This window comes from Pinus tabuliformis, chromosome 8 (assembly GCF_031772625.1).
Source record: "Pinus tabuliformis cultivar Carrire ecotype Pingquan chromosome 8, CPIR1, whole genome shotgun sequence".
In the NCBI taxonomy this organism is placed as follows: Eukaryota; Viridiplantae; Streptophyta; class Pinopsida; order Pinales; family Pinaceae; genus Pinus; species Pinus tabuliformis.
In genome coordinates, this window is record NC_142294.1 from 1,731,493,452 (window position 1) to 1,731,565,540 (window position 72,089).

Here is a 72,089-nt window from a genome sequence, read left to right on the forward strand (position 1 = left end):
GGATTGTCCCTGTCTTGTCACTAATATTCAATTCTTCCAGTTCATATTTGTTTTTGGAATTCAAAAATTCAATGATCCTAGTTGCCTCTTCTGGCATCCCTTCCATCTCTATTTTAACCTTTTGAATTGCCTATGTGGCCTCTTTAACCAGATCAAGCTGCTCAAAAACTACCTGAATGGATGGCCAATAGTCAATGATATTGGCCCACAATTTTTCTTTTGCCTGTCCCAATGGCTCACCTAGAGTCATTTCTTTCTCTAGATTCTTTATCCTCTCAGTTAATCTTGCTACCTTGTGTTGTTCCTCCTTATTCATAATTTGAGCAAGTTTACAGTTTGTCTCCAAAATACTTACTTTCTCTTCCAGTTTCCTGATTTCTACAGCTTTGAGGGACATCTCTTCCATGGCTTTAGCCAACCTATTGGCTTCTTCACCTGTAGAATCCGCTGCGGTCGACCCTGTTGCTGAAGTAGATGGTGTTGTTGCAGGCAATGCAGTGGCCAATGGAGCTGTAGGAGCCAATTTCTCAGCCAATGTTGATGGTACTGTTGTGGTGACAGTTGGGATGACCATGGCTACATTTTCCTGGAGGCTGGCTTGCTTGGTCAACTTGTCCATTTCTTTTTCCATTTCTTTTAGCTGGGTGTTCAACTGCAACACCAAGTCAAGCATTTCCTCCTGGGAAGTTTGTCTCTCTAGGACTTGTTTTGTTTGAGGGTGTTGTGACTAAGGCAGTTTGATATGTTTTTTCAAGGCTACAATATCTTCATTCTTCTTTTTTATCAACTGCTCAGTAGCCTTTATGTCCTTTGGGTCATGGCCCAGCTCAATGATCAGGTCTTCTAATGATTTGATCCTTGTGTATTTAGCACTGGAGGAGGCCTTTTCGAGTTTAAACTATGCAATAGTATTATTTAAGGACTCCTGTAATCTATATGCATCCATGGCCTTACCAGTCAAGGTGGAGTATATCATTTCTCTAGCTTGTTTATGAAATTCTATTTGGTCCATGGGATGGATGTCCTTTTCCAATACTTCAAATGTGGTCTTCTTATAATCTGCTGCAGATTTGGGTTGTGGCACTGTTGGATGCATATATGACATTTGCATCTTTCCCTCCTCAATATCAAATGCAGACATTAGTCTGCTTTGGTTAGGAACTGAATGCTTGAAATACTGAGCATATGTCTTAGCTTTCAATTTTTCATTTCTCATTTTAATCTCCTTATATCTATCCTTAATGGTTTTTTCTTTGTCAGCTGGTCTGACAAAGGAAGAAACCTCTGCTGACTTCTGCCTTTCTATCAACTGTGTGTTAGAGGTGGTGGGTTCATTTGTTTCCTCTACCTCTTTCCCTTTCTGGCCTGTTGTGTCTGGCCGTGATTCTGACTATGGTTCTGATTATGGTTCTGACTTTGTTCCTTCTACCTCACTCTATTCTTTCTGTTCAGATACATGATTCAGTTTTCTCCTTTTCTTTTGGTTTGCTTGCCCGTCCATTGTTTCCATCTGGGAACTAGAAGTCTCTTCTCTATTTTTAGGGTTTTTCTCTTTATTCAGGGGCGTTTGCAATGCAGAGGGAGCATCCATCCTTTGGCCTTGATCTGGGACCTGTAGGAACTCACTCAGGTCAATTGTTTGCTCAATATCATACAAAGCATTTTCAACATCAACAATTATGCTATCTTTATCTACCAAAGTGTTTTCCACCCATTCAGTTTGGTTAGCATATCTTTCAATTTCAGGCACTGAATAATGTGCATAAGGAGTTATTTTAACCCTGGTTCTCATTTTTGTTATTACTCCATGTGGGTCATATTGCCACATAGAACTCTTGGTAAATTTCAACTTATATGACATACTGTCTGCCTCTAGTCCATCTTGTCTATTATTGCAAATAAAGGGGGCCAGTTCACTTTTGACTCTGAATTGGGCATTCTTCTTTGCAGCCACAAAGTGGACATCATCTGAGTTGATGATTTGCCTGAAATACTCCAAGGCAAATATTCTCAAGGGGAGATACTTTGGCAATTTATATGGAGCCAGTTGGCAGCCATAGATTCTAATCTCTGTGTGATCCTTGTACAAGTACCAGTCTCCCACTCTACTGTTTTTAGCCAGCTGAAGGACCTTTTTGATTTGAGGACTAATCCTAGGTTGCACAGTCCCTGTCAACATATTCATCACTCGGTGGGCAAAGGAATCTATGAAGTCCTTATAATTAGTGACAGTGGAATATCTCTGGACAATAGGTGTCCAATAGAGTACAGACCTCTCTTTTCCTCTATTGTCACCTTTTATGATCTTCATGGGGAATTTATCAGTTTGGTAGTACAAAAACAAATAATACAATACTGCAGAGAACTTAAACACCCTTTCAGTGGGAATCTGATGAGTTGTTCATGCATTTTGTCTGCAATGAACTGAGCATAGTCAAACTTGATGGCAAGAGGTTTACCAGGGGTAAAAAGGGACAAGAATGCAAAACTGACTTCATCTACATGTTCATATGTCTTATGTTAGCGCCTGGATTGAATCTCGGGCTAAAGGAAGGCAATGCCAAGGTAACCACAAACCACGCTTAGCCAAGTAGCTAGCCCTACTAGGCCAGGAGAGGGCTCTCTCCATAAGGATCTCAGCCAAAATGACTAGATCAAGAAACTGATATTAGGCTAGGTATAGTAGCACAGGGTTTTGATTTGATTTTGAAGGGTCTTGCTAGATTAGGAGGAGCCAAATAGTTAGGGCAAGGAAATTAGGTCAAAATTGCAGTGTGTTCGATGGGGCAAGGTAGGCACAAGGCTCAGCACTCTAGGTTTTAATGGATGAGGTGAAAAGACAAGTGAGGGGCTAGGAAAAGCATGTAAACCTCATGGATTTTTCCTAAACTGAAGAAAACATAGACTATGAAATGTCTACCCAAAACAGAGCGTAAGAGTTATGGATTCTGACTTTCAAACTTGTATACATTCACATAAGAGTATTAAATGATGAAATGGAGTCAACAATACATTTTAACACATGAAAACATAAGAAAAACTGAATTGGTCATCACACCACATGGATCCCAAAGAAATAGCTGCAATTTTTCATTAATCTCCAGCTGTAACTGATATAAAATGATATTTTATCAAAGCATAAGCATCCCACTGAGTCCAACCCTTTACAATGAGAAAGAAAAAGAAGATATAGACATTAATTCAACCTCCTCCCATCCTCAGGGGTCGAATCCCTAAGATGAGGAACTTAATCCATCAAAATCTGAACAAGAAACTAGAATCTAGGCAATCTTAACAACTTGCCTCTAAAGGAAGGAAACTGATTCATTTGTCCTCAAGATAACTTTTGATCCAATGAATCTACCCTCCAGTAACTAATATCCATCTTATTTACATGCCTAGTCACCATTTACATCAGTAAAAACATCATCCATGAGAGAAAACCCAAAAATTACAGTCATGGCACAGTAAAGTGAAAATTCAGCATAAAATTGTCCTATGCGCAGCGCCCAAGCTCTGTGCGCAGCACTTTTTGCAGGACCATTGGGGTCTTCCCGGTGTCCAAATTGAGCTCATGATAGCTCATTGGAAAGCATGTCATGTCTACTTTCCAAATATGCCTTTAGTTTCCCATTTGGAGTTGATTTGACCCTCAAAAACTCATTCTCCCAATACTGCTTCTATGCGTAGTGCCATGGTCAAAAAGAGGGTAGAAAGGTCATTTTTTAGGTGTTTTTTTACCTTTTGGCTAACTAGTTTTGCTCCAAAAGCTTAGCAAATGCATAGGGTGCATGTACTCATCATTATGAATCCAAAACTTCTGACCATTCCTGATTGGATGCCCCTAGGAAAAGCACAGTGCCAGTGGCGCTACACATAGAGCCAATCTTTCTGAGTCAAAAATTGCTAAAATCTTCAAAAAGGCAAAAGTTCTCAAAACTTACCCAAAATTTGTGGAGAACACCACCATCAAGTGTCTAGGTCAGCCAAGGAAGCTTCAGCGATAAACCTAAGCCTATTACCCTCCTTTTTGCCTTTGAGTGCTTGTTTTAGCCTTGTCTTCATTTGCTTGACTCTTATGTTACAAATCTCTTTCCGGGTCCTATAATGGCGAGCCATGTGCCTAATGATTTGATTGTCCCTATTGGCCCTTTGTAGCAGATTCTCAAAATGCAAATTGACCCTGTCAAGCCATGTTTCTCTATCCTCTTCAATCTCCTTTTCAAGCCTTTGTTCTATAGTCAAGGTGGTTGGGGTTTCTTCCTCTTGCATTACTGATTTGCCTTTGTCACCTTGCCTCTTTGCCTTGAGAAGTTCCAGCTCCATGAGGATCTGTTTTTCACTTAGCTGCTTTTTCTCTTGCTCAAGGTATGAAATGAAATACTTAGCTCTCGCCAAGTTGTCCATCAATGCTTGGATCTGTGCATCTTTTTCCTTTATGATTATATTTTCATTTGTTGCCTCATCTTGAGCCTCCAAGTCGACTATCTCAATGCCATGATGAATGTGTGGTTGTTTTGGTCCATCATGTTCCATCAAATCAAATTCCCTTTCCTCTTCATCATTGATTCTTTCCTCCAACATCTTTTCCTTCCCTTTATGCACCTAATACACCTGTTGTACCAGTTGTGTTGATGAAGAAGGCAAATCCCCTTCCACAGCTTGTGGAGAAAACATTTTCCTATGAGTTGATGAAGAAGGCAAGGCCCCTTCCACCTAAGGTAGAGTAAACACTTGCCTATCCACTGCAAACAACTTTTTAGTCCCTCTCTGATATGTTTTGTAGGTTTCTGGCTTCTCAACAACTTTAGTCTCTTTAGCCTTCTTACTTTTCTTTACTTTGGTACTACTAGAAGGCTTTTCTACTTCTTGAGGCACCGGTAGAGGAATCTGAGGACCATTGAAGATATCATTGGCAATAAATGTATCCCAGGAGATTTTGAGGAGGTTCCTCTCTGATAATTCTACCTCCCTTATGTGGTTTTCTTTGATGTTGAGGTTCATCTCCCATGTTTTCACTTCCACTGTTTTCCTCCTCATAATCTTTATCCTCTTTATCCACGTTTTTTGAATTTGAAGCTTTAGAAACCCTAGATAAGGTAATCAAGAAGTGAGTTATGGTGAATAGGGATAGGGGAAGGGGAGACGAGTTTGTGTGATGCAGGGTGAGATATGTATGATGTGAGAGTGAGAAGGAGGGTATTTTTTAGTAGGGACTGTTTAGTAAGTAGGGGTTTAGGGATTTTGTTTGGGGGATTAGGGTATAGGGGATAGGTGTATTTGACAGTAGGAAATAGGGAATAGGGGTGATATTTAGGGATATGACAACAGAATGTGGGAATGAGGGATGTGACAACAAGATGTGGGAATAAGGGATATGGTAAGCAGGGAGGGTTTTTAGACAACCTAGGGTTTGAAAATTTAAATAGAAAACAAACTCAAAAATCATGAAATGAGTGCTGGGAGGATGGTTTAAGGAGTGTACTTACTTGCTTAGAGGCTCTAGGTAGCAAAAGAGTGATTTAGATGGTTGTTAGGGTAGTCTTGGTGTTTGCTGGCCCTATGTGCAGTGCCCTGTTGTATGCGCAACGCCGTGCAAAAATACACTAGCACACAGGCTCTATGCATAGCGCTCTGGTTGTATGTGCAACGCTCCCTGCTCTATGCGCAGTGCCTCCACAATTTTTCCCTATGTGCAACGCTTCTTTCTCAATGTGTAGCGCCCACGATTTTTTCAGCCACTAATTCACTTCAACTCCCTTCCCTCCTTCAACTCCCTTCTCTCTCTTTGTCAAACGAGTATGATGAAGTTTGAAAAATGATTTTGAAATCTTATATAGAGGGTGATTTTGATTTTGTCCTTAGAAAAAACCCACTTTATAATGTTTTTTGGAACTTTTACTTTGTCTTCAAATCTTTGTTTAATGCTTTTCTTTCTTTGTCTCTTTTCAGGTGGACGATGCTTTGGTTGAGTTGATTTTTTCAATGGCTCAGTTCTTGCAACAAGGAGAAATGCTTGGGCAACTTATGGGAACACTTATTACATGAAATGACTTGAGTTACATAAAAGAAATATGAACCAACTAAAATACTCTGTTTTCATCTCAAAACATGTTTTTGAGATGAAAATTACATCAGTGAAATAAGATTTTTGTACAATAACCATGACTTACTACCAATCACTCTTTGTTCATTGGTCTTCCTCATACCTTTGTTGCCCTTTATTTACACTGAAAAAATTCTTTTGACCTTGGAAATGAACCATAAGACCTAATGGAAACATGACTACCTTGTCTCTAAAAATAACATAACTGAAACCATAATTGAATGCAACATGGAGATGGGTCAACAAATGTACCTCATGAGGGGAGATTTGATTTTCTGAGAAGAAGACAACCATCAGTGGACCATTTTGGCATGACCTAGTGGAATGATCAAAATTCAGTATGAGACACCTAAAATGAAAATGCAAAGAGCAGGTTTGATCCCTGATGGAAGTATGCATATACTGACACTAACATTGGCCTTATTAGGGATGGCAGCTCCTTGGAGGTGTCAAGAACACCGTAGAACAAGTGCCTAGCTGATTGGGCCAATACGGTTAAACAAATGAAAGACTCAAAAATTTTTAATTTCTTTTTGAAAAATGACTCAATACAAACTGAAAACTGACTCAAAATCAACTCTAGACTGACTCAAAAACCAACTAAAAGCAGCACCAATCATTTAAGCTTTATAGCCTTCACTTCGGGCCCCAAGCTCAAATGACATTGTACTTCAAATCTTGCGAGGAAAGTAAACTGGTATATACAATGACAGTGAAACAACTTTAACAAGTTGCATCAGAAATAATAGTGTATCAGGAGCCTACCATTCACTAGTCCTCTTGAGCATTCTTGACCATCTATTTCTTTAATAAAAATGCATTCTATCCTCGATAGGCTGAGATTTTATAAGGTCTTTTCCACAGACTATCAAACTTACCATGTTTCCCTTTTCCTTCATTTCATGCATCCCATCACAGCACTACATCTTCCAGCTGAAACTTTTCTACCTTGGTTTTGCAGTCATAAATTTTCTCTATCTTCTCTTGTAGCTGGAAAGTATTTTGAGAGGCCTCTTCCCTTGTTTGTTGAAGGTGAATCATTTGATTGATTCAACGCTGAATATCATCTTCTTCACTACCGACTTCTTGCAATAATCTCATGGCCTGGACTGCAAGTGATGTAGGAAACACTGAATCAGTACCATAAACCAATTCAAAAGGCAACATACCTTTTGATTTCTTATTTCTCACTCTGTCGGCCCACAAAGCATTGACAAGTTTTCGATGCCAACTCGTTTTGTTTGCCTCCAACATCTTCTTAATAATGTTTACCAAGGATTTATTTGAAGACTCAGCTAGTCCATTGCCCTGCGGATGGTATGCTATGGAATGACCCACTATGATGTTTTATTTGTTGCAAAACGCAACCATTTTCTTCGGCTTAAATGCTACTGCATTATCTGTAATTTGGGCTGGGCTGGACTTGTAACATCTGATTGATGGATTCTGGAGTGATAGTGAAGAGCAGTTGTTGATTGGGGGCTACTACAACTCTCTGGCTAGGGATGTAACAGGTCTGACAATAGTGGATAATGTCTGGGAGACCATGGACTTCTGGGAATGAGTAGAGGGGGAGATTTGACTCCTAGAGGTGAATATCATCAGCATGGTTTAAAAATATGTCTTTGCTCCAGAAGTGGAGCTTCATTCTTTCAGAGGTTGAAGATGTATCTTTAATCTGAAAATCCCTATCAGCCAAGGGTAGGTGATCTTGGTCAAGGTGGGGGGTTGAAATAGGCTTAACATTCAGGGAAATGTGGGTAGACATTGTGTGGAAAACAGGGGTAAAAGTTGGAAATTGACTTGGCAGGGTTCGACTAGTGGTCTGGGTTTTGCAGGTTTTTTAAGGGTCTGGGTGCAAATCAGTTAATTCAGGGGTAGAAAACTTAATTTGATTTATTCAATGTTTGAATTACTTTAAATTTTATGTTAAAAAGGGGCAAATTGGTGTATTTTGCAGAATACCTAAAACTGGAGGTTGGTGTTGTGAACTTGGTCGAGGTTTTAGGTCACAGATGACAAATGTTGGCTCTGGACGAGTGCTAGAGGAAAGATGGCAACTGGTAGTTGGTTGGTAGCTGTAGATTTCAGGGGCGCATGAAAGCTCAAGCTTTCAATGTGTAGTTGGTCGAAAAAAAATAAAAATGGCGTTTGTGGGGCTTTATTGGGTGAAAAATGGGAAAAGCGGGAAAAATGGTTATGAACAGTGACTGGTATCGAGAGGGTGGTTTTTCCCTCTTTCCACCACTTTTGGGGGCAGGGTGGTAAAGTTCGGAGGGGATGCAAAATGATGCAATGGTGACACATCGCTAAATTGGGTACGGGAAAAACTGCCCATTTTGGGCGCTATCAGGTTGTTAAAGCTCGAAAGTAGAATGCACGCAAAATGGAGCGATAACTATTAGATGAGATGGGTATTGATCAGACGGTGGTCAAGCTTAAAAGATGCACAGAGGGGATTGAAGAAAAGTTTAAGGAGGAGCCCGCCTAATCAAACACACTTAAGCAACATTTAATTAACTTTTAAAATAGCAGATTAACTTAAATGATCCATCGGGCGGGGTTTTGCAAAGCGGAAGGGTTTTCAGCTTAGGATAAGTTGATCTATGGGTTTTTAGATTAGAAAAGGGTAAAATAACTTTTCACAAAAGGGGGAAAAAGGGTTTTTACCCTAGGAAAATGGATTTATAGAACATAATGATGACTTTAGCAAGGAGGAAGGGATTTTAAAGGGAATTATTAGGGGAAAATATGGGATAATGAAAGGTAAAAATGGAGGGGAAAAGGGATGATGGAGAAATTAATAAGCAATGAGAGGGAGAAGTATGTGAAAGGAGGGGGAGTTAACTAAACTCATCTTATGAGCATGAATTTTTTCATTGATAACTGCTCCTGCACACTTGAAAAACATAGTTAAGCATGATAGTAGTGCTTATGCTCCAAATGACTTGTATTTCGAAAACATTTCTTTACTTACCCTTTTACCTACCCTAACATTTTTTCTTCACTTTGGCCGGTGCACTTGAGCTAGCAAACCCTTTTCTTTCCTTTTCTTTTATAAAACAAACTATCTACTTCTAACCTTATATCTTCCAAGGGCTCAGATTGAACTAATGAGCTCCTTTTATTTTCTCTACCTATCTAATGATATGCCAAGATTAAACTGTTTGGTCAGATTTTATTCTCTAACTATGAACATAAAATTCAAAGCATGAAGTAGTCAAGATTAAGCAATTTGACTATCATGGGTTGTGGCATGTATGACAAGCTAAACACAACCATTATTTAAGACAGTAAAGTAAAAAGTAGTGGCACTTAGACTTGCACACTTTCATGATCTATTTTTGTTTGGGGTTCATGTTTTTTCATTTTTTTGTATTTTTTGATCTTTTCTTATTTTTCCTGTCCTTTGATATTTCTTTTAGGACATACCCTCTTTACATTTTTTAAATTTTAATATGGAAAACATTTGTAGAAAGCAAAGGTATGTACAATATTACAAGAGTTAACCTCAGCCAATTCAACATTATGAATCCTATCACTATAGGACTCTAACAATACCAAAAGAAATGCTAGCAATGAAGAACATGGATTTTAGTTGGTTGGATTAGTATAAAAGAATGTTGACTTTGAACAATTTGGAAAACAATTAAAAATAGTTGTGCCCATGATTGCAAATATAGTAGTAATATTAGTGTTAGTGAATATGTACATCACCAAAGTAGAGGGGATAGGAAATAAAAAATTTCTCATACCAAAAGAAGTGTTAGCAATGAAGAACATGGATTTTAGTTGGTTCAATTAGTATAAAAGAATGTTGACTTTGAATAGTTTGGAAAACAATTAAAAATAGTTGTGCCTATGATTGAAAATATAGTAGTAATATTAGTGTTAGTGAAAATGTAAAATATAAACGGCGTTCTTGGAATATGAATGTGTTGGAGAGCATTACCAAGTGACAAATGCAGACAAGCCGAGGTGGGTTTGGAGACCAGAAAAATAGCTTTGTGGGCACCTAAAATGCAAAACCAAATGCCCCAGAATGAAGCTTTGCCACTGAGATTATCAGTGTTCTCGGTGAGGCCAGCGGCGTCCTGCTTAGTTGGTCACCTCGCCTGATGGTGTCCAAAATTTCTCGCTTTTTCTTCAGAGCAAAGAGCTGACAGGGGTGGTGAAGAAGATAAACCAGTTGTGGCGAAACACAACAAGGCACTGTCTTGGAATCCATTTGGCTATGCAGCTTGCGTGAACCAGAAACGGGCCTGGAATCAACAATGCCGCTGCGCAACAAGGAAAAGGTATGCATCCTTGCGAATTAAAGTAATTAATCCCATGAAATTGCAGGGTTTGGGCTGGGGAAAAATTGAATTGGGGGTTTTTAAAGCAGTTTTGATATACAGGTATTTAGGTCAAATTTTTGTGCCATAAGGATATTCTGGCCTAATTAAGTAAAATTACAAAAATTTCCATTCTGATGTTTCCCCCTTTTGAATAGTTCTGGTAGCCTGTTTCCGCTTTAAACAATTTATTAGGGTTATTATCATTTATCTCTTTTGGTCAGTGATTTTACGACGACCATTACCAGTTATTCAATGGCCATGTAGAATGCTACAGATTTATAAATTTTATTAGAGTTTTCACAAATTTCCCTTAGGATAGGGGCTCTAGGAAGGCTTCTTCATGCTATTCAGTGATCCCAAATTTCCTCTCTAGACAGTGGTCTTATGAAGGCCAAATCCTTTTATGCAGCGTCTGAAAGTTAGCTTGCAAGTTTTTGTTTATGTTTTCGTGTCCCTCTATTACACAGTTTGTTCCCTCAGGACCACTGCCTTGCATCCTAGAGTAATGGTGGTTTGATTGGAGCAACCTATTCTCTGTATCTCGACCCTGTAAGAATATAGCCATTAGAATAAGTTTCAGTTGGTGGTTTTTCCAGGGTTGTTATTGTATTTGTTGTTGTGAGGGACCTGAGTCTTAAATAGTCTTGACAGTGGTTTTGGGATCGACTGGTTTTTCCAGGAAGGATTCCTACCGGATTCCGCTTAATCAATTTTCTGGGGGTTTATTTCAAACCATTTATTTTTTATAAGAAACCTGTACCTATTATTTGGCTCGGGCTAGAGGTGATGGGTGTCCACAATCAGTCTCCTAGTACGCTACGCCTGACATTTGTCCCTGTTCCCTATACGTGTAACTTTACTGTTCTAGGATAGTTTAGCTACCGAGGAGATTTCCAAAGCAGGTGGCTGATTCAACGGCGTTGACATTCTGTTCGATGGTAAAGTCCAGGTAAGTTTAGGCGTGGGAACTGACGAGCCTGCTTGAGGTCAGGAGGTACTTAATCCTTGTCGTGACATTTCTTGCAGTTGGCACAGGAAATATTCTCATGGGAATGTACCTGGCCTGACATGTACATGATCTGGTGTCGTAGACATTCTCGAGGGTGGTGATTCCGAGGACGGTTGGGACGTGGGATCCGTAGTGATTGCAACCAGTTTCATAGATAGGCGGGAAGGATTTAACCTAGAAAGGACACCATTGTTTTACACGTAGACTGATGGACCCCTTTGAGTCTGACACATCATTACATGAAGCTTTTATCCAAGCCACAGTGGCGGCTGAGTCACAATGCCATGCAAACCAAAATATGATGAGGAAGGTGGCACACTCCCCTCGGCTGAAAACCCTGGGGGATGGACATGACTTGTGGTTGGAAGCCAGTTTTATGCCACAAAACAATCTTGAGAGGAAAAAAGGTGGCGAAAGGAAGGGTGGTAGAAAACAACGTCCCATAAAAATTACTGCTCCTGCACCTATTCTCTCATTTGGTCACGACGTGCTCCTCGATCGAATTACGAGTCTTCAGAAGAGAGCTTTAGTAGGAAGGTGGTACTTTTCTGAAATTGAAGAAGCCGAGATGAGACAATGGTTGGAAAAGAAGTGGAAAATCCTGCTGGGGTATGTTCCTACGGTGGTGAAACTCATGGGAGGATGGTATAGTTTTCATTTTCTGAGTGAAGAAGACCTCAGGAAAATTGCAGCAATGCCATGGGTCAAGGACCGGGGCTTTTTGGCAATGTATGCATGGTACGTGGGCTTCAATCCTTTGAAGCAAATGCCAAAGAATAAACTCATATGGGTCAAATTGCCCAATCTACCACTGGAATTTTGGATGAAGGATGTTTTTACTGATATTGGTAATGCCATCGGAAAATTCGTATACGTAGATCCTCGGTGTCTGGGAGCTAGGGATAAGAGGATTTCTTGGGTCCTTATAGAAAAAGACTTTGGTGAGGCTTTTCCAGACCACATTGAACTAAAGTGGGAAAACATCAATCTCACTCAGCGTTTGGATTTCTGGGGAATTCCATTCCAGTGCCTCAATTGTCACCAAACTGGACATCTAATTGCTAATTGCCCCAAAGCAAGAGGAGGATGGCAATCATTGAGGGAGCATAAAGGGACTCACCAAAGGATGCAAAAGGAAAACAAATCGGAGTGCTTTTCTCCTCGTCACGGTTATGTCAACAAACATAACAAAAATACTTCGGGCTCAAGTAATTCTAGTCACACAAACCAGATATTTTCTGAACCTTCTCCCAGTTTTATAAAAAAGGCATTTACTCTTATTCCTATTCAAATCCAATCATCATCCCCATCATCTGAGCAGTCAGGTTCCCATATAGTTGTTGATTCATCATTTCGAGAACATCCCCAAATGTTTTCATCTCCAGTCTTTCCTCAGATGTCGCTACAGTCACAACATACTATGATAGATATCCCATCTACCTCATACACACAAGCCCGAAGGCTTCATTCTCCAGCTACTCAACCAAATTCTCCAAAAGATAAAGATAAGGCACCTGCTCAATTTTCTCCAATATCCTCACCAATTAATTCTGTTGACAGCGACCTTGATTTCCTCCTACAAAGGAAAACTCTTGACCTCAAGTCGCTTACTATCCATAAGCCGAAGGGATCCGGTTCTCCTGAAATCAGCCCAACATCTGCAGGAAATATTACTGTGAGGCGTAAAAACAACAGAGGCAGCAGACACTTTAGAGGTCACCCTCATCAAACACATACTACCTTGACAAATTCGTCATCTCTCATTGATATACCTATTTCATCTCCCATCTCTCCCAGGGCACTTAGAGCATGCATGCCCTCCAATAGGCTCAAATGAATTCAATTCTATCATTGAATATAAGGGGTTTGGGGGCCCATCCAAAATTCCTCGCTCTAAGAGATCTTTTCATTTCATCTAAATCCAGTATAATTCTCATCCAAGAATCAATGCACTCTGCAACCCAAACAGTTGACTATTTTAGGAGGATGCTTCCCACATGGTATATCATGGAAACTGATGCCACTGGTAGATCTAGAGGTCTTGCTATTTTCTGGGACCCAAGGTGGGCAAATTTGAATTCCTTTTTCTTGTTCGGTGGGTATATTCCTGATTGGTTATATCAGAGGTATCCCAGGAAGATCGCATATTCTCAATGTGTATGCCCCTTACAAAGAGAGGGAAGGTTTTTGGGATACAATGGAGGTATCGGGGATTCTTAATGCACCCTCTTTGATTTTGGCAGGGGATCTTAATTGTACCTTAGGCATAGAAGAACTGTGGGGACAATCTAGGGTGGTAGACAGAATGGCACAGAAGTTAAGAGAAATTATTCTATCTCACAACTTAATAGATGTCTGCCCACCCAAAAATGCTCCCACTTGGGATAATGGAAGAAGTGGTAATAAGTATATAGCTAAGAGACTTGATAGATTTCTTGTCCAAGAAAATATGATAGAGAAGATGGGGGATGTTAGATCTTTTATTGTTGAAAACTATGTATCAGACCATCGCCCAATCACTCTTCTTTGGCGTAATTCTGATACAAGGTTTGGTTTGCCTTTCAAGTTCAATAGAATCTGGCTAGAAGATTTAAATTTTGATTCCCTTATCCGATTATTCTGGAAGGAAAGAAGAAATACAGAGGAGGGCATTTCCAGTTCTGAAAGCTTTATAAATAGGCTTCGATTCCTTAAAGCAGAGGTAAAAAAATGGGAAAGGAAGAAGAAGGAGGAACTGAGAAGGGAGTTGGCTACTATTGAGGAGGAATTAAAGACCCTACATAACCAAATGACTACCCATTCTCTTCCTCCCATAGTAAGGGAGAAAATTCATGCTCTAGAACTAGGGAAAAAGAAAATCCTTCAAATTAGGGAGACGACCTGGAGATTGAAAAGCAGAGCATTATGGATCAAGGAAGGAGATAAAAATACCAAGTTCTTTCACCGCTTTGCCAATCACAGAAGAAAACAAAATACAATTTGGCAGATAAAGGATGGTGAAGGAAACAGTTATAACAAGCAATCAGATATTACATCTCTAGCGGTTTCATATTTTAAAAAAGCATATAATAGAGTGGAAGTGGAGGATGTGGATGCTTAGTTGTGGGCAGTTGAAGAATATCCTAAAATGTTTAATGATGAGGATAATGCGGAGCTGTTTAAGGAGGTTAAGGAGGAAGAACTGGCACAAGCTATTAAATCAATGAAAGGAGATAAAAGCCCGGGTCTAGATGGATGGACAGTTGAATTTTTTGCTCATTTCATAGACATATTTCAGGAGGACCTACTACAGATGGTTGAGGAATCTAGGACGAAAGGATTCATACATCCTCATCTAAACTCCACATATATCTCCCTTATCCCAAAGAAATCAGAGGTGGAAACTTTTGCTGATTATCGCCCAATATCACTGTGCAATCTAACATATAAGATTATCTCTAAGATAATAGCCAACAGATTGAAAGTTTCTTTATCTAAATTCATCTCACCTGAGCAATATGGTTTTTTAAATAATAGAATAATCCATGATGTAGTGGTTGTTGCACAGGAATGTATGCACAGTATTAAGTCAAAAAAGATGAATGTAGCAGTGATGAAGGTAGATTTAAAAAAAGCTTATGATTGCTTAGATTGGGGATACCTAAGAATGGTGTTGTTTAAAATTGGAATAAACTCAAATATGACTGAATGGATCATGGGGTGTGTGTCTACAATTCGCTATGTAGTAATAGTCAATGGATTCCCATCCAAATTTTTTGTTGCCGATAGAGGTCTTATACAAGGATGTGCATTACCCCCTCTCCTTTTTATCATGGCGATGGATGGATTAAGTTTAAAAAAGAAAAAGAAAAAAGTTGTGTCCATTGGAGAATTTGAAGCACTGAAAATCAGCAGTCGTGTCACAGTTTCTCATAGTTTTTTTGTTGATGATATTCTGTTGATGGGTATGATAAACAGGATCAAATGGTTTTCACTTTCTTTAATCATAAAGAAGTTTGGGATAGCCACGAGACTTGTTCAAAATGAACAGAAATATATTATTCTCTATGGCTTATGTAACCAGGATGATATCACATATATCCAAAACTATTTTGGAGTAAGTGCAGAAAATCTAGACAAGGGTATGAAATATTTGGGGTATCGACTAAAACCAAGAAGCTATAAAAATGCAGATTGGATGTGGCTAGTGGAAAGATTCTATTTGAAGATTAAGGGATGGGAACACATATGTTTATCTATGGGAGGATGTATCATCCTCACACAGTCAGTTCTTACTCAGCTGGGGATTTATTGGGCACACTTGTTTCACATTCCTCAAATGATTATTAATCTTCTGAATCAAGTAATGGCATGTTATATATGGTCTGGTGCAAGAAGGAACTACAAATATCATTTAGTGAAGCTAGAAAAGATCACTAGACCCAAAATTTTGGGAGGTTGGGGTGTTCTAAACTTAAAGCTTTTTGGATGGGCTCTTATTTTAAAATCTTTATGGAGAGGCATCAACAATAAAGGCATATGGGGAAACTGATCCGATCTAAATACATGAAGAATAAGGAATTTTCCTTTTGGTTCAGACAAGGAGCAATTGGGAAAAAAGGAGGCTCACAGATTTGGAACAGCTTTAGAAGGGTCAAGAATATACTCTTCCAAAATATCTCGTGGTTCTTTGGATTAGGTAACAGAATTATGTTGGGAAAAGACTACATTATAGGAGCAGGTGAGGGTCCACCTGGGACAGTGGAATTGATACAGCATCTGAACAGAAGAGGCATTTATGTCCTTAGTTAGCTGATCAGTGACTAGAATGGTAGCATTCCAATTTGGCTTGACTCCTCCCAACTGAATCTTGTTGATCAGTATAAACTGGATTGGCTACAACTTGTTAAAACATTAAAGGAGGCAGGGATATGTTATGATAACAAAGGGGATTGTATTGCATGCGCTGGAAAAAAGAAGATTACAGGAGAAATAGAGGTGGCAGACTGCTATCTCAAAATATGCCTGAAGGAAATTCAGAATGTAGAATACTGTTCGTTTCACAGTTTTTGGCAAATTAATATTCCATTAAAAATTGTAATCTTCCTTTGGCTAATGTGGCAGAACAAGAATCTCACATGGGAAAACTTACAAAATAAGAACCACCATTGTTCTGGGGTATGATACCTATGAAGGCATAATTTTGAGGATAATGAACACTTATTCTTACACTGCCATAGATCTGTTAATATTTGGAAACACTTCACCAACAAGTTGCAGATTCCATTCATTCAATTTAATACAATTGAGGAGTGCTTAAAATGGTGGAGCACTCAGAGTAAAAGCAGGAGATTGCTCACTTTGGTTGTTTTCTAGGAAATTTGGAAAGGTCGAAACCAACTGATGTTTGGTTCCAATGGATGGGGGGAAACATAATCTATGAACTCATAGAGAAGTGGGTTGTATCGGATCAGAATGTGGACATCAAGGAAAAAAAAAGGACAGAGAAGGGGAGATTTCAGATCACCAACTACCCAATGGGGTTTTTTTATGGGGCAGCTCAAGGAGGAAGATGTGGGTGCGGTTTCTGCTTAAAGCTGTCAGAAGAGCAAGAGTTTCGGATACACTGGTATGTGGGAGAAGGAACAAGCATGAAGGCAGAAGTTGTTGCTCTATGGGGTTTATTATGGTTTATTAAGTTTTTGGATATCCCTCAAGTACAAATTTTTGGGGATTCCAAATGTATGATAGATCATGTTAAGGGAAAGAACAATATCCAGCAAGTTTCCCTACAAGGTTGGCTGAGACGTATAAAAAACATATGGAATACCTTCAGAATCCGTCCATTGAGCACATTAGCAGGGCACATAACAAGATCGCGGATGAACTATCGAAGAAAGGATTACTAGCCACAGAAGAAGGTATATATATCATGATGAAAACGGGATCAGATGAGACAGAAGTAGAAAATCTAAAGTTGTCGGGATAGACCACTGAAGATCTTACAAAAAGACAGAACTTCAATGCAGATAAGTTCATATAAAATCCCTGTTTCTTTTTGTTTAAAGTTTTGTACAAATTTTGTTTCTGATTTTGTATAGAAAACATATGAGGAATGACTACTTTAAGGTAGTGATATACAGAACATGCAAATGATCTGAGACACATCTTAGTCTTATAGAATCTCTTAGTGAAATTCTGTGATATATTGCAAATGTGGCAGAGAGTATATAGTTTCACAAATGTTGCAATTATTAGATAACAGTTCAGCTATATATATGTTGAGCATTTTCTCCCCATGTAGTCATGTTGTAGATACCATAAGATTTATGAAGACGATATGTCCATCATAAATATGTACTGTTTTAATCATAATATAAAACAGACAGTTTTTTCTTGCTAAAAACAATATATATATATATATAAGAATATATATATATATATATATATATAAAATATAAACAACTTCTTAAATATTTATACAATAGTTCTACATATCAACATGAGAATTAAACATTAATTATTGAAAAATGTTTTTAAAATAAACAATAATTTATTGATTGAAGAATAGCCCACCTAAGAAAGTAATTTGATTGAAATCCATACAAGTCTAATAATATAAATAATAAATGAATATGAGATAGGTAATATTGATGCAATGCCATGGGACGGTGTACTTATATATATTAATCAACCATGATGGTTGATGAGTCATCACCCTTAATGTTCTTTAATTATAGTGTACTACTTCATTATTTTTATTATTATTTATGTTTATTTATTTATTATGTATTTTTAAAAATATATTTTTGTTTTTAAAAGTATTTTTATGGAAAAACTTCGTGCCTTTTTTATTCACTTGTAATGTATTTTTATGATTCTTTGTTTGTTAGATGATTGATAAGACAGGACCATTGTTTTTAAAAGTACTTTTATGGAAAAACTTCGTGCCTTTTTTATTCACTTGTAATGTATTTTTATGAGTCTTTGTTTGTAAGATGATTGATAAGACATGACATTTTGATTTATAAAGCGTTGAGCATTGTTGTCTTATTAATCCCTGACTGGGTCTAATAGCGATCGATTGAGCGTTGACGGCATATTAATCCTCTGTTTGACCGAAAAAAATTGATGTGCATCACAACTTTAACCAAAGTTTTCATATTAGAAAATAATATAAAATTTATTACGTATTTTCTGATTGGACAATAAAGTTGAGGGTCTTATTGCGGGCTTCGCAGCTTTCAAGAACCTCATGTTCGGGTAAAAATAAGATATCCAAAGTTTGCCGAGCTGAACATTTCATCGAAAGCACAATTTAGTTTGTCCTAAGTTTTTGGTACCTATTCCCCGTGTCGGGCATGCAGTGCACTGCATCCTGCAAGTGCCAGATGTTTGCATACGGTTGAAGTGTGCCAGATGTTTGGTGGTCTAGAAATGATTTCACCGGAGTAAGTTCGAGGAGCAGAGTGCAATTTGACAGCCTTTCCACTTCAATTAGTGTTCTGGTATGCGTTATTCTTTCACAATATTCACGTATAATTTGCCTGTCTAGGCTCTATGCATTGTGCTTTGCAATTCCATGGCGGCACTCCGCTTTTGCTGCATAGAGAGGCCTTATCTTCTACATTTGATTAGTTTTTGGTGAATTTTGTGTCACCATCGAACCATAGTTGCACTGTGCAGTCTTCGAAATTTGTTGAGGTTTGAAGGTGTTTCGTCGACGACCAACCTACTCAGGTAACTTGCCACTACTCGCTTAACAATTTTTTTGCATTGTATTTCTTCGGGTTTGTTTTTTAAGTTAAGACAATGCCACTGTTCTATAGCAGGCCAAACTACCCCGTGGCGAAGGAGTTCTCGTTGCTGCTCGTTTTTGAGGAGCTGGCCCCATACTGCTAGTAATTTCTTGTTTTATTTTCTTCTAATCAATGAAACTCGCTTCAATGAGCTTGCTTCTCCATATTTTCTTATGGGTTCCACTTTTTTGCAAGTTATGCCTACTGACCTCCGAGGTCAACCGACGGTTCTCCTTGATATCCTTGATTTCTCCAGGTGCTTTCTCCTGTTCGCCTGTTACAATTGGTGGTTAGGGGTTTTAGATGAGGGTTTCTTATTTTGAAAACATGAATATAATTTACATAATATTTAAATTATTTTCGTCTGTAAAGGATTTATAATTCTTACATAATTTTGACAATGCATGCTTAAATTATCCTTTGCCTGTAAAGGGTTTATAATTTCTTATGGATTTTGATAATTTTTAAATTATCCTTCGCCTGTAAAGGGTTTATAATTTCTTACATATTTTGATCATGTTTAAATTATCCTCACTTGTAAAGGGGTTTCTAGTTTCTTTCGTTAATTATACCCAACATAAGGTGATGACTTGTTTGTGGAGTTCTGCGCATTTATATATAAGAATTTAGTTTTTCGATAGAGTGTTAGGGGTAATAATTTAAAGAATGCACATAAAATAAAGTGAATTTCAGAGTCACAACATGGAATTTTTGCAGTGTTGAATTTAATGGAAATTGTGAGTTCCGAGGCTCTTGTATCCAATCATATGAGATCCAACCTCACACATATTTATATTGAGAATTAGACACCATCGCATTCTTTGTTTAAGAAGAAATGATTAGTGAATTGTTTTCAATCTCCAAAGGTTCATGCTATTAGTTTTAATATGCGAATAGGTATGTCGTTAAGTCTAGTTGGAGACGCCTCCGCCTCTGTTCCTAGTGCGCTAGCTCCCTTTGTATCTGCCTATTACCACGCTGAGGGTGGCTATTGATCCCGAAGTGGCTCTGCTCCTAATAAAGCTGTAAATGAAATTTGAGAAAATAACTTATTACTATATTGGTTCTGATTGTGCCCAAATGAAGACAGGTGCAAGTCACAATAACTGTTCATTTTACAAAATTTCTTAATGACCAATCTTTTCCATGTACTACAAAACCACTGTTTATAGTTCTTACCATAGTCAAACAAGATATAACATAATAGTGTTAAGACTTGAGGACTTACTTTATCTTTGTACTGCTAAATACAACAATAATCAGAGAATATACATGTTTAATATTGTTTCATATCGACATCATTTTCTGTTATGTGGCTACTTTCTGCTCTTCCAATAAACAGCATCTATAACAGAACGGAGCTTGCCTGGTACCTCTAGGTAAACAGCAGTAGATCAGAGCACACCTGTCATGGAAACATCCAAGAAAATAATGTGAGTAATGTTATGTCTACTTTATAACATAAACAAAGGCTTTGTAAGAAGGCCATATTAATCCTGTGACCGTTAGGATACAAGGTACGATTGTGCACAAAGCTGATATAGGTGTACCCCCAGTAAACAAACAGTGGTTACAGGGAGCTGGAGAGCATTAGGAAATACGTCATGGAGAGATGTATATGAGAAAGAAAATCGGTCTTGACGAAGACAAGACTGATAGATTTTGAATTCAAGAGTTTCATATACCAAATTGTTTGTATATATACTATTTCTTGAAATTGAAATTACTGTGAGCTGACTGTTAAATGGCAGGCCTAATAGGAATGCTTGGGGTGGGGGTTTCGGCTTGTGGAAACAGTATAAAATAAATCAAAGGATATGGAGTAATCCTTGTAGTATATTAAACACATATAACCACAGCTTAGCCATTTTATGTAAATTCTGTTTTGAAGTTTTGGATTACTTATAGATGTTCAAACTAATATTTCTTTCCAACTGTAATCTAGAAATTTATTTTATTGAGGCAGTTTCTCGTGCTTGTGATATAGCTTGATTCCTGTTTGTGTTTTTCCAAATTGGGTCATTTTCAAAGATTGAGGCAGTTTCAGTTGGCCTGTGCATTATTGTAATTTATTATATGCTTCCCCCAATTATTCCTATCTTCTACCTAGATCAATATTGAAAAGAAAACCTATAGCAATCATTCACAGCTCCCCTTTGCCTTTTGTGAGGTCCAGTATCACTTAGCAACTCGTTGAAATCTAGCAATTCAGACATCTCCAGAGATTGAGGAGAAATTTCTGCATGCATTTCAGTAGTCACATTTTCGATTCCTGACATTTGAGTGACAACTTCTACAGTAGTTATTTTATCTGAATCACATGATCCTGAAGGTATTGACATGAACTTCTCTTCTTGCAACTTATTATCAGCAGTCACATTTTCGATGGCTGACATTTCAGCGACAACTTCTACATTAGTTATTTTATCTGAATCACATGATCCTGAAGTTATTGAAATGAACTTCTCTTCTTGCAATTTATTATCCGCAGTCACATTTTCGATGCCTGACATTTCAGTGACAACTTCTGCACTAGTTATTTTATCTGAATCACCTGCTCGTGAAGGTATTGACATCAACTTCTCTTCCTGCAACTTATTATACAATTCCCTGATGCGAGACAATTTTACTTTGTTATATTCTTTGATTTTGGCAGTGAGATTCCTGATGTCTTCTATATTACCCACATTTTTTCCGAGACCAATTATTTGACCTAAATTGCCTGATCCACCAGCTATCACCTTGCCCTTCTTCTTTTCGAAATTATTAAACAAGTTTCTGACATATTCTATGGAATCCAGCATCCTTGTTCGATGATCCCTTTTTCTACTTTGGTAATCATGGGTGACTGGCATATTAGAGAGTTCTTCTTTGATTTTGGCAATGAGATTCCTGATGTCTTCTATATTACCCACATTTTTTCCACGACCAATTATTTGACCTAAATCGCCTGATCCACTAGAGAGTTCTTCTTTGATTTTGGGAATGAGATTCCTGATGTCTTCTATATTACCCACATTTTTTCCACGACCAATTATTTGACCTAAATTGCCTGATCCACCAGCTATCGCCTTGCCCTTCTCCTTTTCGAAATTACTAAAACAGTTCGAGACATAAGAGATCTCTGGTTCTATATTCGACTTTTGAAGCACAACACTTTCATCAGAATCACCGACTCCACTCATGCTCGCCTTTCCTTTCTCCACTGGGGAACTACGCCCCTCCATTAAACAAGATTGTTTCGACTCAGGAATACTCTCAACTCCTGCTCCCGTGAGTTTCATGTATTTCGACTTTTCATCGCCTGACAAATCGAAAACAAACTTTTCACCGGTAGAACTCGAGAGATGGTCGGAAGAAGATGAACCTGCGGCCATATTTCTCGAAACTGATGGTGATTTCTTCTGTAACTTGTTCGAAATTGCCCGGGGCCGTCGCAGAATATCAGAAATAACGATGCGAGAACAATCCTTCAACCTACGAAGTCTTGGTTAAGATATGACATAAAAAAAGAGAAAACACGATTAAATACCGATTAAATATTTATTCGTGAGATTAAATTGAAATTAGTTTCAAGTGGGTTGGGTTTCCAGGCTGAATGGTAAAATTATTTGGTCCACCTTATTATTAGGATTGGGTAACAATAAGGACCATTTCTATAACACTTCGTTACTAAATTATGGATATTAGTTTATGCCAGCGTAGAGCAATTTTAGTTTGATTTTTCTTTGCACTTGGTAGGTCCACAATTAAGATGGATCAAAGATACTATTATTAGTAATCATAATTAATTATAATTATAATTATAAATATATTTTTTAATTATATATATATTTTTTGTTTATGTAATTTTACCAAGTCAAAATGTTTATGGGACATTAAAACATTTCATTCATACATTTTTGCTTTCAAATTTAATTTAAAAAATGTTATAAAATAAAATTAAAAATACCTCTCTGTAGATTGGAATTTAAGATGGATCTAGACTAGTAGAATATATATATATATATATATATATATATTCTTTCGGCACATGGTATTGGTGTACATTTGTTACATGTGTGACCAAATCAAATTAAAATAAAATATATGTGGTATTTAAACTTCCAAGTCAAAATGTTAATTTAAGATGGATCTAGACTAGTAGAATATATATATATATATATATATATATATATATATATTCTTTGGGCACATGGTATTGGTGTAAGTTTGTTATATGTGTGACCAAATCAAATTAAAATCAAGTATTTGTAGTATTTAGACCTCTTCATGTTTTTAAAATGTTACATAGGGACTCAAATGAATTATAGGTGTTTGGGCAAATCGTATTGATAGGAAAACCTATTTACTTCTTTTTTACCTATATTCTATTTTAGTTAATATTATCTTTTTAATTTTTATATAATTAGACGGAGTCAAAAGATTTACATGATAGGTTAGGATAGGACATTAAAATAGGTTAGGACTCACAATGCATCTCAATAGAATAAAATATTTATAAAATATTTGATTTGAAAATAGGTTATGGTTTTTGTGCATGTGGTATTGATAAGCTATGGTGGGTCATGGTATTATAACAAAGCCATTTTACAATTCAGTCCAACTCCTGCTTGATGCAATCCATTTGCTGTTAGCTAACTTGCAATTTCTACTCACAATTGTATTGTGTTGTCCTGCAGACCCCGACAGGGACTACCGCCACGGCAGTGGCTCCTTGTTATGAAAGGGTTAGAATACTCTAATTCAATTTTCTACAAAATTATATGTGGACAACTTTTTTGTTTTGAAAAATGATAAGATTAACACTTTTTTTTAAGTGTAATAGAATATTAACTTATTTTCTTATATTGATCTCATTTTGAATTAGTTTGTTCAATAATATAATGATTTTTTAAATTTTAATAATGATAAGATGTTTTTGTATTTTGTGTCTTGTTATTGAAACTATTATCTTTTCTTTTGGTATTTTATTGATTTATTGCTTGATAAGATTTCAATATAAGTATATATCTAATTTTTTTTATGTCAATTGGAATTATATTTGTCTCCTTCTTTAAGGTATGTTTTTCTATATGTGATGGTTTCGCTATTTCAATCTAATCATAAATTATTTATGAATTTAGGTTTCTGTGATCTATAATGAATTACGAAAAGTTTTTCGGTAGAAATTACATAACAGAGTTTTTTGGCTAACACATTTCAAACCAACTAGTGTGGTTCATTATCAGGACCATATGAAGAGGTAGACTGTGGCAACGAATTAAATAGAGAGCAATGTAGAGACCAAAATTTCAAATAAAGGTTATTTTTGAAAAATAATATTTAAATTATGATATTAACAAATATTATTAAGTAATGGCTATATTTAACGGTCGTTTAATATAGTTGTTACTTAATAATATTTGTTAATATCATAATTTAAATATTATTTTTCAAAAATAGTTGTTATTTGAAATTTTGGTCTCTACATTGCTCTCTATTTAAGTTGTTGCCATGGTCCGCCTCTTCATTTAGTCCTGATGATGAACCACATTGGTTGGTTTGAAACGTGTTTGTTGGCTAGTTGAATTGTTTATTGATTAAACAGTCAAGTACCACATTAATTTGTCTACCTGGGAAAGTCCTTTTATTTCAAAGGTGATCGCGTACTGTATGTACTTAATTCTAAAAGCATTAAAAGTTGTAGTATACACGATTTTGTTTCTGTCAAAACTCCTTACTCTATGTTATAACAGTATATTGCAAAGATAAAATGAAAGCAGTTAACTAAGAATACAAATCTGAAAAGAGAAGTAATGGCTACTCTGTTAGCATAGGACCAGGACCCTATCCTTAGGGTAAGGATGTTCAGCACATACCCCTGTAACCAGATTGCTAATACACACATCAATTCTAATTCACCGGTGAAGTATTCTTTTACAGTATCAAGCGATTAACAAAACAGAGTACCAACAAAAAGGAAATTATCAGAGGTAATGCTACAGAATCCAAACAGAGTACCAACAAAAAGGAAATTATCAAACACACTTACAAACTGACAGGAAATAAATGGGTGAATCTTGTGAAGAAGGTGGGCCCTATCCCTCTCACAAGATTCCCCAAAACACAAATGCTGGATTAGGTGCTCAGAACAATCTTCTATTCATCTGCCAAAATGTCCAATTACAATAAAAATTCAGACTTGTTGTTTGTCTTTCAAAATTTCCCTTACAACTTGTTTTCTTTTCCCCCCCCTTTCTATTGTAGATGTCTCCTCTTTATAAAGGAGACATCTATTACAATAGACTGTCATAGTTCATTCAGTTAAACCTTTTTATCAAAAATAAGAAATCCATCCTTGTTACAGGATGTCGTTACAACAGTGTGACTATGTATTCCTTCTTGGTCTCTTACTGTTACACAGCTGGTAAACAAAATTCAACCGTCTTCTTGGAATCCTCGTACTGTCCTTTGCCGCTTCATTGTTGCTGATTTAGTAAACTCATGTTGTTCCTGGTGTTTTAGCAACTGTAACCGTGTTTTACCTTTTCTAGACAGTTGCTGGTCGTGTTGTGTTAGCATGGAACTCGACCGAACTTCTGATAGTTGTTATTTGTCTTTTCCGGTGTAACGTTTTCCCTGCTCTAGATAGTTGCTATTGTTGGTGTTGCAGCAACTGCGTAGTTGCTATTTCTGGTGTTGCAGCAACTGCGTAGTTGCTGTTTCTGGTGTTGCAGCAACTACAAATTATAATTTCTACAGACTTTAGACAGTTCAACAGTTATTTAGCAATTGGTTAACTTCTCCAAAGATAATTATAAAGATAACATGAATATGTAATGAATAATTAAACACATAGTAATGCAGAGAGTTACTTCATACCTTGGAATGATTGGGTCATTATATAATCAAAGCTTTCAACTTATGAACTGAAAAAGGGTAATATTATAGCAAAAATACAAGGTCAAAAATGGTCAATTTGGAGTCCTAACATCCCCCCCAACTGGAATGGTTGCATGTCCTCATACAATGCTTACTCTGAATCTGAGTCAGAGTACTGGGATGAGCAGTGTAAATTACTGAGACAGTAGCTATAGAAGGTGTTATCAAACTTGTCTCTGAACCCACAGACAGTCTGTAGTTGCCTCCATGCTGCTGCCTCTTCCTTTTTGGATAATCTAAACTGAACCTTGTATTGCTGACCAGATAACCATAAAAGGGGAAATTTAAATCTGTAGCCAATCCATTTTTCAGCACATTGTTCCATACATCTAACATAGTAAGGTACCCTTGAAATTGCTGCCTGTAGATTAGGTGGATTATAGGGATGATACTCCTGCCTTTCCTTGGGACAGTTTTCCCAGAATAAGTTGTTGGCCTTAATAACCAAAGGTGCCTTCGTTCTGACATAGTGTTGGCAATCTCGCAAGACCACTGCTTGTAGTTGCCTAATGTGATCAGTCATTCCAGGTTCACTTAACATTCTTTGGTGTTGTGCAATGAAAGTAGCTGCATTTTGCGGTTCAGCCCTAATCCAAAGGAGGCAGTTCTGTTCATTATGTTGTGTTGAGATGAAGGCGTTTTGCCAAGTGAGTTGGTTGGCTAGAAAGGAAATGAAAGCTCTGAGCTGTATGTCGCCAACAAGAGGGAGTATATTCATGTTTCTCTCTTCGGACATGGCTTCATTGTGGAGATAAAGCTCACACAACAAATTCTGATCATTTTTGGGTGCCTCTGCAAAGGTTTCAATAAATTCTTCTGATGTAGTCACCTGATAAGGTCTACCATCTCTAACTGCCTTTATCTGTAAGAATGTCAGTCGTTCCCTAAAAAATGTTGCATAGTTGAAAGAGGGTTTTCTTGTAGCAAGTATTCTTTGAACTAACTCAAAAATTTGGGACAGTCTAGCTTTTAGTTCCTTAATTTCTTTGTACTGAGCTCTAGACTGCTCAAATGCTTCCCAATTCTTATATGCATAATTGAACCAGAGTCCCTTTTGCTGTTGGAATGCTTTCCCTTGTGACATATCTTATTCTCTCCACCATTCTTCTTTTAATTCTTGAAAACTAGCGGTCTCTATGCATGCATCACTGACAGTGGGAGGTTCAGTTTGTGTAAAGGCATCAACAAGAATTTTCTGCTCTGTGATAATTGGAGTAGGCCGGGGTGATTCGATGTCTTATTTTTCATTTCCAGTCAATGTTTCTTCTTCTTGTTCAGCTTGGGTAAGTCGGGGTGACTTTATGTCTTCTTCGCCATTTCCTCCTAATTCTTGTGTTACAACCAATACTTCTTTTTCTTTTTTCATAACAGATTGGGTAGGTCATGGTGAGTTTATGCCTTTTTCTTCATTTCCTGCTGATTCCTGTGTTACAACCAATGCTTATTTTTCTTTTTTCACAACAATTTGGGTAGGCCGTGGTGACTTTATATCTTCTTCTTCATTTCCTACTGATTCCTGTGTTACAACCAATATTTCTTTTTCTTTTTTCGTAACAGTTTGGGTAGGCCGTGGTGAGTTTATGTATTTTTCTTCATTCCCTGCTGATTCCTGTGTTACAACAAATCCTTCTAGTTCTTTCTTCACACTTTTTGGAGATCCTACTGGTTCTTGTGTTACAGCAGGTTTTTCTGTTTCCACCTGTATAGTTTTTGGAGAACTTGTTGGTTCTTGTGTTGCAGCAAGTTCTTCTGTTTGCTCCTGTACAGTTTCTGGAGAACCTACTGGTTCTTGTGTTGCAGCAAGTTCTTCTTTTTGCTCCTGCACGGTTTATGGAGAACCTACTGGTTCTTGTGTTGCAACAAGTTCTTCTGTTTGCTCCTGCACGGTTTCTGGAGAACCTACTGGTTCTTGTGTTACAGCAAGTTCTTCTGTTTGCTTCTGTACAGTTTCTGGAGAACCTACTGGTTTTTGTGTTACAGCACGTTCTTCTGTTTCAGCAGAGGGTTTCGGTAGTTTTGTTTTTGCTTCTGCAGTTTGTGTAACAGTAGGTTCTTTCGTTTCAACTACAAGAGCAGAAGGTTCTGGAATGACTTCAGTCATTGGTTCTACAACTACCTTGTATCCTGCTTGAGTATATACCTCACCACAATTGGCGCACATATATTCATTCTCCTTACTCTTCTCCGCTACAGCTGCTACTCGTGCTAAAATGTGCAGGTTACGTTCATTTTGATAAGCTTCTTTGACCCTTATTATTTCCTCCTTATAATCATGAATTTGGGATTTCAGAAATTCAATTTCTTCTTGCAGGGCAGATATGGTAGGCTGAGCTTGTGGAGCGGCAGCTTCCAGTGGAGGCAGAGGTTGTGTTTCAACATTGATCTGAACATTGATACCCCCAACAAGTGGTTCTTGTGTGTCACCTGGTGGGGTAGTGGTTGTTTCTTGTGTTGCAGCCACTTGATCAATATTACCTTGGGTGTCGGCAGCTGGTTCTTGTGTGACAGCTGCCTCAAAAGATAATGTCACGACACTGTGAACACTCTGCATCTCAGCCCCAGAGGGTGAGGGAGAGGAATTTCCAGGGCTGGTGGGAGTACGGGGTTTTAATATGATGGGTGGGGAGCTGGGGAGAGTGTGGCTAGGGGATTCAGCTTTTACAGACGACCGAGTCCTTTGCTTGGGTAGAGAAGCAAGGAATTCAGAAATTTTTCTTTTCAGGCTAGCTTTCTTTAAAATAGGGGCAGTGGTGGAAAAAGCAGCTGCTTTAGCCGAAGCCCTAGTTCTTCTTGTTTTTGGTGGGGTTTCCTTTTTCTGCTGTATTTTTCGTTTGAGAAGGGTAATAGGGATGTTATCATCTGAGTCATCGGTAGAAATACCAAGTATAGGAACGGATGGGTCGGTTTTATTGGGAGATGGAGTTGTTTCCCTCGGTATTTCTACTGCTGATTGTACATTTTCGGCAACTTGTGGGGGCGTTTGCCGGAGGATTTCTTTGGGAATTTGCTCTAGAATATTCTCTATTTGCTGAGGGATTTCTTCATCTTGCTGAGGTATTTCCTCAGCTTGGTGAGGAATTTCCTCTTCCTGATGAGGAATTTCTTGTTCTGGTTGAGGGATTTCTGCCTCTTGGTGGGGATTTATGAGGGGAGGGGGGTTATTTAAGGCAAGGCCCTTATTTATCAATAATTGAGCTAGACAGTGGTGTTTCAAGGAAAGGAGCGGACGCTTTGCATTGATAGTGTAACGTGACATATTTTTAAGACATCCCAATAGATAATATGGCATATTTATCAACTGACCATGCCTCAAGTGATTCAACAAGACAAAATCGTGCTGGTAAATTACCTGGTACCGGCCTTCGCACGCCAGGTATTGCTTTACAAATTCAACAACTTTCAACCACGGTTGAGGCAATGATTGAAGTGCTATGCCTCTTCCCTTGGGTTCCACCTGCTCGCCTGGTTGAAGAAAATCCTGCTGCGCATTGAGGATCAAGTGCTTCCTACTGAACCACCGTGTGCCATTAGCTAGTAGCCCGGTAACTTGGGCTATGACTTCCTCCGTGACTGGAATTTGAATTCCCTGAATGACAGAAAACCCCTCTGTTAAATTGCATGCAAACTCGAGGACTTGTTGTGCGTCGAAGTCTGGAAGTCTCCTAAAATAATCTAGCCATCCAGCTTGCAGGAAGATTTGATAAACCTTGGGATAGAGCTCAAGAAGTGCTGTTGTGTCAGGTTCGTATGTGATGAGATTTCCTCCCATAGCTGTTGTTTCAGTGAAAATTCTCAGTTCAGAGCCGAGCTTCCGAGTTCAGTCCAGAGTAAATCGTTGCAAATGGTAACATGCCGTGATGAGATGACTTTTACATATTACCGGGAGAGTTAAGGGCGGCGGCAGTTGGCGTGCTATACAATTATGAGAGCGCTTTGGTAATCCCCCCCCCCAAAGCTACGCGTAAGTGATATGATTGGAAGTACAATTATTCGGTAGTCCTATCAACGTCTCCACATTAACTATTATTTAATGTCCATACATAATCATGCGTACCTTTATGTTTTACCTTTTTGGTTGCTGCGTCGAAAAGTCTTGTCTTATCTTTTGCTGGATCCATAATGATTAAAGCGGGTCTAAAAGTATGAGAATACCGACGATTTTTTTAGTAATGACGGGAAGTAATAGTGGAGAATTGTAATCATCATAGTGTATGGCTGGTTCTTTTGGTAGGAAATGGTATGTTTTATAAAAATTCGTTTCTTTGGGAGCTGAAGTGGAAAAACTGGTGCTTTTATAAATGAGAGAAATACTGAAAAAGGTATTACGGGGTCGGGAAGTGGTGTTACAACAACGGGGATTGGTGTTGCAGCCACTGGAAATGATGTTACATCAACGGGAAAAGGTGTTGCAGCAACGGGAAGTGGTGTTGCAGCAACGGGAAATGGTGTTGCAGCAACGAGAAATGGTGTTGCAGCAATGGGAAATGGTGTTGCAGCAATGGGAAATGGTGTTGCAGTAACGGGGTTCCCAAGTCCGCAAAGTGATTCCTTTGAAGCTTTTGTTTACAGCTATTTTCCAAAGCTAAAATATGCAAAATACTGAAATGTAATATGGCAACCCTTGGCAGGGATTATTAGTTGAAAAGAATATCTAATCTAAAAAAAAAATGCATAAATAAATAGAAACTTAAGTGCCTTGAGGGACAGCAAGTTCCCCTAGGGAAGCATAGTGTTTAATTGCCATGCAAGTGGCTTTAAAATCTTCTTTAGAAACAGGCCGGTGATATAAACGGAGTCGATACCTATTCACTAGTAGTGGTGTTCTGCTATCATCAATCGTTAAAAGTCTAACTGTCCCATTTGGAAAAACAACATCCACTTCATAAGGCCCTAACCACCTTGTTCTTAACTTACCTTGGAAATTCTCGAAACGGGAGTCATAGAGTAGAGCCCAGTTACCTTTCTGGAACTGCTTTTGCTTGATGGTTCTGTCATGCCACCTGCTTCTTTGTTGCTGTATCATGGTTGTTTGATGGATGGCATCTAGTCTCTTCTCGTCCAATTCTTGAAGCTGCTGCAACCTGGCTGTCTGTGCATCAGTCAAGTCGAGGTTAACAGCTAAAGCAGTTCTTAAAGTTTTGATTTCAAACTCTACAAGGAAAACAACATTTTTTCCAAAAACTAATTCATAAGGTGAAAAGCCCGTAGTATTCCTCCAAGTAGTTCTATAGGCCCATAATGCCTCGGGCAACCTTTGAAACCAGTCCCTTCTATTCTCCTTTATTGTTTTTGTCAGGATGGCTTCTATGACTTTATTGGTGCTTTCTACCTGCCCATTTGCCTGGGGGTGATAAGGTGTAGTCATTTTGTGCTTAATATGATATTTCTGAAGCGTATTTTTGAAGCCATGAGAGTTGAAAGGAGGTCCTCCATCTGTGACTAGTTCTCTAGGCAATCCAAACCTAACAAAGATCTCTTCAAATAAAAATGTTAGTATTGCTTCTTCATTAGCTTTAAGGAGTGCCTTAGCTTCTACCCATTTAGTCATATAATCTGTGTATACTAATATGTACACTCTTTGATTGGATGGGGGATTAATGGGACCTATAAAATCTAATGCCCATTTCTCAAAAGGTTCAAGAATTACCTGGGGATTGAGTGGCATTTCATCCCTGTGATTAGGCTGGCCCATTCTTTGACAGCTATTGCAGGCCTTCACATATTTCCTTGCATCTTTAAAGAGTGAGGGCCAATAATAACCCATTCTGAGTACCTTGTGTGTTGTTCTTTTGTCTGCAAAATGCCCTCCACAAGGGCCATCATGACAAGCTTTTAATACATCGTAAATTTCATCTTCACCAATGCATCTCCGGATTTCCTGATCGATTCCTGTGTGGAAAAGACACCCGCTTATCCAGCTGTACCTAGCACTTTGCTGGATGATCTTTCTTTTTTCCCTGTGTGATAGGTGCGACGGTAATTTTCCTGCAACTAAATAGTTGACAATGTCTACATACCAAGGTGAGTGAGCAGATACTGCAAATAAATATTCATCAGGAAAAGCATCATCTACTGGAATGTTTTCATCAGTTTTTAACCGAGAAAGGAAATCAGCAACTACATTTTCTTTTCCTGGCCTATCTACAATTGTGATGTCAAATTCTTGTAATAATAATAACCATCTGGTGACTCGGGCATTTGTAACTGATTTATTCATTAAATATTTAATGGCCGAGTGATCAGTATGCACAAAAGTGGGTGTAGCCAGTAATATAATGTCGAAATTTATTGATAGCATAATGACTGCTAGGAATTCCTTCTCAGTGACTGTATAATTCAGTTCAGCTAGTGTCATATTCTTACTGATAAAATAAATGGCATAGGGAAGACTATTTTCTTCCTGGCCCAAGACAGCTCCAATTGCAGTATCTGAGGCATCAGAGGATATATGGAAGGGTAGTGCCCAATCAGGTCCTCTCAAAATGGGAGCTGTAGACAACTGATGTTTAAGTTCATTAAATGCTTTTTCACAATCATCAGTCCACTTAAATTCAGCATTTTTTGTTAATAACACAAATAGAGGAGAATCTATTTTGGAAAAATTCTTAATAAATCTTCTATAGTATCCAGCATGTCCTAAAAAGCTTCTTACATCAGTTTGTGTTTTGGGGATAGGGAGGGTTTGAATTACCTGTATTTTGGCTGGATCGACTTGAATTCCTAGGAATGAGATGAAGTGACCCAATACAATACCTTGATTCATCATCATATGACATTTTTCAGTGCTTAAGGCAAGGTGTGCTTATACACATCGCTTAAGTACTTTTTCAAGATTCTGCAGTGCATCCTCAAAAGTCACTCCATAAGGAGTAAAGTCATCCATAAATATTTCTAAGGAATCATTTAGCATATCAGAAAAGATCCCTATCACTGCTCTTTGAAATGTTGTTGGAGCATTACATAGCCCAAATGGAAGAACCTTGTAAGAAAAGGTCCCCCATGGGCTAGTAAACGTGGTCTTGTCTTGGTCTTGGGGTGCAATCTTAATCTGATTATATCCACTAAATCCGTCCAAAAATGAAAAGAATTTCTTACCTGCCAAATTATCTAATACCTGATCAATGAATGGTAAAGGGAAATGGTCTTTCTGGGTGGCTTTATTCAAAGCTCTGTAATCCACACATACTCTCCATTTTCCATTTTTCTTGGGTACAATTACAAGTGGGGAAACCCACTCACTATCAGATATAGGGTATATAAATCCTGCATTCAACAGTTTTTGAAGTTCCTCCTTCACAATTTCCCTTAGGTTGGGATTCATCCGCCGCTGGGGTTGACAGACTGGCCGGGATCCTTCTTTAATATAAATGTGATGGGTGCATAGCTCAGGAGAGATCCCCTTCATGTCTGTATAGTCCCATGCAAATGCTTCTTTATTTTCCCGTTGTAACTTTATTAACTACTGTTTTTCATTATTAGTTAAGTTAGGATTTATATTTAATGTTTTGCCAGGCTCAATTTCTATTGTTGTACTTTTGGAGGGGCTGCCTACTATTGTCTGAGATAAATTTTTAGCTTTCAGGTTCTGCTGAGATTCAGATTTCGAGATTGCAGTGAAGTGATTATACATTTCTGGGCTGACCGAAGAAGGTTCAGAAATGAAGCTGCTGATTAATTCATCTTCGGTAGAGTCTTTGAAAGTTAAAGCTTGTCCTATAGTCAAGATAGGTTGGGTTTCTTCATCGTCATAATCTATCCATACAGAATTGTCATTATTAATCATGGGTGTAGCATGAGGATAAAGGGTAAGCTGTTTGGTTTCCTGCCCATTATAGATGGTCATTGATCCTAATCTACAGCTGATGAAAGCATCCGCTGTAGCTAGCCAAGGTCTTCCTAGAATCAGTGGATGACCCCCCAACTTTGTTTCAGTTTGTAACACCACAAAATCAGCTGGGTAATTCCAGGATTCTACAGAAATTATTAGATCTTCAATGACTCCTTCAGGTTTAATTGTAGAGCGATCAGCCAACTCTAGGATGGTTGGAGTTTCCCTAATAAAGTTTTTTAACTGCAGCAATTGTGTTGTTTCAAGTGTCATAATGTTTATTGCAACACCTAAATCTACTAGAACTTTAGAGACAAAAGTTTTTCCAACCTGAACTGTTACTGTAGGGTGACCAGGGTCACCATATTTCATAGGAGGATCTTTTTCTGTCATTAAAGTAGTCAGCTCACCCATCACATGAACTGTGAGGGGGTCCTTAGTTTTTCTTCCAGGTTTCTTTATGCAAATATCTCTAACAGTCCTAGCATAAGTGGGAACATCTCTTAACACTTGCAACAATGGAATTTTAATGTATAAATTCTGTAGTTTGCCTAAAAGGTTAAAAGCAGGTTGCTTAAGTGTTTTGGTGAGAGCCAGACGTTCAGGGAATGGCGGATCTGCTGTTTGAGTATTATTGTTAGATGCTGATTCGACTGTTTCAGCATTATTGTTAGCTGGTTTTTCTTTTCCAACTTCCTCTTTATCAGAGTCAGTAATGTCATCAATGATTGGTTCAACAACTCTCCCTGAGCGAAGATGGATATCGTTACATTGCATGGGGGAGACAGGCTGATTTTGAATATCAATTGCTTGCAGGGCTTTATTATTATTTGGGTTGGGGTTGGGTTACACAGGTAGCTGTGGTCTAATTGCTTGGTTATTCGGAGGAGTATTGGATGGTAAGGAAAGAGACTGTTGATGCTGAGGAAATGGCATCTGCTGGGCTGCCCAGTTTGGATTCCATTGATTAAAATACGATTGCTGGGGAGCCCAAGGATTCCATATGGTAGGATCAGGAAAAGGAAGACTTGGTTGCTGCATGGGTAGAAAATTCATCGTATTAAAGGGTGGGTACTACATTTGGTTCATGGGTGGGTAATTTGTTTTAAAAGGAGAATGATTATTCCAATGATTAAATGCTGTGTTAGAATTCATACCTTGTCTTTGTGGCCATTGCCTCCTCTGTGTCATTAGGTACACTGCTTCAGCCTCTTCTTCGGTTGACTGCAATGCTGCTTTTATTCCCGGAAGAGAGGGGCATTTCTGGGTCTCATGGTCCTTTTCACAGATCGTGCAGATTGGTATCTTATCTAGTGGGCATTCCCTGAGTGGGTGCTTTTCTCTGCATTTAGAACAAAAAATAGCTAGGGAAGCTTCTGCTTCTGCCTGTTTTTTTTTTACCTGTAGAGCATCAATTTGTGAAGCAAAGGAGCTTAACATCTCAGTTTTAAATTCTTCCAACAAATTACGTATTTCAGCCCTTGTTGCTCCTCCACTTGCTGACTTCTGGACTCTTGAATATACATTGTCCTTGCTTTTTGATCTGCTTACTGCTCCTCTTGAACATCTCATGCAGAGGTTGATAATTTCATCAAATGGTTCTTTGGAAATGTCCCCTTTTCCCAGCATATTCAACATGTCCAAGCAGTCATCTCGTACCCCTTTCAGCAATATTGTTTTCAGAATATCTTTACTCATGGTAGGGTGGTCAGACCGCTGCAGATTATACTGCAGTCTTTCCACAAAGTCCTCCAAATTCTCGTCCTCCTTCTGAACCATTTTAAACAATTCTTCCTTCCTTTCTCTTGTTCGGCAAAAATCCTGATATTTGGCCAGAAAGCTTTCTTTCATCTGATCCCAGGTAGTGATTGCCTGAGCTCCTAAGCTCATAAACCACCTTAACGCATTCCCTTTCAGTGTTGCTGGAAACAATTTTAGTTTCTGATTAGGGCTCACATAATCATAACTCCTACATAGTATATCGAATTCAAAGAGGAATTCATCTAGGTCTTCAGAGGATAACCCATGAAAGTTGGGTAATGCTGAAAGTGGAATGTTCTTCATAGGGGTTGCTCCTCTTGGGAGCTCCCCAATAGGGAACTCTAGGGTAGAGAGTGAGTTTTCCCCCCTTCCTTCTGCTCTGTTATCCTCCATTGGTCTTTTTCCCGAATCGCTTGCTTTATCTTCTGTATCTTCAGGTTCTTCTACCGGTTCCTCAGTGTATTCTGGTACTTCCAGCTTCCTTTCAGGTCCTAGTACTTCCTCCGTCTGTCGATCTGTTTGTGAGGAATGCTGGATCTGAGGTCTCCGGGAACTCGTCCTCTGTGATGTCTCAGCCTTAGAGATAATTTCGTCAATAAAGGTTTTTCTTCCTCCTCCGCCTTTGTCGCCTGTGAAATTAGGTTTCCTGCGTCCTCTCATGCACCTGTTATTCTTAGAGAGAAATCATTAATGCTTTTAAAGATCTCTAGTCGCCTTCCCCGGCAACGGCGCCAAAATGTTGGCTAGTTGAATTGTTGATTGATTAAACAGTCAAGTACCACATTAATTTGTTAACTTGGGAAAGTCCTTTTATTTCAAAGGTGACCGCGTACTGTATGTACTTAATTCTAAAAGCATTAAAAGTTGTAGTATACACGATTCTGTTTCTGTCAAAACTCCTTACTCTATGTTATAACAGTATATTGCAAAGATAAAATGAAAGCAGTTAACTAAGAATACAAATCTGAAAAGAGAAGTAATGGCTGCTCTGTTAGCAGAGGACCAGGACCCTATCCTCAGGGTAAGGATGTTCAGCACCTGCCCCTGTAACCAGATTGTTAATACACACAGCAATTCTAATTCACCGGTGAAGTATTCTTTTACAGTATCAAGCGATTAACAAAACAGAGTACCAGCAAAAAGGAAATTATCAGAGGTAATGCTACAGAATCCAAACAGAGTACCAGCAAAAAGGAAATTATCAAACACACTTACAAACTGACAAGAAATAAATGGGTGAATCTTGTGAAGAAGGTGGGCCCTGTTCCTCTCACAAGATTCCCCAGAACACAAATGCTAGATTAGGTGCTCAGAACAATCTTCTATTCATCTTCCAAAATGTCCAGTTACAATAATAAATCAGACTTGCTGTTTGTCTTTCAAAATTTCCATTACAACTTGTTTTCTTCCCCCCCCCCCTTTCTACTGTAGATATAAAGAGGAGACATCTATTACAATAGACCGTCATAGTTGATTCAGTTAAACCTTTTTGTCAAAAATAAGAAATCCATCCTTGTTACAGGATGCCGTTACAACAATGTGACTATGTATTTCTTCTTGGTCTCTTACTGTTACACAACTGGTAAACAAACTTCAACCGTCTTCTTGGAATCCTCGTACTGTCCTTTGTCGCTTCATTGTTGCTGATTTAGTAAACTCATGCTGTTCCTGGTGTTTTAGCAACTGTAACCGTGTTTTACCTTTTCTAGACAGTTGTTGGTCGTGTTGTGTCAGCATGGAACTCGGCCGAACTTCTGATAGTTGTTGTTTGTCTTTTTCGGTGTAACGTTTTCCCTGCTTTAGATAGTTGTTGTTGCTGGTGTTGCAGCAACTGCGTAGTTGCTATTTCTGGTGTTGCAGCAACTGCGTAGTTGCTGTTTCTGGTGTTGCAGCAACTACGAATTATAATTTCTGCAGACTTTAGACAGTTCAGCAGTTATTTAGCAACTTGGTTAACTTCTCCAAAGATAATTATAAAGATAACATGAATATGTAATGAATAATTAAACATATAGTAATGCGGAGAGTTACTTCATACCTTGGAATGATTGGGTCATTATATAATCAAAGCTTTCAACTTATGAACTGAAAAAGGGTAATATTATAGCAAAACTACAAGGTCAAAAATGGTCAATTTGGAGTCCTAACAGTGTCGACCAAAAAACTCTGTTATTTTATTTCTACCGAAAGACTTTTCATAATTCATAAATTATTTATTTATCAGTCACTAATTCCTTGATGATAAATTGCTCTAGTATTTCTTCTTATGACTTTTTTGTTTCACTTTTTAACCTCTTAATTTGTGCAATCAATCTTTAACTATGATTCTTAATACAAAAAAATACAACCTTGTCAAATTATTTTTGTATATTTTTCATGAATGTTTGATTATCTTGAATGATCACCTTTGGGATATTTTTGAAGTCTTCTAATGGGCACACTACTAATGTCTTCATTGCAGCATCTTAAGAGAATATTAAAAAATTGTTCATGTTTAAGATAAGGGTCCATAATGTTTCCATCGAGGGTGAACCCATAATCATGTCCCTATTATCTTCACAAGGATGTAAAATTGAATTGTGTTAACAATTTTAATTTTTTTTTTTGTAAGCTTGGTAGTTCTTATTTTTTCTATTAATTTTCCATAAACATGTAGTAATATATGTCTATCAAAATATACCTGGTGGCCTCAACCTACCCGAAGAAAACTAGGTTTGTTGGCCACTGGTCGACATCAAAGGTTGTCCAAAATTTAAACATTTTAATTCTTATAATCTAGGCTACGTTTGCTGCTTTGTTTACTATATACTTAATACTTGAAAAGTAAATGCTATTCGACATCATAACAAAAAAATAACTAACATTATCTCTGTTTCATTCATCTGATGAATCTATTGGAACTGGATCTTTTGCACTTGACTCGAGCACCTCACTCTGCAATAGTGTCTGAATCTGCTTTTCCATTCTCTTTAAGATTAGGTTTTGGTGATATTACTGCACTTGTATTGATTGGAGCTCCTTTTGGAGATCTTTTAAGCTTGGTTCTTCTTGCATGTCCCCTTCTATCTCTTCTCTGTCCTTATAAGTTATCATTTCCTTAGCCAGAAGATTTTCCATTGCCCAATATTGTTGTATGGTCTGCCTGAATAATGTTTGGTGACCACAGGTATGTCTCAAATCCTGAATTATGTGCTCCCAATCTATTATTGAGAGTTCTTCGTTTTCCACGTTGGCATTTAGCTCCGCTTCCCATGAAGCTATCACAACCTTAACCTCTGTTTGGGTTCTTAGATGGCAGGCATGCATTAGATTTGGCATGCTCTCCTCTCTCGTTCTTCTTCCTCTTTTCCTTGGTGGTCTGCTCGTGGATGCCTTACTGGTGGTCTTCTTTCCTGTTCTTCTTCCCCCTTTTCATCCCTACTCTCCTACTTTTACCATCCTCTCATGTTTTTTACAAATACAATCTCTGCTTACCTGCAACTTTACGTGTTTGCTTTACTAGTGTTCCAGGGGGTGGATGTTGGGGTTAATGATACCTGTAATGTGAACCAATAGAAAGTTATTAAAACAAATAACAATATTATCCATAACATTCTGCCATTGCATTTTGATTTGATTTTATGCCTTCTCATTCCCAGTTTGTTCTTTAGTCGCTCTTTCTACCTCCAGTAGAGGCCTCTCTGATGTTACCTCACTCCTCCACTCAATGCCCCCCCCCCCCCCCAATTCCCATTCCCCAAGGCTTCCCCGGGTATTCCCTTCCATGCTTATGGTCAAACGGGTTAGAGGATTTCTTTCTGTGATCATGGGAGTTAAGGTTTTTCTACTAATTTGCCACCTGGACGAACCCCTTCTTCACATTTCGGTGAAGCAGCTTCCTTCGAGTGCCATAACTACCCATAGTCCTCCCTGGTTGCTTTTCCTCCTGTCTTGCACTGCCCTTATGGTCTGGGATATACCCTTTTCTAGTCCACTATGTCATTTTCCTATCTTCAGGAGATATTTTATCTCTCCCCCCACCTGGATTTTTTTCCTCTCCCCTCCCTGGTTCTCGGGGCAGTAGCTTCCCCTACAGCTCACAGAGGTTTTAGTGCCTTTCCTCTACTCGCTTCGTCCACAAGTTCTAGCAGTTGACAATCTCATTTTCTCCCCGGATTCTGTTTTCCTTCCAGGTTTCTCACTAGTCTGAATTCTATCCCCCGCCCCTCTAGGGTGGCCATCCATGTATACCCAGACCTTATCAACAAGCGGTTATAATTGAGAAGACTAAATTTTCCATGGCTTTCCTCAGCGACGAGACCAGGCAGTCTAATTTTGACCCAGGACCAGCCAGGCCCCTTATAGGGTTCGATTCCCCACCCCCCACCCTTATAGAAATTTTATCCACTCGAACCCATACACAACAATCAGGAAATTATACTTAAACCTACATATTTTTTCATTTCTTTCCTCAACTAACAAACCAAACATTCTTATCTTAATACAAACCAGAAAATCTTTCCTTATTTTCCAGATTCTTCTCCATTTGCAAGGCATTTTTACCTTGTCACCATAGGAGGGAGATGTAACTACATATCCTTTGCGGCAAACGAATTACAGTTGTTGTTCGTCACCCTTCTCCTCTTAGTGTTCACCACCTACTCTGTCTGCGCAATCACCCTTCATGCAATTTCCATGCTGCCTTACCACTTTTTTTCTTAACTTCATCCCCCACCTACATGTCCTCATTACCAAGGTACCTTCCCCTTTCCCCTTTTTGATTTCCACCTCCCCTTCCTCCGTGTGAAGTCCTCGGTTGAGGCGCCCACTTCCTGTCCATTTATTACCCTCCGTCATTTCCTTACTTTCTTCGGTTTCTCTAACCGCCTTCTTTTCCTCATATCCCTTTATCAATAGTCTCGCCCTCGTTCCATCTATCCCGCACTCCCTCCATCTTCCAACTCCCATGGCCCTACACACCCCGATCAAGGATTCTATGCTTTATCTCTCTCGTTTCTCAGTATTTCCATGAGGCTATTCAATCCTTTTGTTTGATTTATTTCTTCTCCTGGTATATCCAGACTACTTTTGGGTCTGCCACATCCCCAGTTTTCTAATAAATTTGTTTCCATGTTTCTTGATCGTCATACAAATGTCGGGATGATGTAGGCTACTCCTTTTATCAGGCTTCCTATTTCCTGTACTAGTCTTTCTATTCTCCAAATTTGGCTTATCTTTTTGCATGGGGTTCCTTGCTGAAGTTTTCTCACTATATCTATCGCAAGTCTTGAATCCCCTTCCATTACCATCTTCTGGTAGTTTTCTCTTCGAGCGACTTCTAACCCTTTTTTCAGGGCATAGAATTCTGCCCCGTTTTTGGTGGCTATTCCACAATCCATTGCAAACATCCGGATTGTGTTGCCTTGATGGTCTTTGAACACACCCCCTGAGCCTGTTGTTCCTGGATTTCCTTTGGTTGCACCATTGAAGTTTAGTTTAAGAAAGTTCTCTAGGGCAAACACGAAGTGGACTAAGGAGTCTCAGCGTATAGGTTTCTATTTCCAGGAGTTCAGAATCAACATTCGTGAATTCATATTTATCTTGTCCATTACTTGTCTCTCTTGTGGTGTGGTTTCCCAATCATCTAGGTACCATTTCTTGGCTAGAATCGTCACTCGAATGTTTTGAACTGTAATTTCCCACAATTACATTGTTGTTTTTTCCCCTTTGAATATTCTTCAGTTTCTCTCTTTCTACATTGCCAACAAAAGGAATCCTAAGGAGATATTCCACGCTCAATTCAAGATAGGACTCTGGTATATTTTCTTTCTCCATTTTTACATTGTTTTTTTGGTGCTTGATTGATCCATGTCCGTGTGGCCAAAGACTAATTCATGATTTTGCCATAGGACTTTGTTGTAACTGCAGGAATTCATTAAGTGTTCCATCGTTTCATTTTGTCCTTCACATGTGCAGCAAACCGATGGCCCTTGCGTCCCTCTTACCTATATTTGGTCCCATGTTAAGGCGCAATTATGGTTTACCACCCATAGGAAGAAGGCTACTTTCAACCAAAGTTTCTCCTTCCATATATGTTCCAATATGGTTTTCCCTTGTTGTTGTTGGTGTTTTGGTTGCAGATAATATCCTTCTTTGATGGTGAACATCTGTTTTGTTCTGTATCCCCACGTTATAATATTTGATCCTTCCGCAATCGCTATTCTTCTGGAGTCCATTTCTTTGTCGTAATCTTCCCACTGTATAGAGACTGGTGCTTCTATCCAGTGTTGTCTTCTCTTCCATTTTCTCCATTGTACCCCTATTTCCGTTTCCTAGAAGTTTCTCACTGTTTGGTTTGTTGGGTTGTTCATAGTTAGGAATATTTTCGGTAGGACTGGCTTACTGAATACTTTTTCTCTCTACTTCCAAACCTCTTTCCAGAACTTGGCTTTATCTCCTCCTCTAATTTCCCAGAAACTATGGGTTCTTATCAATTCCTTGTTTTCTGCTACAAGGTTCTAGAATGCCGACCCCTTTATATTCTCTTAATTTCTCAATCTTCCTTCTATCTACCTAGGCATCCCATATTTTATACCCCATAGATCTATTCCTCCTTGTATCCATCTCCACCATAACTTAGCCCCCATGACCTGGTTCAGAGTATACGGGTCTCAGAGGCCCAACCCCCCTACCTTGTTTGGCTTAATTAGCCAGTTCCAAGATAATAAATCCCATTTCTTTGTTGTTTGTGGCTCTTTCCACAAGAATTTCTTGAATATATTTGTCATCTCATTACACACAGTTTTAGGGACTACTAGGCTTGAGAGCTAGTATATAGGTATTAATTGCAACACTGCCTTAAGAAGTATGACTCTACTCACCATGTTTAATGTCTGGAAAGTCCAATTATGTAGGAAACCTTGGATATTTTCTAGGAGTACCTTCCAATTTTCCATTCTAATCGAATGAAGACTTAACAGAATGCCCATATATTTTTATGGGAAGGTTCCTATACAGAATCCCATTATTCTTTCCAGAAATGTTTGGGATTGAGCTATTGTGTTGAAGAAGAAGATATCTGACTTCTCTTTGTTGATCTGTGTTCTTGAAGCATTCATGCAAAATGGCTAGGAGGGCGCTGGCTTCCTTAAGGGTTTCTTGGTAGAACATCATAGTGTCATAAAAAAATTGTTGATGTGTTAAGGCCAAATCATTTCCCCACATGCATAGGCCTTTAAATTGTCCTACTTGCACCTTGACTTTAACATATCTTCCAAGACCTTCAACTGCTAATATGAACAATAAGGGGGGAATCGAATCTCCTTGTCTGAGCCCCCTTGTTGCTTTAAATACCTTTGTTAGAGCTCCATTCAGGAGGATTGAAAATACAAGAGTCAATATCAAAAAATAAATCCAATTTATCCATCGAGGGTCAAAGCCGAAGGCTTTCAAGATACCTTGGAGGTAGGTCTAGCTTAATTGATCATATGCTTTCGATAGATCTAATTTGATCATCATTCCTTTGGCTTGGAGGTGCTTAAGGGAATGTATTGCTTCTTGAGTTGTTACTATCCCATCCACAATTTTCCTTCCTTTAATGAAACTAGTTTTCTCTTGGGAAATTACGGCTCGGAGGATTGGTTTGAGGTGATTGACCATGATGGTTGAAAGGATTTTGTAGATTACATTGCATAAGGCTATAGTTATAAACCCCTGTGGCTCTTCAGAGTGGTCAAGTTTTGGAATAAGAGCTAAAAAGGTTGATTTAAGAGCCAAGTGTACCTTTTTTGTTCGTCTGGATTCCTCCACTACTTCTAGGATATCCTCTCCTAGAATAGGCCATGCTTCCTGGAATAATTCTGCGGTAAAGCCATCTGGTCTCGGAGATTTATTCTTTGCTAATCCTTTGACTACCTCTTCCATTTCTTCCATGGTTATTATCCTCATTAGAGCTAGGTTCTGATCTCTGCTGACCAGCTGGGGGATATGCCTAGTTATCTTACCTATATCCTTTGTTCTGTTTGGATTTGGTTCTATGATTAGATCTTGGAAATGATGAACTAGAAATTTCTCCATCTCTTCAGTTTGTATTAGTTGATTTCCTCGTTGATCTAATAATGAAATATTCTGTTATACTGTTGGTGTTGTATCATTGCTTTGTGAAAGAATCTGGCGTTCCTTTCTCCCTCCCTTAGCCACAAGACTCTCGATTTTTGTTTCCACAACATCTCTTATTGTTTCCTCCTTTCCTCCATCCTAGTCAGAAACTGTCCTTCTTCCTCCACTAGGGTTTTTGATCGGAAATTTGTTATTATTTATTGTTGCACCATTTTCATTCTTTCCTGAAGCAATTCCTGATCTTGTTGAATATTCCTGAATTCTTCTTTGTTCCACTTTTTTATTTTGCCTTTGAGTTCTTTAAGGCATACCTGGTATGTATGCATTTTGTTCCTCCCTTGTTCTGTGCTTGATCTTCACTATTCCTTTGTTTTTTCTAAGAAGGTCGGATCACACAGCCAGAAGGCTTCGAACTAGAATGGTCGCTTATTATTCCCTTGTTTCATATCTACTTCCAGACTAATTGGCCAGTGGTCAGATCCCATGCATGACAGGATTGATGCTTCATAATAAACATCTCTACTTATTAAATTCTCAGCTGTCGTGAATCTATCTAGACGTGATGCAGTTTGACGGTTTCCTCCACTTTTGTTATTCCAGGTGTAAGTTCCATTATTGGTGGGGATATCTTTTAGGTGGACCTCTTCTTGTAGGTCCCTGAACTACTCCATTTCAGGTTCTTCTCTTTTGATCTCTCCTTTTATTTCCTCCAAAGAGGTTATTAAATTAAAATCCCTTGCTATTAACAAGATATTTTTTGCGTGCATTTGGCTTAATTTCCTAATGCTTTGTATAAAGTTTTCCTTCTCTGCAGGGATATGCGGCCCATATACTGTTGAGATTATGATCCATTCCTTAGTCCCTCTATTCAGGAAACGGCCAATAATAATTCATGACATTCTTATCCAGTAGTCTACTATAACCTCTGTCGGGTTCCAGAGTAAGGATATTCCCCCCTACACTCCCTTTTGCATCCAGTGCAACTGCTTCATATCTTGGTTTCATTTTCCGTAGAATCTCCTCTATTTTTTCACCTATTATCTTTATTTCTTGGAGAAGAACTATTTGAGGCTTTTCCTTTCTTAATCTCTCCTGTAGATATATTTGTGCTCCTCGTCTGTTAAGGCCCCTTATCTTCCATGATAGCACTATCATTGGTTAACTTTATTTAGTTGTTGGAATACCGTTGAGAGAGGTACTAACCTTCCAGTGTTTACCAAAATATCTCCCATTATTTGGATTGACTCTTGCAGATTTCTTCTCCCTCTTTTCTTACCTCCTTTACCTTTTTTTTTGTACTTGTGGGTTTTCTTCTTGTTTCCTGCTCAGTTTCTCTGCTATCTCTACTTGTCTCTGTCCTTGGTTAGCCTTATATTGCTGGAAGGTTTCCTTGTATAGTTTATTTTGGTCCTATGGGATGAATCTTTCATCTAGATGCCTCCATTCATTTAGCATTCTTTTCATAAATTTATCTTCCATGCTTAACTCCTCTCCCCTAACTGCATCTACTTCCATTATAGTGAGATCTATTTGTTCCTGCTCTTCTTTTTCTGTCGAATCCATTTGGGGTTTCCTATTTGGGGTTGTTTTTGCTTTTCTCTGACTGCTTTCTTTTTCTTTGTCCTGGTAGTCCATTGTTTCTATCTTGTTTTCCATTCCTTCTTCTTCTTCCTGCAATACCTCATAGATTTTCTTGTTGTTCATTTACTTTTGGTGGTTTCTTGGGTATTGTTGTCCTTTCGGGGTCTTCCTTTTGTTCTTGAATTCCTTGAATCCCTCATTTGCCTCCTATGGGGTTTCATTTGTTTTTCTTTAAAATCCAGCCAGGCTTCTTGGTTCAATGGGGATTCTTTCAATAAGTGACCATATTCATGGCATCGGCGGCCTGAAAATGGTGTATGCTCATAGTCCAAGGTCTGTTTCCATATTTCTTCATGATATTCCAGTTCTATTGATTCAGGAACGGGCTCTGAGATATTCATGTACACACAGATCCTAGAATATGAAGTGTAGTGGCCCCTTCGTGTGGTTTCTGCAATTTTAACAAATCGTCCTATTGAGTTTTTGATCCCTTCCAGTATTTTTGGATCCCAAAAATCCATTGGGAGGCCAAAGAGTCTGGACTATAGCATTCCTCCTAGTATCTCATGAACAATCTTGCATTATAATGAAAATATGGACCATTTTCAAAAACTCTTTCTTTATCTTGCAGGTTTGAGAAGATTACTGTTGGGAACAAGTTCCCCCAAGAGTCAATTTTGGGGCTAAAAGCCCATGTTTTGGGGCAGAAATCCCAAATTTTGTAATAAAGATGTAAAGTCTCTGCAATTTATGGTCGCGGAGCGCGAATATGTCAAAGGGTTGTTCGCCCTTGTTTTGTAAAGTCTCATGTCGGTTGTAGAAATCTACCCATGGTCTGCGGACCATGGGATTCTATAAAAAGGGAGTCTTAGAAGAGTCTAAGGGAGTGGAGAAGTAATGGTAGAAAGAGTTAGTGGGGAAGAATTTCTAAGTGTTCTTGGGTCTTAGCATAGGTAGAGGCTCTATAGCTGAGTGCGCAGAGGCCTAGGATGGAAGTTTGTAGCTGAGTGTGAAGACCCCTGCAGCTGTGTGCACAAGGTGGATAGATTCTATACTAAACTTGAGATATCAATAAAGAGAAGTATTCTGCAAATCACTGTGTATAGTGTCTCTGTTTAATGCATCTAATTATATTATGTTACAATCTGGGTTTACATTATAATGCTTGTTTGATTATATCTGTTAATTGAATGCAAGAAATAATATAGGTTTACGTGAAGATAACTATAATTGCATGGTAGATTAGGTAACACTTAAGATGACTTGGGAACTTATACAGTAACATAGCCACAGGGGTGCATAAGTGTCTGGACCTCTGGTTAGGGTTGCGCAAAGATCTGTCGGATACCTTCACGGAGGTGCTAAAGGATGAAAGAGAAGGAACATCAATAAGCCCTAAAATCTTATCAATTTGCACGAAGGCAGGATCAGGAAGTATAGATCGAAATCACGACCATCTCAGGGTGCGTAAATTTGCTTCCTGGATCCCCCCATACTACTTCAGGTGAGACTTCGGTCCGCGCTCCGTGGGTTGATGCCAAAAGTGCCAATAGTGTATGGATTTGCTTAGCTGACTAACGCTGAACCCGGGTCAGGGCCCATCAAGCCAACAAATAGTTATGTTGCTGGGACCAGGCTCTGCATGAGAGATATGTGATGTCGTATAATTGGAATCCAACTAAGAAATAAATTGAAACCTGGTTGGATAGAAAGATCCATGAATTCATAGCGTAAGAAAACAAGAATCCGTGATTGACGAAAGAACAGTGGTTGGATAAATACCTGTACACAGAAATACACGAAATCTTCTTATGTTCCTTCCCAGGTGAGTTATACGAGTGGATCGTGAAGTTGACAGACGACCAAGGAAGGTGGAGGCTTGACAATCCGATTGTTTGGACACTTGAGCTAATAAGGAGGTTGGAAGCTTCTGAATATAAGATCATGCGCATTGTTGACCATTGGCTTCACCGCATCATAGGAAGATTTGTGACAGAGTTCGTGGTTGATATCTCTATCAGTTACACGAAGCAGAGCGTTGCTTCTTTAAAGGATCACAAGGTAGGTATTTAAAATCATTGAATACTTGGATCAAGATGCTCTTGTGTGAACAACGGGTTATGTGGGTACCTTGATGTTTGGAGCTACATGAAGCGGAAAGCCTTTCAGGGATGAAGAAAGAAAAGGTCCTAAGTATAGCCCACTGATCAAACCTCCTTTAAGTGATGACGAAGGAGCAACGCAGACTTCTCCCCTAAGCGCTAGTCAGTTGATAAGACAAGGGTTCCCACGAATACCTACAACCCCTCCACCCTCATCCCATCCATCCACATCTCCTCCACCCTCATCCCATCCATCCACACCGTCTCCATCCTCATCTCCACCGCTCACCCCATCACCCACCCCACTTCCACCTCCACTGCCCAATATGGCGAGCTCCGTAAAACTACCTGTATTCAAGGGCATAGGGAATGAGGACCTGGACCAATTTTGGTTCGTCATAAAGGCTGCATGGGAAGTTGAGGGCATCACAGATGATCACATGAAGAGAGCGGCATTCGTTAGTGCTTTGCAGGATTGCGCGCTAACCTGGTACATCAAGTACTCTATTGATAACTAGGCAGCTACGTTGGCAGAGATCCAGACCGCGTTGAATAAAGAATTTAGTAGGCCTAAGTCTGAAGCACAGTCAATTGTGGGATTCAAGGAAATTGCGATGAAACCAAGTGAGACCCCTTGGGAGTTGGATCAGAGATTGAAGTGTAAAATCCGTGAAGCTAATATGAATTTAACAGATGGGAAGCACTGCTAATGGTTCATGGCTTCGCTCCTGCCTCACCTAAGGTTTGTGCTGTCACAATAAAAGATTACAACCTAGGCAGAAGCCTTGAAAATTGCAATGAGACTGCATGAAATGTTGATGGAAGATTCGAATCTGGGGGTTCAACAGATTCATGCATAGTTAAAAAACCTTTGTCTCGAGATGCAAAGTCTGAAGCAAGACAGAACAACTCAGCCAAAGGCACGCGAAGAAGTTTGGTGCATAAAATGCAAGGGTCAGGGGCATGACAAGGATCACTGCCCAGTCTTCGTGAACTATGTTGCAGTAGGAGGACCAATGCCTCTATGACCAGAGGCTGCGGCAGGGCCAAGTGTAGGGTCTATGCTATGGTGTGCTATATGTCTAGTAGCAGGCAAACATACAACTGATAATTGCCATTTTCTACATAAATTTGTATAAATGCCGCAAAAAGTGTTTTGCAATTTTTTTCAATCAGTAGGCCATGACGAGTGCAATTGTCAAAGTTACGAGTTGATGATGGACAGGACACCTGCATATAGGGTGCAAACAGAAACGCAGCCTCTAGACCAAGGCGCTGGGGGAACGCGAGATGAGTATCAGGGGCACGGCCAAGGCCAAGGTGGAGGAGGGCCTGGGAGAGGGCGAGGGCAGCTGATTTGTTATAATTGCGGAGGCCCAGGACACTACGCAAGGGACAGTCTAAATCCAACGCGATTGTCATGCCGATACTGTACTCAGTTTGACCATGCGACTAAGGATTGCCCTATATTGTTGGCGAAGATTCGCGAAAAGGGGGCACAAACTCCGCAACCAACGTAGAACCTCTAGATGATGAGGGATGAGCCCCACCAGGAATACCCTAAGGTAAACATTATGCTACGAAGCAGACCCACGACTGGGGAGGATAAAGGGAAGCAGCCTGCAGAAGGTGAATGGGTCCGCAAAGCACCAGAAAAAGGAGACTAGGTTTGATCTGGAGTGTGCAAAAGAAAAATTTATGGAAGTAAATAAAAGCTTCGCTGAAGCCTATACCTCAGGAAGTCAGGAGAAATCAGCTGAAGAAATGGACACATCCATGATTACCACATTCTTGGAGACTTGCATGAAGTTGCTTCGTGACAGTAAGGCTGTGAAGGGCCTGCAGGAACTGATCAATCGGTGCACTGGTAAGGATGGCACTACTGGTGAACCACGTGTGGTCAGGAAGCTTGGCAAGCACAAGGTAAGGACCGGGAGGGAAATGAGACTCACCATGCAAATAGGGGAATATGAGATGGATCAAGTTATCCTGGATCTCGGGTTCGACGCGAATTTTTTGCCAAAATAGACTTGGGAAAGAATTGGGAGACCTGCACTCCAGTGGTCTTCGATATAGTTAAGAATGACGAATCAACAAAAAATTATCCCAATGGTGAGGCTGCAAGGGGTCACAGTTGACATCGAAGGCACGAGCGCGATGGCGAATTTTGAGGTAATAGAGATTTTGGATGATAGCAATTCCTACCCTGAACTCCTTGGAATCGGTTGGGCCACTGACATGAATGGGGTAATCAACCTGAAGAAGCAGAAGATGATATTTGAAAACAAGACGCTCCACACAGTGGTGCCGCAAGATCCCGCGGAGGGACCGTGCTATATAGAACTAGTCCGAGACTATGAAAGTGATGACGATCTGGACCAGATTTACAAGATAACAACGCGAGACCAGGATTAGGTGAATCCGACATTGGACAGACATATTGCATGGGATCGTGAAAGCTCCTGCACGTCATATTCGGATGAAGAATTGGAGCATTGATAGAACTGGTTGCAGACGTATCAACATTGCGTTGTAATATGATGACCAAGTCATTGTGATGTGTGTCATTCGAAGTCAGGGATATGCCTCATTATGATGGGCTAACTAATGTTGATTGCTTTTTGGATGTATTTGAAAGAAAAGTGTCAGAAAAACATCGCTTCCAGGCCTTGGACTAGGTATTGCGTGCTATGCCTGCAAGATGGTGGGGTACGTACAAGGATAGTTTCAGTCATTGGCGTGACTATAGGAGGATGATGAGAATACGTTTTGGGCAACCAAAAGTGTGGATGACAGATAAGTATGATGGAAGATATGACCCACGTGATCAGCTGGTTAAATGGAATAAGGAATATGGCGTGAAGCCCTAGCCTGAATGGGTGCATATGTTTTGTCATACCCTGGGCGTCATACCAATGAATTGGTACTTGAAAACCGAGCTCTACCATGGCACTAAAGAATGGGACATCTTGTGCCAGGGATTTTTAATGACATTCAGTTTTGAGGATGGGTTTGACTATATTGATGCGGTACTATAGGAGGTTAAAGTAATGATCTTTAGGACACTGCAAGATCCTTTGGACCTGATCCAACCTGATTAAACTACCCAGCTGAGCCATGCACTGGAATGCTATAACGTGATTGTTGAAGAAGAAGACGAGGATCCCCAAAAAGTTAATATTCCAGAAATTGAAGGCCGCCATGAGGTTGAGGGTCTGCAGATAGAGGATCCCGGCATAGCCGTGCCGTTGAAAACCAGGCAGGTCAACATTGGCACAGAGGCGGAACCAAAATTTGCAAATATTGGGGACTATTAGGATGATGCCATAGTGGACAAGGCTGTTGAGCTCCTCCGCAAATATCAAGATTTGTTCCCCACAAAGTTTTCTAATCTAAAAGGGATAATAGGAGACTTGGGTGTCATGAAGATACCCTAAAACTGGACACAAAACCTGTAAAACAAAGACCTTACTACCTTAATCCTAAGTATAAGGGAAGGGTTCACTCTGAGTTAGATAAGATGCTCGCGACAAGAATTATTGAACCAGTAGAAGAATATGATTGGGTGAGTCTAATAGTGGTTTAGGAAAAGAAACCAAAAGAAGAAATAAGGATATGCGTGGATCTATAAAAGTTAAATGATGCTTGCGTGCATGACCCCTTCCCAACCCTATTCACTGATGAAGTCCTAGATAATGTAGGCAGCCAAGAAGCATATTCTTTCACGATGGGTTCTCTAGGTATCATCAGATCAAAATCGCGCGGAGGATATAAGCAAGACAAAGTTTGTGACAGATGGGGATGTTTTCAGTATACTGTAATGCCTTTTGGGCTGAAGAATGCACCAGTAATCTTTTCACGTGTATTCATTGCAACATTCAAAGACTTCATTCATAAGTTCCTGGAGGTGTAATTTGACGATTGGACATTGTTTGGATTGGTCAACCATCATGTGGCAAGTCTGCGCTTAATGTTAGATACGTGTCGAAGATACTTAATCACGCTCAATCTGAAGAAGTGTCTATTTTGTGTCCCTTTTGTGATCCTGCTAGGGCATGTGGTGTGTAGACAAGGATTGATGGTAGACCTCGTGAAGATCGTGATGATAATCAACTTGGAGGCGCCAAGAAATGTGAAACAGCTACGCGCAACCCTGGGGCATACCAGATACTATAAGAAGTTCATCAAGAGCTATGCCCAGATCACTGCACCCATGGAGAAATTATTGAAAAAGGAAGCTACATTTTGTTGGAGTGATGAATGCCAGAAGAGCTTTGATGTGATAAAAGCGAAAATGGTCACCGCGCGAATCCTAGTCTTCCCGGACTAGAAGAAGGAATTTCATGTGCACGTGGATGCCTCCTATATTGCGATGGGGGTTGTGCTGACACAGGCAGGCGAAGGGGAATTAGACCATCCTATACCATTCATGAGCAGGAAGTTTTCCAAGGATGAGAAGAACTATTCCACTATAGAGCGCGAAGGACTAGCCATGGTATATGCACTCCAAAAGTTTAGGCATTATCTACTGGGTGGACATTTTAAGATGTATACTGATCATTTTGCGTTGAATTACCTATTTAATAAGCCTGTGTTGGGGGGGGGGGAATTTGCAGGTGGTTGTTATTTTTCCAAGAGTATGATTTTGAATTTATTGTGAAGCCTGGATGATTGAACGCGGGACAAGATCATCTGTCGCGCATCGAAACGGGAGAGGAACCCACTAATTTGGAGGAAGGATTGCCTGATGTGTAACTCTTTGCAGTGCATGTCGTGGACAGTCACTTTGAAGATATCATACATTTCCTGACAACGGGAAATCCTCCAGAATGGTATAAAATCCAGCAGAAGGAGCTAGTAATATGCGCAATAGAATTCTCCATCATTGCTGGACACTTGTACAAAATGGGGTCAGATGAAATATTGCGATGCTATGTACCTAACTTTGAGCGAAGTAGGATCCTTGCGGAGGCTCATGGAGGAGCTGCAGGAGGACATTATGCAGGAAAAGCAACAGTACAGAAGGTTCTGCATGCTAGATTCTGGTGGCCAACTCTGCATAAGGATGAAAAAGCATATTGTAGGTCTTGTGATGCATGTCAAAGGACTGGCAGGCCATCGCGGAGGGATGAACTGCCACTGATGCCGCAACTGATGTTACAACCATTCGAGAAATGGGTGATCGAATTTGTAGGCCCAATTCAGCCTCCAGGCAAGAAGACAGGTGTGTGGTACATCATCACCGCGACTGAGTAGTTGACCAGGTGGGTGGAGGTGCAGCCTGTGAAGGACTGTACAAGTGTGACAACAACAAAGGTTCTTTTTGAATATTTATTGACAAGATTTGGCTATCCAAAGATCTTGATGAGCAATTACGGTACACACTTTCTTAATGAAACAATCAGCGTGTTGACAGAAGAATTTCAGGTGTACCATCAGAAGAGCATGCCTTATCACCCACAGGCCAATGGGATAGTGGAAGCATTCAATAAGATACTACAGAATGCACTAACAAAATTCTATAATGCTTAGTGAAGTGACTGGGATGTGTGCGTACCAACAGTGCTATGGGCCTATAGAAGGACTTGCAAGAAGTTGACTGGGAAAATGCCTTTTAGACTCGAGTATGGCGTAGAAGATGTGATGCCAATGGAATACATTGTACCTAGTCTGCGCATAGTGGCACTCATAGGAATGGCAGACCGTAGAGCCTTGGAAGAGAGGCTCGTGCAGCTAGCAAATCTTGAGGAAGACTGATTTCTAGCTGGATTTCACTAGCAAGTTCAAAAGGAGCGCAAAAAGGCATGGCATGATCAGCACATTAAACTATGCAACTTCAAGGTAAATGATCTGGTTTTGTTATATGACAGCGAGTTTGATAAATTTCTAGGGAAATTTTGGATGCACTGGCTGGGGCCCTATGTCATCAAAGAAATTACCAATGGTGGAGTAGTTCAGTCGGTTAGGTTAAATGGGGAGCCCTTCTCGGGAAAGGTAAATGGTAGCCGATTGAAGCCATACACTAGTGATCCGGCTAGGTGACTATATGAAGGCAACATAGTTTTAGCGCTCTCGGCAACTGAAAGGAGGCACGAGACTATAAACTACATTGCCCGGGTTAGGGAACTGCGCGATGAAGAAACTGCGCGAAACGAGGAGATGTCATAGAGACTACACAAGCGTGCAGAAGGTTGTGCTACTTGGAATAAAACTGTGCAGGTCTGTCGGAAAGTGACCATTAAAGTCACTGTTCATGATTTGATGACGAAAAAATAGCCAAATGGAGTGGGGGTGGAATTTACAACGAAATTTATGGGCGAGATCCTTGAAAATATGTCACCAATCTAGCATTAATGAACCGATTTTGGGGGGAATGGTCTGATTTGAATTCAAAATGGCCTATAAATTAGATGTGGCTCCCCAACGAAGAACACTTGGCATTTTGTGCATTGAGTTGTTGAGCTCTCAGATGCGTATGAACCGTGAATTCTTTAAATCTATGATAGCGAGTTTGGTGTTTGAGCAATTGCCAAAGGAAACACAAGAACTATTGAATAGCGTCATGTCGACACCGGTAGAAACCATATATATTGGGGAAGTAGTGACAGTCGAAGGGGTTGTGCCAGAGGTTGCTATGGAAGTAAAAGGAGTTACTCCAGAGGTTGTAGAGATACCCAAGTTTCCACAGTCGCCTAGACCAAGGCCTACCCCGACCCAGGAGAGCGCAAAAAGAAAGAAAGGAAAGCAGGCCATGACACTGCAGCCGGTGCATGCGTCACCTAGGAGAAACCCACCGAAGGACAAGCCCACCGCACAAGAAAAGGGAAAAGCAATTAACCTAGAACCGGAGGAGGAAGAAATTGAGGATAGATGAGGATCTTGGGATAGAAATGGAGGATGTTGAAGTCGAGGGGTCTAACCCCATTACTAAATTACCTAATTACGTCCCTCTATGCAAGGGCAAGGCCAAGGTACCTAAGGACATTGACAAGAGCAAGGTCACCTTGTACACACCTCTGCTGCCAGACCCAATTGTTTTTGAAGTACCGCACTTGGGGCGGATTCCAATGTTGAAATTGGAGGACTGGGGCTTACTTGACACAGAGCGATTCCCTCACTTGGAAACAGACCAGCTGAGGCACCATGTGCTCCATAAGACCACCGGAATGACCACATTGGAATTGCGAAAGTTGCTCAAGGGCGTGGATAAGGCAGGCCTGCTCAACCTGCTATGGGTGTCGCACTATAATCGCACACCCATTACCTTGCTGGTAATCAAGCAGTTGTTGTGCTTGATACATGATGAGTGTTTGTGGCTGGAGGAGATGATACCCATCACTGACAGACTAATCCATAGGATCACTAGGCTTCCATACTCAGGAGAGAATCCGGCTATGATGTTTGGTGGAAAGGCAGGCGAGCTGGCCCTCGTGGAGGCCATGAAGAAGAAGTTTGGATTAGTAAAGAAGTTGCGCGGCTATGCGATTACAAGTATTTCTGACCCTGTGGTCAAAGTGGCCACACAGAAATTGGCAGGGTTAAGTCATGTGGAAGTGTCACTCCGATGAAGTAACAACGTCTGTCATAGCTCTAGCAGCCAAATGCGCAAAGGGGGTTCAGTTTAATTGGGCACGCTACCTCTGCGGTGTGTTCCTCGTGAACTACCGCGATGCGTAGGATCTCAGCAAGAGCTTCCACTATTCATGGCTCTTGTTGTCCATCATACTGGTACCGTAGGAGTTACCCAAGGACAGTCAATTTCCCTCAGTCGTGCTGAACTTGCCTGAGGCCACGAAGTATGCTTCGCTATGGGCGACTAAGGATCCTCAGCGAATCAATGATAGCGAGATCTTTTGGATCTTGATGGAGATGAATGTGCACATGGCCATAAACTGCAAGTCGCATTTGTTGCCTACTATCTTTGAGAAATTGTAGACATACACGAAATTTAATGTTGATTTTCACCATGTATCCATAAAGCCGCGGAAGGACCCCGAGAAAAAGAGGCATTACTTGCCCTACTTGGCGACGGATGATGCGATTCAAGCGGTTATTGACAGCTTGCCGGCAGAATGGCACACTGCCTCGGACTTGACTGTGGGATCCAACAAGAAAGCCACACAACGGAAGAAGGAAGAAGTCAAGATCAAGATGGAGCAGTTGGCTGAGAAAAGGAGAAAGGAGACTAAGGATAAGGCTAAGGCAGACCGCACTGCCACACAGGAGACAGGTGGACAGACAGGAGGAGAGGAGCGTGGCTCTGACAAAGAGAAGTCACCCTCCCCAAAGGAAGAGGAAGAAGAGGGTGATCAGATAGAGTAGGGAGGAGCGGACATGTAGATTCCCCCGTTTCATATCAAGCATCCAACGAGATAAGAAAAATTTTGGCCGCGGAAGAAGTCCAAGGTCAGCAAGGTGTTCGTGGACCCGATCACCCTAATAGAGGGGGATCTAAATGACATTAGAGATACATTGCGGGATGCCACCATGGAACTGTTGCATTAGTTTTAGCAGTAACAACAGTAGGCGTTGGGGGCCATTCAGGCGAATCTGTGAGAGATGTAGATTCAAGCATCACAGACCAACACGACATCCACTAGTTTGGCCTTTGGTACTTCAAAATCCACCGGGATGATGCACGCGAGGGACTCCTGAGCCATAGTGCTACCAGATGGAGCACCGATGACAAAGACCGAAGCTGACAAGCCCACTGTTAGTGCCCTCAATGGAGTAGGGTTGAACTCGGTAGCACTTCCTAGTGAGGCACTCCACCTATTGTAGGATGAGGTGATTGCGGAACTGAGGGCCCATGAACAGCGCACTTTGTAGGTGATCAACGAGCAGAAGATAAAAAATACTTAGATGGGTGTGCAGCGAGACTCCGCCATCACCTCCATGATGAAACTCACTGGCATGAATCAGCACATGATTAAGGTTGTGGAGGAAGCATGCTGAATGGTCCTAGAGTTGGCCATTCCTACGGATGAACCGATAGATGTGCGTGTTCGCAAACTCGCTACGGCGGTGCCCAACGCCCACATAGAGTTGGCACAGGTTTAGCTGGAGCTGAACCTCCAAATTACAAAGTTGCAGTTGAAGGCCCAGCCTTCGACTCTGCCAGAATTCAAGGAGCAGTGCATCACTGCTATCACAGAGGCTATAACAAAAGTATAAAGTGCAGCGGCAGACTGCACAACGTTTTTCAAATAGTCGTTTGAAGTACTAACCAACTTATAAGAAGACCCTACTATGTAGAGTTTGGAAACAAAGGCGCAAGAGCTGTAGCAGCGCTACGACGAGGTCAAAGGGACAGTGCATACTTCCACCCTCACACAGAGACTCAAGAAGCTGCAAGAGGCCAAGGCATTGAAGGAATAAGTAGATGCGGCTCAGCACAAAGAGGCAGTGCTGAAGGCGCGCTTGAAGCCTTGGTTGGACGAGGCCTACTTGATCACGACCTCCATTGAAGGCAAGCTGGCAAGTCTACAGGAGACTCAACAAAAGCTTTAGGGTGATAATGCAGGGCCAGAGATAGAGCAGTTAGTCTAGGAAATAAAGCAGGCAGCCACGCAGTGCACCGTCGAGGTAGCAGTCATATAGGTCGAGTTGGGGTTTTCGTGCCAAGATCTCTGCATCCGCAGAGTGACTCGAGGGCGAGTCACCGTGTTTGTGTTGGGGGCCTGTTGGGAACGGGTTCCCCCATGAGTCAATTTTGGGGCTAAAATCCCATGTTTTGGGGCAGAAAGCCCAAGTTTTGTAATAAAGATATAAAGTCTCCACAATTTGTGGTCGCGGAGCGTGAAGATGTCAAAGGGTTGTCTGCCCTTGTTTTTTAAAGTCTCATGTCGGCTGTAGAAATCTACCCATGGTCCGTAGACCATGGGATTGTATAAAAAGGGAGTCTTAGAAGAGTCTAAGGTAGTGGAGAAGTAATGGTAGAAAGATTTTGTGGGTAAGAAGTTCTAAGTGTTCTCGGGTCTTAGCATAGGTAGAGGCTCTGCAGCTGAGTGCGTAGAGGCCTAGGGTGGAAGTCCGCAGCTGAGTGCGTGGACCCCTGCAACTGTGTGCACAGGGTGGATAGAGTCTGTACTGAACTTGAGATATCAATAAAGAGAAGTATTATGCAAATAATTGTGTATCTTGTCTTTGTTTAATGCATCTGATTATATTATGTTACGATATCGGTTTACATTATAATGCTTATTTGATGCGCGAATGTATTTGATTATATCTGTTAATTGAACGCAAGCAAGAATATAGGTTTACGCGAAGATACTGTAAATGCATGGTAGATTAGGTAACACTTAAGATAACTTGGGAACTTATACAGTAACATAGCCACAAGGGCGTGTAAGTTCCTGGACCTTTGGTTAGGGCTGCGCGAAGATCTATCGGATACCTTCATAGAGGTACTAAAGGACGAAAGAGAAGGAACATCGATAAGCCCTAAAAGCTTATCGATCTGCATGAAGGCAAGATCAGGAAGTATAGATCGACATCACGAACATCTCAGGGTGTGGAAACTTAGTTCATGCATCCCCCCATACTACTTTGGGTGAGACTTTGGTCCGTGCTCCGTGAGCTAATGCCGAAAGGGCCAGTAGTGTAGGGATTTGCTTGGCTGACTAACCCTGAACCTAGGTCAGGGCCCATCAAGCCAACAATTACTATAAAAAACCCTTTGGCTCCTAGCTTGAGTTCTACATGTCATTTTGGTTGCCATTTCTATTGGATCCATTTGATTAGGTCCTTCTCCATTGGCCAAACACTAATGAATTTGCATATCATCGCATGGTCCTTCATGTAGCTGTGGTATTTCTCTAGTTTGTTGAGGGGTATTATGAATATGGGTTTCTCTATTACACGTGGCAAGCACTATCCTCTACTTCGGGCCTGCCATCTAGTTCCTAGGATAGGGCCATTAATGGGGTTTTTCGCTTCCTGGGAGCTTAGTTTCTTGTTGGCTTTCCCACTTGATTCACCAGCTGCTACATTCCAGTAGGAGGGGATGTCCCCCCGTGTTTGATGTGTGCATGTCCTTTCCCTCTGTCAGTTTTTTGTCGATGCAATCGTTCCTATATAATGTCAGGTTTCTTGCGGGTTTTGGAACCCTAGGGTTTGAGCCTCATATTCACATAGTGTGATCCTTTAAACAAACTTGAGTACCAGTTTGTGTTAACAAAATATAATCACCAAAGATTAGTTATAAATCATTTCTTTCATATTGTATTTTGTTCCAATAGTCTATCTTTTTTACTATATTTGATTTAGAGATCAATACGTTGATTAACCAATTTAATGCTAAAATAAAAAAATATTAATATTAATATATTTTCCTTTAACAATCCCTTTTATTTTACTTAACATTAAAACTTAATTTCTTAAAATCCCAAATCTCTTTATTTTCATTAAAATTTTCTTTAAAAGATACTTAATTACAAAACTTATATCTTCTCTAGTAACTTAAGAAATATACAAGACCTTCGATTGTTTGATATTTCCCATGATCTTTGCATTCAAACAGTGACCCATGCCCGAGGATCTTCAAGAAAGGCAGAAGATCCAAGGCCCTAGATGTTATAGGCTTCATGAAGTCTTCGTCCAAGGCAACAATGAAAGCAAAGGTAGAGGTTAAGATGGTGATAGGGGCAGTAGAAATAGTGGCTACAATGTTGGTGGCTTCAGTAGTGCGGAAGGTTGTTACCCTGCTCTTCCATGATCTTGTGCCCTCAACCTTCGACTCCTCAAATTTCTTCTGAGAGCTTTGTCAAACTGATCTTCTAGAATTCACTACTCCTTGGGGTTTTCTCCATAGATATGGTATGGGACCCCAATATTTCCTTTGAGCTTTGAGTGGATATTCCCTCTATCATGCAATGCCTACTTTCTGACGTTAAGCAATTGGACAATTCTTCCCTCTTTCAGACTATAATATTGGAAAGGATGTCATTATCTTTATGTCCCCTCATTTATGAGTGAGGGGGCTACTAGGGCTAATCCCTCCCTCTCTCTAGCTTTTTATTATAAAGATGTTGTGCATTCACAACCCTCCCCAAAGGCATCTCAGTCCTAGGTGATTCCTAGGTCATTTATGGTTGAAAAATCTAAGGAGTTTCCCACTGTAGAAATTGCTCACCCTTCTCTTTAGAACCTCCATCAGATGTATCTGCACTCAATCCTAATATGTCATTTTAATGCTTTATGGCCCCTCTTGGCTTATCTTTACAAATGGATCAATTCTTCATGGACTAGGAATTGCAAAGTTATTGTCTACTTCAAATGCATTGTGGTGTTTGTTGAATAGGAAGGCTACGAGAAAGTTTTATCAAAAGGGCCCTGATTTTGGGGCAATGTTGGATTGTTCCTAACCCCTTAATTCCTAGATTTTAACCCTTCCACAACATTCATTACCAAGTTTTCAATATGGGTTTCGCTTCCTAATCTGCCTGCTCACTTGTGGCACTCCTCATTCTTTCATGGAATTAGAAACACCCTGGGTCGTTTCCTAGCAATTGACAATTCTCATGGGTGGATGGGAATCTACACCTATGGAAGACTTTGCATTGAAGTCGATATCAGTAAAGGATTTCCAGACCAAATCTATTTAAAAATATGTGATTTTCATGGGACCCAGACTCTTAACTATGAGAATAATACTTGTTTTCGCTAGTTCTGTCAGTAAACAGACCATTTACATAATTCTTGCCCTATCTTCAAATATTGCGAGAAGAAAAATATTTGAAACTCTAGAGCTAAAAATTGGAAGCACTACAAATCGCCTCCTATGGAGGACGAGGCATCCTATGTTTTGGAAAAGGATGATGAATGATTTGATGATGAAATGCATTTGGTAGACAAGGTCCAGACTTCAGATGCTAAAAAATATTTTGAGGATCCTGGTGTGAACCATTCTCCTTGACAAGCATTGAGATAGTGAATAACAATGCTTCTTCGGGTGCATTGAAGCAAACTCATGAGTCAAATTCTTCAGACTCTGACAACGATTCTCCATCAACACGCACTAATAATCTTCAGATTGCCTTGATAAGCCCACCTTCGAAAGGTTGGGTCATGGTTTCTAAAAGGAAAGGAAAAAAAGGTAGCTCTGAGGACTGGCCCCAATTTGGATGATTCTCTTCTGTAATTGTTTCTTTTTTTCCTCTATGTCTCCTTTGCTATTCTCTATCTCATACGTCTCAACAATATTCTTGTCAATATATGACATACTATGCTAGATAAAGAATCATGATTAAATATGATGTATATTGTCGATATATGACACACTATGCTAGAGAAAGAATCATGAGAAAGAGTCATGGTTATATATGATGTATCTTAATTCTGATTCATCAATAAAATTCACTTAAGAAAAACTTAAGAAATATACAAAATATATGTTTTTTAACATAAAGCTTGGCATTTAAAAATAGAACAACTTGACTTAACACCTTTATTTGTAATTTTATAAACTTTTATTTATTTATACCTCTTTCAGGCCACTATGTAATAATAAATAAAAGTAATAATTCTTTATTTTTTTAACTTTTATCTTATATTTTATTAGATGTTTTATCTCTAGCATTTTTTTAAGTGTATCAACTTTTTGTTCTGATTAATAAGTAAATTTTTTGAAAAAAAAAAAACTTATATTAAACTTACATTTCAAATTTGAATAGAAAGAGAATGAATTAAACATTAAAACTTTTATTTTGATCTGTAAGTTTTTTTATATACAGTGCATGCCTACATTGCCTTCTTGTATAGCATGCATGCCTACATTGTCTTTGTTTCATTCAACATACCACCACATATTGCCAAATATTTAAAGACAGCCCATGAGTGTGCAAATGTTTGAAGAATGAGAAGCATTAACCTAGAATAGCTGCTTTGCTTCTGCAAGATATTAGTACAAAAATCCTTTTTTCCTGTTGAAGAGGACTTTCTCTTTAAACGGTCGTCAAAATAAGTACATATCTAAGATCGTACTTTCAATATTCATTGTAAATTTCATTGTTAAATTTACAAATATGTTTTGGTGCAATTTCTTTTTTTACATATTCTTATACTCTAAAGGTTTTGAATTAGTACATAAAGCTCTAAGATTTAAGGTCAGTTTGTCCCTTTTGTTTTTTCTTATTGATACATTTTAGGAATGGAATTTGATGAGCTTGTTACAGGGTGATTTGTTCATCAAATACAATTACAAGATCGTTAATTTTTTTTATTGAAATTGTGAAATTTGACTGAGAGATATGGAAATCAATGTTTTGAAATTCCAACCCTACCTACACACCTAAAGTCAATTTTCCTTTCCTGATTTTTCATAATCAACCCCCTCTCTATATATAAAAATAATTTTTCCAATGCCTTCCTCACACAGATCTATGAGAATTACTTCTATTGCTTTAATTCATTTTATATGAGGCTGAGTTTGCTTATGTTGAATTTCATAGTCTAGGTACAGTGCTCCTGTCAAAATTAATAACAAGTCTTTCCATTTACGAATGGAACGACAGCCATATTTTCATTGTGAGCATACACAATGTAAAACACCACCGTTTTGCTGAGCTGTTGGACTTGTTTGCACTAAAGTTCAAGTAATTCCGAAAGGAACTTTCCAAATAGTTTGAGTAATTCCAAAAGGAACTTTCCAAATAGTAATTGTGTGCTAGCTTTTTTATTCACTACAATTTAATCACAATTCAAAAATTGTCAGTTATAATTTACTCACAATTTAGAAGTTCACTGTCCACTCGTTAGGAATTTGCTACACTATAACTACCCTTATTATTCTACCTCCTTACTTCAATACCAACTACGTAGTGATACTATATTATGGGTAGATGTATTTAACCTATGAGGTTTTACCTCAACCTACCTAAATGCTAAATTTATTTAATCTAATTTTGTAATTTCTTTTAAAATTGTGACTTAATTGAATGAATATGGAATTGTTATACATTATTCTTTCCATGGTAGTGTCTTCAGTTATATTTCAATTTGATTTTGATAAAGTTTGGAGGTAGTCTTTTTTTATAGGTTGTATTTTTTTGTTTTTCAATATGAATGTGATTAAATTAAGGTGGAAATGTGTGGTTTTTAGAAATTAATTAAGGTGGAAAGGTGTGATTTTTGGAAATTAATATTAGTGATTAGAGTTGGAAATTGAAAATGAAATAGTTCATCACATTGATAGTTTTGACAATTTTATTATCTATTTTGATACTTTAATAAAAAATGATATTGAATGGACAAATTTTTAATCATATTGAATGGACAAAACTTTAATCATATTGAATGGGCAAATCACCCCAAAATAGATAATTTATCTATCAAATTCAATCCTTGTTAGTAGTTTACTAAGACAATACTAATACCTTATTAAATTCCATGTGTCTTAAAGTGTATCCTTCCATGGTGGTGAGATTCAAATTTGAAAAAGGGTTATTACTCTTAATGTGTTAGGTCCCTATAATACTAGTGATTACCCCATTACTATTGTAATTGTATCCCTTATTAATATTGTTCTACCCCTATTGTCCCCATATTGTTATTACTGTGCTCAATAGAATTCCTCTATTGTTATTTTTGTGCCTTTATATTATTATTGTTAGGTCGGCTGGGTTATATTGTGACTCTTTAGACTCCTATATATAGAAAGGAGGTTTGGTCATTTGAATCATAAAAGAATCATTCACTTGTGTAATGTAAAGGAGGTTGCCCCCTTGAAGAGGCTGAATTCTAAGGCATTGATCTATCTTTTTGCGAGTTGGTTTCATAACATTTGGTATCAGAGCTTTGGATTCTAGGGTTTCACCACTCCAAATAAGTCATTGTGGCATTTTTGCTATAACCTTTTTTCTGTGAAGTTTTAGAAACAAAAAAAAAACCCATTTGAGATGAAATTGCACCGAACCTCGGGTCCGAATTTCAGAGATTTTCGCACTATATTTTCGAAGATATGATCTGAGGAAGTTGGTCTTTTTGTAGACTCCTGAATTACATTCCAAACAAGTCACTTGGAGAAAATCGTCATAACTTTCTCTCTGAGCATCGGATTGAAATTTCGTAAGAAGGTACAGAAAGAGGACGGACTGTAGTTTTTTGGATATATTTTTTCAGAGCCAGAGGTCGAAACAGGGACACGTGGAACGTTGTACAAGTTTGCTCTAATGAACTAGTCTATAATCAGGTCACTGTGGGAGATTTGGCATAACTCTTCCTTGGAGAATCCAATTTGGATCATACTGGTGGCATTGGAAAGAGGACACAGAGGGCTACTGCAGGTTGAAATTTCAAAACTAGATGATCCAAAATTGTAGAGATTCATCAGAGGCAATATCAAGCTCCTACAAAGTGAAAAAAGGTGTGTAGATTTTTTTAAATTTTTGCTTAAGCTTGGTTTGAAAAATTATTTTGAAGGAATTCAATGGGCATAGTAGAGCATTATTATCAGTAACTGATGACCCGAGGAAAGAAAATGCAAATACCTAGTAAGAAACCTGAAAGCTCTGGCATGACTCATGAAGAAGAGGAAGAAATGCTACATGATATATCAAAATTACAAGACCAAGTGCAACAAATGTCACTCTCACAAAAGCTAATAGAAGCTAAGATAAATGGTGTGGAATCTAAGATAAAGGGCGTGCAAGCTAAGATGGACGATGTGAAGATAGATTTGAAAACAGATTTGAAGACAGGCATGGCAGATATGAAGACGGATTTGACAAATTTTCTACTAGAAATACTTACTAATGGTGAAAGGGTAGTAAAGGAAACTCATGATGCGAACAAAAGAAATGTTAATCATAATTTCATAAACTCTAATTTTGGATCGAAGACCCACCATATTCCAAAAATCGATATGAGAAATTTTGATGGCAAGGATCCCGCAACATGGATATTACAAATGGAGCAATTTTTCGATCTCAATAATGTGCAAAACACACAAAAGGTATGTATTGCAACTTTATATTTGGAACCAAATAAGTTTGCATGGTATCAATGGCTTTGCTCTCGTAAACAAATTATCACTTGGGAAATTTTTACGGAAGAATTGACAACACATTATGAGGATACAAAAAGCAACACTTTTTTTAGCCAATTGATAAGTCTCAAACAAAAGGGTTCAATAATGAAGCACATTGAGGAGTTCCAAAAATTGAACATAAGGGTAAAAAATATTCCAAAGGAGCATAAGATTGATGTGTTCATAGGGACTTTAAAGGATAATATCCAACATGATGTTCGCCTTTGGGAACTTGATTCATTAGAGAAGGCATTCAGGTTAGCAAGAAAAATGGAAAGAAAAATTATGGCAACCAGGAAGCATACTACTCACAACTATAAAGATGGAAGTGTTGTTACCCCTCGTCTTCCACAACCTATAACGTTGACACCACAAAAATTGGAAGAAAAAGAGCAAAAGGGCTTTGTTACAGTTGCGATAGCAAATACACTAAAGGTCATAGGTGTGCTGAGAAGAAATTATTCTACAGAGATTGTGAAGAGGAAGAAGAAAAGGAGCAAGAAAGGTCAAAAGAAGAGGATATATTCCAGGAACAAAGCCTAGATAAAGAAGAAATGAATCCGACCATATCTTGTAATGCATTGGCTAGAATTACCACTCCTCAAACCATCAAGATAGAAGGACAAATCAAGAAGAAAAAGGTAATAGTGTTGATTGATTCAGGAAGTAGCCACAATTTTATTCATTGTAAGGTAGCAAAAGAATTTAATTGTTTCCTATATCCAACACCAGAGTGTCAAGTGATGGTTGCAAATGGAGGAACAATAAATTTCTCTGGAAAGTGCCATAATATCAAGCTATCCATGGGAGAATATGTATTGACTAGCCCAATGCTTTCCATTCCAATGGGAGGTGCTGATGTTGTACTAGGAGTCCAATGGCTACAATCCTTGGGTACAATATATTTTAATTTTCAAGAACTTTCCATGAAATTTTCTGCAGAAGGAAAGGAAGTTGAATTAAGGGGTATTGCAGGGAAACCGGGAAATATAATCAGCTCTAATAGTATGACAAGGTCTCTAAAAAAGGAACAAAGAGGTGTAATTGCACAATTATGTTCACTAGATGTTCCCACATCGAAATCATCTATTTCTCCAGATGTCCAAAAAGTCTTGGACAATCATTCTAAGGTATTTGAGACTCCCAAATGTCTCCCACCTATTCATGATCATGGTCATGTTATTCATCTGATTCCAGGAAGTGTTCCTCCAAACATCAGGCCGTAGAGATATCCCTATGCCCAAAAGAGTGAAATTGAACGTATGGTTGCAGAAATGCTAGAGGCTGGTATAATTCAACCTAGTCAAAGTTCTTTCTCTGCTCCAGTAGTATTGGTGCACAAGAAGGATGGATCATGGCACATGTGTCCAGATTATAGGGAGCTCAACAAGCTCACTATTAAACATAAGTTTCCCATTCCTGTCATTGATGAATTACTAGACGAATTGCATGGATCAATTTACTTCACCAAGTTGGATCTTCGTTCAGGATATCATCAAATCAGAATGAAGATTGAAGACATTCCGAAGACAATGTTTAGAACTCATGAGGGTCATTATGAATTTTTGGTCATGCCTTTTGGCCTTACCAATGCATCTTCTACATTTCAAGGTTTGATGAATTCCATTTTCAAACCCTTCCTTAGAAAATTTGTGTTAGTATTTTTTGATGATATACTAATCTACAGCAAGTCTTGGAAGGATCATGTTGAACATGTTGATAGGGTGCTACAACTATTGGAGGAGAAACAATTATATGCAAAAGGATCCAAATGTTTCTTTGGAGTACAAGAGGTGGAATATATGGGTCATGTTGTATCTCATGAAGGAGTTAAGGTAGACCCTAGCAAAATTAAAGCCATTAAGGAATGACAAATCCCCACATCCATAAAGCATCTGCGAGGATTTCTCAGGTTGACAGGGTATTATCGCAAGTTTGTTAAGAATTATGGGAGAATAGCAACACCTCTAACAACATTATTGAAGAAAGATGCATTTTCATGGACTCCAGAAGCAACAAAGGCCTTCAAACATCTTAAAGAGGCAATGTGCCAAGCACTGGTCTTAGCTACATCGGACTTCACAAAAACCTTCATCGTGGAATGTGATCCTTCAGGAAATGGAATTGGTGTTGTTTTAATGCAAGATGAAAGACCCATTTCTTTTGAAAGTCGTCCAATCAAGGGAAAGTTTTTACACAAATCTATTTATGAGAAGTAAATGTTGGCAATACTACATGCACTTAAGAAATGGCATCCCTACCTAATGGAAATACACTTCAAGGTAAAATTGGATCATGATAGCCTTAAATACTTTTTAGAACAAATATTATCCTCTAAAGAGCAACAAAAGTGGGTCACAAAGATGTTGGGTTATGACTTTGAAATCATCTACAAAAAATGGAAGCAAAATGTGGTGGAAGATGCACTCTCAAGAAAGGATGAGGATGTGGAAGCATTTTTTTGTGCCATTTCTATTATCCAACCAGATTGGATAAATGAAGCAAGGGAGGAACGGAAGAATGATGAAGAAGTGTGGGCACTTATTCGAAAGTTACAACAAGATTCCAGTACATCTGATACATTTAGCTGGCAAAATGATTCATTATGGTACAAAGATCATTTATACCTTTGTAAGAATTCCCAACTCAAACAAAATATTCTTATGGAATTGCACACTTCTCCCTTAGGAGGACACTCGGGATTTTTAAAAACTTACCACAAGGTTAAGAAGGAATTTTTTTTGGATGGCCTTAAATCGAATATTCAAAAGTTTGTGGCGGAAAGTTTGGTTTGCCAACAAAATAAAGTTGAAACAATTAAGACCCTGGGTCTATTACAACCTTTATCCATTCCAAGCCAATGTTGGGAGGAGGTTTCAATGGATTTTATCACAGGTTTACCCAAGTTTGACGGAAAGAGTGTCATCATGGTGGTAGTTGATAGACTTACCAAGTATGCACACTTTTATGCATTATCACATCCATTTAAAGCCAGTACAGTTTCTACTGCATTTATGGAAACAATTCAAAAGCTACATGGAAACCCAAAGATTATTGTAAGTGAGAGAGATCCCATTTTCACTGGAAATTTTTGGACATAATTATTTTCTTGTCTCGGTACTCAGTTAGCTCATAGCTCATCTTATCATCCTCAATCTGATGGGCAAACTGAGATAGTAAACAAATGTTTGGAAGGATATCTTCATTGCTTTGTATCTGATAAACAGACACAATGGGTCAAATGGTTGCCTCTGGCTGAATGGTGGTATAACACTTCCTTCCATACAGCAAAAAAAATGACCCCATTTTATGGCACTTTATGGATATCAGCCACCATCCATCACATCATATTTAATAGAAAATTTTAAGGTTCAAGCTGTGGAACATCACATCGAGCATCAACAACAAGTCCTCCAACTCTTAAAGGATAACCTCGTGTTGGCGCAAAATAGAATGAAACAACAGGCAGATCAACATCGCAGCGAAAGAAGTTTTGATGTAGGTGATTGGTTATTCCTATGGCTACAACCGAATAAACAAATGTCCCTCAAGCAAGCTAAGAAGGATAATAAATTATCCCCAAAGTATTATGGTTCGTACAAGGTGTTGCAAAAGATTGGTACTATGGCACACAAATTGGAGCTTCCTGTAGCTTCTCCAGTGCACGCAGTTTTCCATGTTTCATGTTTAAAGAAGGTTATAGGTGACAAGATCCCAGTTCAAACAATATTGCCAGAACTTGACGCGGAAGGAAAAATTATATTAGAACCGGAAGCAGTCACAGAAACAAGAACTCAACAGCTACAAAATCGATCAATTTCGGAGTATCTCATGAAGTGAAAGAACGTATCCGCTGAAGATTCCACATGGGAGGATGAGAATTTTATACAGAAGAATCCAGAACTACTCAAGCGTTGAGGACAACACTTTTTTGAAGGAGAGGGGCATGTTAGGTCCCTATAATACTAGTGATTACCCCATTACTATTGTAGTTGTATCCCTTATTAATATTGTTTTGCCCCTATTGTCCCTATATTGTTATTATTGTGCCCCGTAGAATCCCTCTATTGTTACTTTTGTGCCTTTATATTATTATTGTTAGGTCGGTTGGGTTATATTGTGACTCCTTAGACTCCTATATATAGAAAGGAGGTTTTGTCATTTGAATCATAAAAGAATCATTCATTTGTGTAATGTAAAGGAGGTTGCCCCCTTGAAGAGGCTGAATTCTAAGGCATTGATCCATCTTTTCTATCTTTTTGTGAGCTGGTTTCATAACATAATGACTTATAGTATCTATCATTGCATGTTGTTCTCTACGAAAATTTCAATCATATTGGATGAGAAAATCACCCCAAAATAAAAAAATTGTTTATTGAATTTCATTCTTGTTAGTGATTTTCTAAGACAATATTAATTCCTTGTTGAATTCCATGTGGCTTAAATGGTCTCCTTCCATAATGGTGGTGATATTCAAATTTGAAGAATGATTATTAATCACACTACAAGGTACTCCCTTTGGTGTTAACTTAACATTGATGTGATGTTTGGTGCATATTGGTCATTAATGTCATACTACGACCATCAAAGTTGGTTCCACCATCCATCTCTTCATGTTGATCCTCTATCCCTTCATGTTCAATTTCTTTGCTTACACCATGGTTTTTCCATATTTATGTCAAATTTTAGCATGAAACTATTAGCAGAAAGACACAAGTGGATGTTGTTTTAGCTTGCCTAGCTCGTATGAGTAGTAATGTAAGTAATATTATTGTTTATTTTCTTCATATTATGTATTTTCTCAATCTCAGGCACAATGCCTTTGAAGCCTCGACATCATCTAGGCCATATGAGAGCAAGTTGGTATCCAAGTGGAAAATCAAAGACTATGTAAGTTTGGTGTCTTTTGTGTTTGGTATTTGTGTGATGCATTCTTAATTGAAAGCATACTAAAAAAGGAAATTGGCATATCCATAGATGAGGGTTAAGTTCCACTTTAATATTATGGGTGTTATATTTGTGTTTTTTCCTTTTAAATATTTTTTGTTTTGTCTATATCTTTATGGGTTTGGTAATAGGTTTATTTGTGTTGTGATGCAATGTCAAATTGTGACATCCCTAACATTTAGTAAAATCCCAAGGATTAAATTATCATGTTCATGGTTTTTTACTAGGGACATTGAACACCTTGATCCAAACCCTGTAGGGTAAGTTGGTTTGGGTGTTTAGTTATTATGCAATCTTCTCTATCACTGCATTCAATTTTGGGGCATATAGGAAGCTTATTTGCCATGCTTTAGAAATGTAGCAAACTAGAATTCACAGAGACATCGCACTTTGTTAATTTTTTATTTATTTGGCCCATGACACTGAATCCCAGTTTCACCCTTTTATCTTTTCCTTTCAAGACCCCCTTTGTTTCAGGCTCTCTCCCCCTTTATAAATGGGGAAATCAACAAATTATCACCAACAGAGGTAAAATCCCATGGTTTTATTTATCTTATTTCATGATTTTTGAATGGGGACATTGAATTCCTTACTCCAAACCATGTTGGGGTCAAGCTCGTTTGGGTATTCAATGATTTCAATGCTACAAGAATTATGGAAATGTTGGTAGTCCTCCCCCCATTTTTATAACAAACATTCACTTTATTTTTGTCGCTTTGCACTTATTTGGAATTGATCCCTTTAAGATATTTATTTGATTGACAATCTTAAACTATGTTCTTCTAACATTCATGCATGCCTTTTCATTGAGCTTGTTATTGCTTGAATTGTTGTTTCATATCTAAACTTAAGTTACGAATCTCAATTTCTATGAATAGAACAAAATTCCTCTCCCATCCTCTATATGAGTTAGTGGTTGTGCCCCATGTTGTAAAAAAATACGTAAACATGTTTTTCCGATAAAAACCTAATTTTTCTAATACTAGTAGGCTTCATGGAAGGCTAAACTAGTTTGGGAGTTAAGTGATTATGTCATTGCAAGTTTTGTTGAAAGTTTTGTTTTTAAACTTGGTCCTTAGGTTAACACAAAAGGTTTCATTTTTTTCTATCATTTTTCACTTATTTAGATCCAAATCCTTTAATATATTAAATTGAACCATGAACTTAAGCTTGCTACCTGAGTTATTCCAACATTTAGGTATTGACTCTAGGTTGAGATTGTCATTGTTTTCATTGGTATTTCATATATGACATTAAGTCTTGGAAGTTATTTCCAGTGGAAATAACAAATACTATACTTTCCCTCCTCCTTACTCTATAAAGTGGTTGATGTATTCATTTTGTAACCAAATATGTTTAACATGTTTTTATTTGGAACAAAGTCTTGGTTTCACCCTTCCACTTCCAACAAGTGGTTTTGTGCTTCATATCCAATATTTAGTTTATAGGTAAAATAATATTTGTCTTTAGAGGAGACCAATGTCATTGGATTTCATCTCTCCATTTTTAAAGGTATCGTACATTCTTGCATTTGCATATTTATTATTTTTAAATATTATGGATCTTTTTTTAGTGCAAGTGTTGTAAGTGGTTGTTTAATATATGAATTCTTTTATTTTGTTTCATCAAAACTTAACTTAAATGTTAATATGGAAGAATGGTTTGGATAGTTATATTTATCTAGATGATCATTAGCAATTTTTGCAGCACACGAAAATTGGGACTCAAAAGTATTCAATATTCACTTTGGTGATGATACGATGACTTTGTTTTTAAAATGATGTCTTGTTTAGATTTTTTCATGAAATAAACTTAGTCATGGAATATACTCACACGTTTGCTCCACATAATGATTAACTCAAAAAAATGAGCTCTTCCCTAACTAATTTATCACTAGCTGAAAAATCACAATGCTTGAATGCTCATAATTGAGGCGTTTTTTTTTTTTCTTTCTAAAATGGTTAGCTACGACTTCTAACAATTCCCAATGAATTTTTAAATTTGGATAATTTGATCTTCAAAGCTTTCTCCTCAACATGACAATTCTTAGATGACCTATATTTTTACTACTTCACAACCAATCCAAAAAATATTGTTTGCAAGTGAACCTTAATCTGGATATGGTTTGATTTAGGAACCTATTAAAGATCCATAAATTATAAACCTTTGTCAAAAAATTACTTTCATTGAAAACAAATTCCATATTTATTTGGAGGTTTAAGCTTGGTGTAAAAGGATAAAGTGTGTTATGATTTGTAGGTTACCAAGGATAAAACATATAAATGTGTGCAAGATTTTTAAGTGTACATTATACATGTCACTAACCATAAATATGCAATAATTTATCAAGAAATAAATGTTCCACCAAACTTTTGGGATGTGGGAGTGGAGAATCCAGTCTAGGGATGTGAAAATTCCTTGAAATGCAGTCAACTGGAATTAATTCTCCTAACTAATTATTTAGTTTATTAATTTTATGATTAAGATCGAATTAATCAAACTACAATTTCTTCACAAATTAAAATAATTCATACATAAATAAAAATGTTGGAAACTGACAGATGCTAGCACACACACACATACAAAT

At 38.7% G+C, this 72,089-nt stretch overlaps 1 protein-coding gene and 1 long non-coding RNA gene across 3 annotated transcripts; both read left to right on the top strand.

The window, feature by feature from the left end:
- The first annotated feature begins 13,652 nt into the window (after window positions 1–13,652).
- LOC149243005 (uncharacterized) lies at window positions 13,653–14,555 on the top strand. Its single transcript, XM_089371098.1, has one exon. It carries the CDS (start codon window positions 13,653–13,655, stop codon window positions 14,553–14,555), a length of 903 nt encoding a protein of 300 aa, XP_089227224.1.
- Window positions 14,556–18,680: 4,125 nt separating this feature from the next.
- Window positions 18,681–19,590, top strand: LOC149243006 (uncharacterized). Of its 2 annotated transcripts, none has more exons than XR_016245760.1 (2): window positions 18,681–19,174; window positions 19,264–19,590. It is a non-coding gene; the product is annotated as an uncharacterized LOC149243006 (long non-coding RNA). The 2 variants fall into 2 exon arrangements; XR_016245759.1 differs by having other exon boundaries at window positions 19,267–19,590.
- The last annotated feature ends 52,499 nt before the right edge of the window (window positions 19,591–72,089 follow it).

Excerpts from the sequence above, each read along its gene's own strand:
- LOC149243005 (XM_089371098.1), top strand. The coding sequence starts at position 13,653 with ATGGAGGTATCGGGGATTCTTAATGCACCCTCTTTGATTTTGGCAGGG.